This window comes from Pituophis catenifer, unplaced genomic scaffold, assembly GCF_029215685.1.
Source record: "Pituophis catenifer annectens isolate HBS135680 unplaced genomic scaffold, rPitCat1.0.hap2 SCAF_8, whole genome shotgun sequence".
Lineage (NCBI taxonomy): Eukaryota > Metazoa > Chordata > Lepidosauria > Squamata > Colubridae > Pituophis > Pituophis catenifer.
The window spans coordinates 10250129-10322217 of record NW_027256888.1 but is presented as its reverse complement, the minus strand read 5'-3'; the positions used below and the strand labels follow the sequence as shown (position 1 = coordinate 10322217).

At 40.5% G+C, this 72089-nt stretch overlaps 1 protein-coding gene across 1 annotated transcript; it reads right to left on the bottom strand.

Annotated features, from left to right (window-relative positions):
* Positions 1–20610: 20610 nt before the first annotated feature.
* Positions 20611–52165, bottom strand: CHIC2 (cysteine rich hydrophobic domain 2). Its single transcript, XM_070948321.1, has 6 exons — positions 51861–52165; positions 34261–34315; positions 33969–34124; positions 27252–27308; positions 27023–27082; positions 20611–22419 (listed from the first exon to the last, which is right to left on the bottom strand). The coding sequence occupies exons 1-6, from the start codon at positions 51977–51979 to the stop codon at positions 22369–22371; spliced, it is 498 nt and encodes a 165-aa protein (XP_070804422.1). The 5' UTR covers positions 51980–52165; the 3' UTR covers positions 20611–22368.
* Positions 52166–72089: the final 19924 nt, after the last annotated feature.

Below are 72089 nucleotides of genomic sequence, written 5' to 3'. Positions count from 1 at the left end.
GGGGTTGTTGGGTCTTTGGATCTGCTTACGATGTTTTGAAGGGCTTTTGTTGGCTTGTGTGCTAGGCTGACTCCGTGTGGTTGTAGAAGTCTGTTGGTGGTTTCTGAGATGTTCTTGATGTATGGTAGTGTATCTCTTTTCGTGGTTTGTGTTGGTTGTGCTGTATTGGGTTGAGTGGTGAAGGACGTTTTGATAGTTGTGTGGGTACCCATTGGATCACAAACAATCCAATACTCGATAGAGCTAGATAAATGGAAGCAACTATGGGAACGAAACTATAAATTAATAATGGCAACTGCTATAAAGAGTTTGCATAAAATGTTTTATAGATGGCACGTGTCACCCAGGGGTGGGTTCTAAAATGTTTTACTACTGGTTCTGTGGGCGTGGCTTATTTTGTGGGCATGGCTTGATGGTCATGTGACAAACAATTCTTTAGGATTTAGCAGAGGTACTGGTCTACCAGGCTTTTAACTGCTTGCAGAGCTGTACCGGTCTACTCATTTGTTTTTGGAGGCCCCGGTCTACCCATTTGTTTTTTGGAGGCACCGGTCTACCCATTTGTTTTTGCAGGCACCGGTCTACTCATTTGTTTTTGGAGGCACCGGTCTACCACCACACTGCCTTTTAACACTGATCAGCTGTAGGGTGACCCTTTGAAGCCCAGCGGCAAGAGTTTAAACAGTTTTTTTCCTTCTAGCCGATCAGCTGGGACTCAGGAGGCAGCAATAGATTGGGGTTGGGGCCAAATAAAAGGTAAGAATAACGCAGGGAGGCGGGGGGGCACAGAACTGGTTCGGTGACGTCATATCGTCACCGCTACCAGCTCGGCGGAACCGGGCGGAACTGGGAGGAACCGACCACTGATGTCACCTGAAAGATTGGCAAAAATGTTTAAAGACAAATCAATCAAATGTTGGAAATGCTGCGAAACACCAAGATCATGTTATCATATGTGGTGGACATGTATAGAAGCAAAAAAATATTGGGCAAGAATTTGAATGTGGTTGGAGAAGATGACTCAGCAGCACATTGATTTAATACCTGAATTGTTCTTGTTGGGTATCTTACCAGGGAAATATAGTAAAGAAAATGCATGTTTGATTATTCATGTAGTAACTGCGGCTGGAATTGTATTTGCACAAAATTGGAAAATTGAAGAAATCCCTAAAGATGAAAAGGTGATTAAGAAAATATTAGATTGTGCAGAAATGAGTAGATTAACACTAGCAATTAAAGGGAAGGAAGAATCTGATTATTATAATATATGGGGGTTATTTTATCATTGGTTAGGAAATGAATATGGATAAAAACTATAAAATTAAATAATCTAGGAAAAGAAATGTTATATTAGGAGATATGTTAAGTTGTAATATCAAAATAAGAATAGATGTACATAAAGAATTCGGTGGTAAACTACAACTATTATGACACAAAAAAATTGAACTCAAGACCAAGACTGATTAATGAAAGATGAAATGTTTGTTGTAAAGGGAAAAAATAAAAAACTTTTACAGAAGATCACAAGCAATGGACAATTTTCCACCTCCTGTTTTATTTTGGAAAGTTTCCCAATGTTTAGAAAACTCTTGGGTGGAAAGTATTAGACAGATGAAGGAACTTCCATTTTATGAACTGATTTAACTTATTTGCTTATTTGTTCCCTGTGACTATCATTAAGTGTTGTACCTTATGATTTTTGACGAATGTATCTTTTCTTTTATGTACACCGAGAGCGTATGCACCAAGACAAATTCCTTGTGTGTCCAATCACACTTGGCCAATAAAGAATTCTATTCTATTCTATTCTATTCTATTCTATTCTATTCTATTCTATTCTATGACTATTATTAAGTGTTGTACCTTATGATTCTTGATGAACGTATCTTTTCTTTTATGTACATTGAGAATGCATGCACCAAGACAAATTCCTTGTGTGTCCAATCACATTTGTCCAATAAGGAATTCTATTCTATTCTAAAGAACTGAATAAGAATAGTAGTTTAACAGTAACTTTAACAACATACTACAAGGAGGTGAAATCGAAGAATGGCTAACAAAACCTACCTGATAATGGAAGATACAACAAAAGGGGCAGCACGAGGCAACTACAGGCTAATAAATAAGCCTAATAAAAAAATAAAATAAAATAAAATAATAAAATAAAATAAAATAAAATAAAATAAAATAAAATAAAATAAAATAAAATAAAATAATAAAATGAAATGAAATAAAATAAAATAATAAAATAAAATAATAAAATAAAATAAAATAAAATAATAAAAAAATAAAATAAAATAATAAAATAAAATAAAATAAAATAAAATAAAATAAAATAAAATAATAAAATAAAATAAAATAATAAAATAAAATAAAATAAAATAAAATAAAAAAATAAAATAAAATAATAAAATAAAATAAAATAAAATAAAATAAAATAATAAAATAAAATAAAATGAAATGAAATAAAATAATAAAATAAAATAAAATAAAATAAAATGAAATAAAATAAAATAAAATAATAAAAAAATAAAATAAAATAAAATAATAAAATAAAATAATAAAATAAAATAAAATAAAATAATAAAAAAATAAAATAAAATAAAATAAAATAAAATAAAATAATAAAATAAAATAAAATAAAATAAAATAAAATAAAATAAAATAAAATAATAAAATAATAAAATAAAATAAAATAATAAAATAATAAAATAAAATAAAATAATATAATAAAATAATAAAATAAATACCTGCTTATCAACAACTTTCAAATTACTAACTGGTGTGATAGATGATGCAGTCCAACAGCATCTAGCTGAAAACAAGTTATGAATGTAGCATGGACTGATCACAGGAAGACATTCGACTCCCTGCCACATAGTTGGATAACCGAAGTGCCTAGGAATAATAGGAGTCAGTAGAAACATCAGCAGCTTTGTGCAAAGACCAAGGCCACCATGGCAGACACAATTGCTGGACCAATGATGATAGAATGGGAGAGCTTAACATCATGAAAGGATGTTGGCTACCAAACAGGCCATGGCTACCAAACATCAAAAGCATCTACGTGACTATTCCACCCTTTTTTACATGAACAATTTGAAGTTATATGGAAAAACATCATCTGAAGCAGAATCGCTGCTTAACGCTGTCTGTATATACGACCAAGATATTGCAATGGAGTTTGAACTGGACAAATATGCCATTCTTGCCATGAAATGGGGGGGGGAGGGGAATATTTTATTTATTTTATTTTTATTTATTTTTATATGCCGCCCTTCTCCGGAGACTCAGGGCGGCTTACAATGCGTTAAGCAATAGCCTTCATACTTTTGTATATTTTATACAAAGTCAGCTTATTGCCCCCACAAACTGGGTCCTCATTTTACCCACCTTAGAAAGGATGGAAGGCTGAGTTGACCTTGAGCCTGGTGAGAATTGAACTCGCAGTAATTGCAGGCAGCTGGATGTTAAATGCTGCCTTAGTAGGAGGCATTAGCCTCCTACGCCACTCAGGCTCCTAGTGAATAGTGAAAACTGACAGAATCCAGGGGTGAAATCCTACCAGTTCGGGAAAACCGCTAGGGATTATTGCCATCAGTTTGCCGAACCGGTAGTAATCACCCCTCGTTGGCCCCACCCACGCCCAGCCGCTCGCCTCTTCCATCTGCTCGATATTCCGCAGAATTCAATGTTAAATGCAGCAGAGAGAATGCTAACTTTTCTCCCTCCATTCACAACGGAGCTGCTGCAGCCTGTCCCTTTTAAGGTAGTCCCCAGGAGGGAGGGGGACGGGGGGGGGACGGGGAGCATCTGGAATGGAGCCATTTTCATGAAAGGCAGGAAAATGGGGAAGGGGATTTTCCTGTCTGTCATCCATTCCTCAATCTCAGCGCAGGCTGAGGGAAGAATGGTAGGTAGGAATATTCCCCTCCCCATTTTCCTGCCATTTGCGACAAGGAGTGGCGGGGAGGGGCCGATGAGGAGCCCCTCGATCTGATGCCGAGTTGGCCATGCCCACCCAGTCACATGACCTGGTGAGCCTGGTGGCGTAGCTGATTAAGCACTGTTACAGCGCACCAGCTGCCTGCAATTACTGCAAGTTCAAATCTCACCAGGCTCAAGGTTGACTCAGCCTTCCATCCTTTCTAAGGTAGGTAAAATGAGGACCCAGTTTGTGGGGGCAATAAGCTGACTTTATATAAATATACAAGTATTTATATACAAGTATATAAATATAAAGGTATGAAGGCTATTGCTTAACGCATTGTAAGCCGCCCTGACTCTCCGGAGAAGGGCGGCATATAAATCAAAATAAAATAAAATTTAAAAAAATGACCTCCCCACAACAAGCAAGCCACGCCCACAGAACCGGTAGGGGAATTTTTTTAATTTCACCACTGACAGAATCAAGATGCCCTGTGCAAATAATATTAAGAGTCTGGATGAAGATGATCACTATAAATACCTGGGCATCCTTCAAGCTGACAACATCAAGTACCATGAAGTCACGAAAAAGATTAGAAGTGAATACATTGAGAAAATCCCAAAGGGAGGGAAGGAAGAACCTTCTCTCTTTTTGTCTTTTTCTCAGCTGACAAGGATGAATTCTCTTGAAGATGGGTAATGCAATGTTGTCTAAAATTAAATCTTGTTACATACAAGAATGACGCATGCCTTTGCTTACGATTTCCCAGAAGTTTGAGAAAGCTGCCTGAAGCACAATGGTTCAAACGGTCTATTCATTTTTGTTGACTCAACTGACTTTATCAAAATGCAGGACATCAATATACAAAAAATAAAATAAATGCAAATATACATATATATATATATATAACAGCAGTCTCTCCCCACACCCCACCAACTGTCTTTCTGGTTGTGCTGAGTTGCCACAACTTCAGCCAGCATGGATTTAGACCAGTCCTAGCTAAGAGATGGGGAAGGGATGAAAGCCTGATATGTTTGGAGGCACTGAGTTGGACAAGTTGTCCTACATTCAAAAAGCATTCCCAAGTGTGGAGAGCTTTGCTTCAAAGAATGGAGGCAATCAAGCACTTTCATTTTTAAAGTAACATAAGACTATCCAAAAGTGAAACCATAGAACATAGTTAGCAAAAAGAAAACATTTCAAAAGATGGACTTTCAAATGGCCTTGTACTGTGGGATAAAACCACAAGGTGTTGTGGCCCGCCAGCAGCCTGCGCGGATCGTGGCTGATCCCGACGACAAGGAGGCTGGTGTGATGTCATGCCAGCAGCCTGCGCAGCCGGCGCTCACATCGGACAGTGAGGAGGCCGAAGAGGATGTGATGGAGGTAGACTCAGCCAGGGCCTTCAGAACCTCCAGAGGCTCCTTCAAGTGGAGAGAGCGAAGTGGAGGAGCCTCTCCTCAATGCTCGGGCACGCAGGGCTGCCAAAAGGCAGGAGTGGCTACTTAGGAGGAGGAGGTCTCCTCGAGAGTAAGGCTTGAGGATAATTGGCCACTCCCTTAGCCTATTTAAGTCGCACGCCGTTAGTAAGTTTCTTGCTAGAAGCAACTTGCAATTATCATCAGAGCATTTTTGGAAAAGTCTTGGTTTATTCTTGCTACTTAATAAATTTGATAAGGACCGTTGGCGTGTGTCAATATCCTTGGAAATCCGGAGCTGGGGCAGAACCCAAGGCTTTTGAATTGGAAGAGCTAGGAAAAATGTTTAATCTTACAGAGTTGGCTCTGGAATAGTTCTGGAAAAGCATGTGAATGTTTTGTGATTCGCTAAGTGCCACCTATTTAAAATGATTGTGTATCAGTACAGTTATGGCTTCCAAGGGTGGCTTATTCCAGCTTCTCATCCTCTTCTTCTCATTGCTTTCAATGGATAGTATGTATGTCGGACATTCCCACTGAGATACTAAGAGCTGCAATCCAGATTCGACCCTCCATTGCCCAACCGCCACTCCCTTTTGCTTACTTTGTTTTTTTTCTAATGTCTTACAATGGTTGGAGTTTTTAAATGGCAATTGCTCGTTTGAAGGAAACCATTGAAATCTCCTGCAAACCATGTAGTGGGTTGCAGGATCAGGACTTTACTAGAGAGAGTAGAACAATTTATTTATATTATCAAAGTGTACCACAGACTTTGTTTCGTGTACTTTGAAAGCCATTCAGAAAGATTATCTCTGCATATGGAAGGGAAGGTCCTTAATTAAAGCAATCAACATGCTAATGGAAAGGATGGAATAAAGGCTGAGAATAAAAGCTAATGGTAAAATTATGTTGGCAGTGGTTTTTAATGGAACATTTACCTCCTTGCCTTTTGTTCAAATCAGATGAGTCATTTAAAATGACTACTTTCAGAAATTTATATATAGGTAGTTAGCGTGATCTGTTGGCATTAAAGACTCACCTCCGAATTCTAGAAAGTCCAGATGTTACATTTCTTAACTAGAGCGTGGAAACTTCAGCGTGACACACACGCTAGAAAAGTAAGATTTGTAACTGAACAAGAGAACAAGAGCGGAGTTTGAAAAAAATCTTGCACAGATTGTAGAGTAATTTAGATACTACCAGATTATTAAGAAAAAAAGATGTGTGACATTATAAGTGTCCCCTATGTATTGTATAAGGAGGCGGTGGCTCAGTGGCTAAGACACCGAGCTTGTCGATCGAAAGGTCGGCAGTTTGAATCCCTAGTGCCGCGTAACGGGGTGAGCTCCCGGTACTTGTCCCAGCTTCTGCCAACCTAGCAGTTCGAAAGCACGTAAAAAATGCAAGTAGAAAAATAGGGACCACCTTTGGTGGGAAGGGAACAGCGTTCCGTGCGCCTTTGGCGTTTAGTCATGCCGGCCACATGACCACGGAGACGTCTTCGGACAGTGCTGGCTCTTCGGCTTTGAAACGGAGATGAGCACCGCCCCCTAGAGTCGGGAACGAGTAGCCCATATGTGTGAGGGGAACCTTTACCTTATGTATTGTATCATGCACTGAATTCTCCATACAATATTGGATGCTTTTCTGTCATACTGTAACTGTATTGTCTGAATTGCAAGAAATGTCACTAAATTAGGTGGCTCAGGGTTTTTTTTCCCCCCCTGAAAAACAAATCCAGTTCCTCAACCTTCTTTCAGGAAATATTTTTATAGACAAGGAAAAAAAAGCACTTTTGGAAAAAGGCCACAGGTGTGCTAGTTAGAAATACATCCATAAAAATCCTTTTTAAAAAAACATAGCCGCAGAATTTTTCAGTGCTTAAAATCTTCTTTTCCCTGACAAATTAAGGTCCCTCTTCAACACCCGTTTCTTGGTTGGAGCCCCAAATAATAATTACTTCAAAGTACAGCCATGTTAATTTGAATGTGTTTAGGAGGAACCTAGTTGTAGAACTCAATCCCTTTTCTTAAATGCTTGAATGGATTTTAATTTGCCAGACATATATTAAAAAAAAAGCTTGCCTGTTAGAATCATCTTCACTTCTTCTGGTAACTCATCTGGTTTCTGGCAGTCCCAAAGGTGCCTTTTCAAGAGGCAATTGGACTTTCTTGTTTCCCTTTGAAGACGTTTCACTTCTCATCCAAGAAGCTTCTTCAGCTCTGACTGGATGGTGGGAAATGGAAGGATTTATATTCCTTGCAGACCAACTGTCTGCAACTGGTTATTTGCATTCTTTTTAGAGAGCCGTTGAGGCCACTTGGACATTTATTTGTGTCCTCAGGGTCTCCTGAGGGGTGCAAACGGGTATGGAGCTTTCTTGGAACTGCTGAAAGGACTGTGTTATAGACTGGAGTTAGATGATGTCATATCTCTCCCCGCTGTTGAGAGAGGGCTGCTCGATTTTGACATAGATGGCGTTTTTGACCCAGCGGTCCTTTCAAACCAGTGGTCCTCTGTCCAAAATGCGGACTTTGCTGTCTTCAAAAGACTGGCCTTTGTCTTTTAAATGCAGTAAATCTTGTCCTGATGGGTTTGTTCTCCTATGTTGGGCCATGCGATTATGAAGTGGTTGTTTTGTTTCCCCAATGTTCAGATCTGCACACGACTCACTGCATTGTACTGCATATACCTTGAAAAAGCATCTTTGGGACAACCATGACTTGGATGTCCGAGAATCTCCATAGACATCTGGTTTCTGGTAGTTTCAACCCACTGGTACTTCCAAACTCCATTCCCTGATCTACACAACCACCCTTTAGATAGATGAAGATTACAATCGTAATCAGTCCTCCTTTCTGAAAGCCAAACACAACCAACTCCTTTCATCATTGTTTATAGGACCCGATTTCTAGTCCTTCACTATTGAGGTAGTCCTATCCTATTTAAGGGACCAGTTTCCACCCCATCACTAATAACTTTTCTGCATTAGCTAGTCCAGGGCACGTTTTTCCTAGGCTGAATGGGAGCATCCCCCCCCCATTAATCTGGATTTTATCCTCATTAATACATCCCCAAATTACCATTTTAGCAGCTGCGTCATGGCTTTAGCTCATGTGGTAAGATATCGCCTGGAATATTTCATTATTTGAATGTACCGTATTTTTCGGATTATAAAACACACCGGACTATAAGATGCACCTACCTTTTTTGGTGAGGAAAACGAGAAAAAGAAATCTGCCTCTGCCTCCCAGCAATTTTGCCTCGTTGCAGCAAACAGCAAATAGCCTGCTTTACTTTCATTTTCGTTTTCAGCATAGTTTGATTAGCACAAGGGGGGGGGGGAATCTGCTCCAGCAATTTACCTCCTTGCAGCAAGCAGCAGAGGCTCGGAAGGCTGATCCAATCAACTTGTGCTAATTAGGCTGTGCTGAAGCTGAAATGGGCTGTTTCTTCTTGCTGTTTGCTGCAAGGAGGTAACTGCTGGGAGGCAGAGGCCAAAGGGTGGGGGCCAGTGGGTGGGCGGGGCTACATTTGGTGTATAAGATGCACCTAAATTTTCACCTTTTGGGGGGGGACAGATGTGTCTTATACGTCAAAAAATACGGTATGTTATTTTTACCCAAATAAACAAAAGATCCATTATCCCCAAAGTTTTAATATGTCAACTGAAATACTCTAAAATAGTTTTAATATGGTGTTAAATCCAACTTCATACTCATCAAACTTCTACAAGGCGCATGTTGTGTAACTCCTTCCTTCTTCACACGATGTTAAGAATATTACAAATAGTGAATTTGCATGATCCCCTTTCCCCATCTGTTCTCTTTTTAGAAAAGATGTATGTTTCTTATGTATGTTCTGGCACAAATTACGTTTCCTGTGTCCCAGGTAGATTCCTGAAAGTGCTTATTTATTAAATTTATTTATTTATTTATTAAATTTTTATACTGCTCTTTTCCCGAAGGACTCAGGGCGGTGCACAGCCAAAAAATAAAACCAACAAATATATAAAAGTTAAAAAAAAAGTTTTAAAAAACATATTAAATAATTTGGCCGCCACGTGTTAAAAACAGAAACAACCCGTTAAAATCTAGTATTTAGGCCAGCCCAGCTTGATGAAATAATAGCGTCTTGAGGGCCCGGCGAAAGGTGCGTAGGTCAGGGATCATACATATCTCCGGGGGCAATTCATTCCAGAGGGCAGGTGCCCCCACAGAGAAGGCTCTCCCCCTGGGGGTCACCAGTCAGCATTGTTTGACCGACGGCACCCAGAGGAGTCCCTCGCTGTGGGAGCGTATCGGCCGGTGGGAGGCTCTCGGTGGCAGAAGGCGATCTCGTAAGTACCCCGGTCCTAAGCCATGGAGCGCTTTAAAGATGGTAACCAGCACCTTGAATCGCACCCGGAAGACCACCGGAAGACAGTGCAGTGCAGAGCCAGGTCAAAATTCTGACCTAAGCCTCCCAAGATCATGACGCAAACTCCTCGTCCCGATAAAACCTCCTTTATTTAGGTTAAAGGGAAATTCCTCTCCCGGCAAAAAGTCTTTCATGAGATTTCACAACTACAGACCTTTATCAAGTTTGGAGAGTTGCCAGACCGATATCTTCGAAATGCCACGTTGTAGCAGCAGTTACTTGGCAAGAAGTCAGGAACAGATCTTCATCCTAATGAATCGAACTAATTGTCTCCTGGAAACTGCCCTCCCCTTCGCTCCTCTTTATTCCCTATGGGAAGGGCCATTCACTGTTGACCAGTGGTGAAATGTAAAATTGGTTACTATCGGTTGTGTGGGTGTGGCTTGGTTGGGGGAGGGGTTAATGTGACTGAGTGGGCATGGCCATTTTTTTTTTTAACTTTTAAAAGCATTTTTTTCTACAGCCTTAAGAGGTTGCAGAAAAAAAATGCTTTTAAAAGCCTCTGACAATCAGGCAACTCAGCTGGGATCGCCAGAGGCTTTTAAAGGCATTTTTTTTTCCCTACAACCTCTTCGGCCAAAGAGGTTGTAGAAGAAAACAATGCTTTTAAAAGCCTCTGACGATCCCAGCTGAGCCACACGGTTATCAGAGGCTTCTTTTTTTGTTTTTAACTTTTAAAAGCATTTTTTCAGCAGAGGAGGTTCTGGAAAAAATGCTTTTAAAAGTTTTTTTTTTTTTTTTTTTTAAAAAACAGCCTCTGATGATTGTGCGGCTCAGCTGGGCATGGGGGGGGGGGGCAGGGATTTTTTGCTACCGGTTCTCCGAACCACCCGCCACCATCGCTACAGGATGAAGCGATCCGGTCCTAACCGGGAGCATTTCATCCCTGCTGTCGACCTGTGCCTTTACTCTCGAGTCAGCCCTTGTTCCTTAGCTGTTCCCTTCTCCTGGCAGCTCTGCACATGTGCACATCGGGAACTGGCTCCAGCTATTCTTCTGCCTCACTGATATCCGACTCCGAAGGCAGCTGATAACTGTCAGACGGCCCTGGCTCCCTCTCTGCCTCCAACGCAGAGCCCTCATCAGAACCTTCCCCAGACTCCAGGACTGGCCCATGTTCCTCCCCAACCTCACTGCCTGAGTCTGCCACCAGCTCCGCTGGCTGCTGGCGGGCCACAATAGAAAGTTACAACTGAGCTGTATTGACGCATAACAGGTACTCATTAACAATACAGGTAGTACTCGATTTAGGATGACAATTGAGCCCTACATTTCTGTTGCTAAGTGAAACAGTTGTTAAGTGAGTTTTACCCTATCACAACCATCCTTGCCACCGTTGTTAAGTGAATGACTGCAGTTGTGAAGTCAGTAACACGGTTGTTAAGGGAACACGGCTTCCCTATTGATTTTGCCTATCAGAAAGTCGCAAAATGTGATCGTATGACAACGGGACACTTCAATTGTCATAAATACACACCAGCTGCCAAGCGTCCAGAATTTGATCACGTGATTCTGCAACAGTCGTGTGGAAAAGAAAAAAAAAAAGGTCTTGTCACTTTTTTTCAGTGCTGTTGTAACTTCAGTCACTAAACGATGGATTGTAAGCCAAGGTCTACCTCAGGGGTCCTCAAACTTGGCAGCTTTAAGACTTGTGGACTTCAACTCCCAGAATTCTCCAGCCAGCTATGCTATGGCTGGAGAATTCTGGGAGTTGAAGTCCACAAGCCTTAAAACTGCCAAGTTTGAAGATCTCTGGTCTACTTGTACAAACTTCTCTTCTAGATCGCAGACAATCTTCACAATCACAATGTTACCTAGCTAGGGTAATGAAATATGTGGAAGAAAAACAAGCAAGCTCAGAGAGCACCAAGGGCCCCTCATTTCAACTCTGAGCTACAAATACTCTCCTTTATTAGAATCACAATCATTTACCCATCTACCAAATGAAGGCAATAATTTACAAGCAAGCGTTCTCCAAAACTAACTGATCTTTTCCATTTTTAAAGGAGGGTTGAATTCAACCCGTGCTCCATATTCCCCTACCATCTTCTTGCTTCAAACGCTCTACTATCATCCCAGTGCCGAAGAAGCCCACACCAGAACAACTAGACACAAGACAGTTTTTTCCCGAATGCCATCACTCTGCTAAACAAATAATTCCCTCAACACTGTCAAACTATTTACAAAGTCTGCACTATTAATCTTCTCATCGTTCCCACCACCCATCTCCTTCCACTTATGACTGTAATTTTGTTGCTGGTATCCTTACGATTTATATCGATATTGTTTCCTGATTGCTTATTTGTACCCTATGACTATCATTAAGTGTTGTACCTTATGATTCTTGACGAACGTATCTTTTCTTTTATGTACTCCGAGAGCTTATGCACCAAGACAAATTCCTTGTCTGTCCAATCACACTTGGCCAATAAAAAAAAATCCTATTCTATTCTATTCTATTCTATTCTATTCTATTCTATTCTATTCTATTCTATTCTATTCTATTCTACTCTACTCTACTCTACTCTACTCTACTCTACTCTACTCTACTCTACTCTATTCACTACAGGTAGTCCTCAACAACTGCAATTGACCCCAAAATTCCTGTTACTAAGTGCACCTTGCCCCATTTCACGACTTTTCTTGACTTGGTGATTAAGTGAAATCACTGCAGTTGTTAAGTGAGTAACCTGGTTGTTAAGTGAATCCGGCACCCCCATTGACTTTGCTTGTCAGTCGGTCACAAAAGGGGATCTCGCATGAGCCCGGTATGCTGCAATTATGACTCAGTTGCCAAGCATCTGAATTTTGATCGCGTGACAATGCTGCTGCAAACGGCCCGTAAATCCCATTTTTTCAGGGCCACGGTTGAAACGGTTGCCAGACGAACTGCGTTGTAAGTCTAGTGTGCTAGTCCACACTTCTCAAGGATGGGCCTTCAGGGTTGAGCTGAAAAGCTCAACAGTCTTCCTTGGGAGGAAGAGGAAGGTGGAAGGCGGTAAGCTCTCCTCTCCTCTTTCCCAAGTTCCTACTCAGGCCGTTAGCTTTGTGAGCGTTTGTCTTCAAAACCAGTGAGGTAATCCCCGGGAAAGCTGGGGCTTTGAGAAGTGGGTGGTCTCTGCAGATTGGAGGCGCTCTCTCGTCACCCTGTGCATCTCTCACCCAAGTCCAAGCCAGATCCTGCAGCTGGAGCAAAGGCAGGCCAGACTGTCCCCGGCACATTGCTTCATTTCTCACTTGAGTGGCCTTCTTTGGTCCCTTTTCAACTGGCCACTTTCTATCGGCTTCATTACACCACCGCTCCGTTTTGTCATGTAAATGGGGAAACTGGGGGGTGGGGGGGAAGTTTTTCTTTTGGCCTTGTCTACGGAAGAATGCCGAGAGGTATTCAAAACGTATTAACACAAATCAATGGCACCAATAAAAGCAAGATCTCCTTAGCAACATAATCTTGATTGCAAAGAGAGAACTGAGAGCATTTAGCAGAACAGTAGTCCGCACGGAATACGCATTTGTCTGGAAGAATGTGGCACAAAGCCTAAAAAGAGAGAGAGAGAGAGATGCTGGGGAAGAAGAAGGGGGAAACCCCCCCCCCCAAAATTAACTCACACTGAACAGTTACTTTTTTTTTTTTTTTAAAGTAGCGCACAATTGGCTACATTAAATCTATCGTGGGCCTTTCTGCTTAGCAACATTGTATCATACTGCTTTGCAAACCGAAAATTACAACACCCTGCACGGTTCAGGGTAGCTCCAGGGTATGGTTTTTTAATTATACATATAAAGAGACTGTTAGCTGGGTTTTCTTGCCGGTTCTCTTTTTTCTTTTCTTTTTTAAAGACAACATCTAAAGACCTTCTAAAAACCGTAACGTGCACACTAAGAGTTTAATGCTAGATTTTGGAAATGCTGAAGATAACTTAATTTCCGATGCTCTTGGACTTCTGCTAAGAGGAGATCCCTGTGTTTAAAAACATTCAAAGGTCTAAAGTTTTAGATAGTAACTGGCAGTAAAGCTTTTGTTGAGGCTTGTGTTTGATTACGTACTTATTCACGTTTTCTAGCTTGGAAGTCAGAATTTGGCAAACTCTCACCTATGAATTAATTTTACCTGTCTTCTAAAAAAAATTTTCAACACAATTTTCCTGGATGTTTATATCATGGCTTTTCAGTTATCTTTTTTTAAAAAATGCTTTAAAAAAGTTAAAACTTTTAAAATGATTTTAATGTCTCTCCGCTTCCCATCAATCGTATCATAAAAGCCTGCAGAGCCATTCCATTCATATTAAGAGATCCTTCATTGTCAAAACTCCCTTCCATTTTTCCAAACAGGATGGGGCAGCATGTGGCGAAACCTAAGCTTAAAAAACAGAACAGGAAACTAAATGGTTCTTAGGAAAAGGAAGATACTTTCTTTTTTTAAAAAAAAATTACTTTCAAGGCCACCCAATCAGAATATCCTTCTTTGAATTTTTAACATACATACATTTTTCAAAATTGAAGATACTCACAGCCTTGCAGTATTAATGTACATTAAATTTAGTTCCATTCATGTGCATTAAATTTCGTTGCACACCATTATGTATGTCTAAGTATGAGATAAGGGAATCCTCTGTGTATCTACTGACAATAACAGCCACTGAAATTCAGCAAGGCTCAGACCTCCATTCAAGTCGGTGAGATATCTTTCTACCAGGAAAGGACCACAGCACGGTGGTAGAGCCTCTAATTTAATTTTTGGCATCTCATTAAGGTTGGGAAGCCATGCAGAGCTCCAGCCAGACTATACTGAATTATCTGGACTAAAGGCTTAGCTGAGAAGAAGGAAGCTTCCTATGTTCTAAAGAATAAAACTGTCGATTAAAAGCATTCTGGTGAAATCATGCAAAGTTCATTCAGTTAGGAAAGGAAAACAAGTCTTTGTAAGATAGCTTCACAATTTTATTCCTTTGTAACACATACAGTTTTTCTCTAGAGAGATTTCGGACTGGAATACATTATTTAAGGCTGGGTCAGGTCAGGAAAAGATATTTGATAAAGAGACAAAAGTTATGAAATGTTGGCGAGTGGATAAGCTTAAAACAATCATATCAGATTGGTTTTAAAGTGTATTTTGTGCGTTTTAAAAACCCACCCTATGAATCGTTCTTTCCATGTCTTTGAATATACACACATTATCAAATACATGTTTTAAAGTACTTTAAAAGCATTTTTTTTTTCCAGGAGAAAGGAGATTAACCAATGCTCTTATTTTATTAAGACATCCGGTTTTATCAGACCTCTATATAATAAGCTGTAAATAAAATTGTATTTCAGCTAACATTGATTCACCTCCTATCTTTTACACGAAGCTTTTTATTGGCCAGGGATAGATGTATTTCATATTAATGCTCTAAAATATATTAGAATATTACTATTAATTCCAGATTGAAATGATTTTCCACAAATAGTCAAATGTGCCCTGTTTATTTAGAAAAATCAACAGTGACATACAATGAGGACAATCCAGAAGGCCACAAGTGTAGAGCTCCCATTAGCTGGGTTAAGCAGCATGGCTGAGATCCAGAAAAGAAAACTACCACTACACAAACACATGCCCTCTTTTAAAAAGTCCTCTCTGAATAGCAGACCACCAAACTGGATTAAGAAATGGTTCTTGAAATTCTACTTCCAAGTGTTTGCCATTTTGCACGAGATGGGAGGCTACTCTTGAATTGACAAGTTGGATTCTTTGAGAGTACTTATAATGAAATGAGACAACCTTTCATACCTTTCATTCAGAAGGGCTTTCTGAATTGCATTAAAATCCAACTTTAATCGGCCTAAAGATTTAGTAGTCGATTCTGGATTGGTTTATTCAGAAATAAGTCCTGCAGTGGATTGCTCTTCTGCTGAATGTACTTTAAAATAGAAGTATATTATCATAGTATATTTGACTGTTAACACTCCTATCTTCAGGAATTATGCACCAACACTTCACTGCAACGAAGGTCTTAAATAGAAAGCCCTTTCCTAATTTATCCTTGTTACCAAGGTTTTCTTGCTTCTGTTCCTTTATTTCTATTCCAAGAACTACCCAAGTTCTTGCTTGCCACCTTTTGCCTACATCTAATTGGCAACTCACCCGGTTTCTTTGTCACAGGAATGCCTTCCGAGATTGCTAAGTGGCAGTTTTACCAGTGATATGCTGAATTAAAGGGTCTGCTTTCATGTGGAAGTATGAAGAGGAAAAAGAGCTGAAGGCAAGGATAACTGGGCCCTACAGTGCCGTGGAAAATTTAATCATGTAACAGCTGCATTTCCCAACCTGATGTCTTTCACAGAGGTTACAATACCCAGGGCTGTTGGGAAGGCTACCTTGCCCTTTGATTCTTTTCCGAGAGGTAATGGGAAACAGCTTCTAGCATAATTTCTCATTCAGCTGCTACAGGAACTGACATATCTAAGGATCAAGCTATTTGGTCCAGTTTACCTGTTGATAGGTAGGGGTGAGAGAAAATACAACATGGTAGTTCCAACTCGTATAGCATTTGCAACACAACCAAGTCCCAAAGGTGCTTTTTTTTTCAGGAGGCAACTGGACTTTCTTGTTTTTCTTTGAAAACGTTTCACTTCTCATCCAAGAAGCTTCTTCAGCTCTGACTGGATGGTGAGGAATGACAACTATGACCTGGATGACTGAGAATCGCCAAATACAACCGAGACAGGCATTTGGCCGTGGGAATGCTGACCTCAGCATTCAAGCTCAGGTAGTCCACAGCATTTTTCCAGCCCAATAAACCCACTTAAAGTGATCCCATGACATTTCACCATTTTCCTTTATTTGGCCTGAATTGGTGCGTGCCTTCAGAACCTAGCAGTGCCAAACCAAAACTTCCTGGTCTAGATAACTCCGTATAAAATAGTTTCATTACAACCTTAGGATAAGGTGGTCTACAATGACCAGGAATAAAGTTATAATGTGGCAAGACCTGAGACTGTATGCTAAGAATCAGTTTTCAGCTTTACTGCAACTTTTTTTTTTTTTTTTTGGCCATATGACAAAAGTAATATAATTCATCAAAGGATGCTGGTGAAACTTCTGATATACAATTTTCTCAAAATGGTTAAGAACTATGGTCCCCCCAAACCTTGATGTCAAGCCAAAAGCCATATTGTGAAAAAAGATCTCTTACAAATACACTTTAACAAGCTAGGAATGTATCTTAATATCATTTTAACTATGTAACAATTGAGGAATTAATCAAGCAGTATACAATTCAGTTCCAGAGACATCTTCAAAGGACATTCTGTCAGTGTATTTGACAAAAGTATTAAGGCTGTATCTTTGTTTAAAGGTACATTTGAAATATGAGGTTAAATTCAAAATAAGCCAATGCAGATACCCAGAAACGAAGAATTATTTCAATTTTTTTAAAAAAATGTTATTCACTACCTCCTTTATATAGACAAGGCAATTTTATTCAAAACTTAACATTTTTTTTAGCAGAACATGCTCTTAGATTTCCTATCTAAGAGGAGCAATCTGGACAGCATTTAAAATTACTTTGGAAAGACGGACAGGTTACATTTAAAAAGAAACAACTAAAAGCAGATCATGTGTGTAATGTAAAAGTTTGTTCATCTATTTGTTCGTGTAGCATTTGATCAACTTTTTGTGTGTATGTCTGTATATCATAGGTTTCATGGTGCAGAATGGCATTCAGTCTCTGGACCAAATCAGCAGTTAGTGGACAAGAAACTTAAGGAAATACACATATACACATGCACGCACGCACGCACACAAATGCTTGATTAGGCAGAGTTGTGTTTTCTTAATCCTCGAAAGAGGTTTTGATTTTCTTTATTAGCTGTCCAAATGGTTAGGGTTACATTACAGTCTTATGCTTATTAAACATGTTCAAGACTGCTTACTCTTCAGTAAGATCACTCTTGGTACGTACAGTATAGCCTTAAACGTTTTGGGGATGATTTCTTAAAGAACATATATTTCTAAATGCAGACCTGCATAATTATAAAAGAGTTTCATTTTAAGGATTAAATTTTAAGGATTAAAGTATCAGTTCATGATACTGGGCCATCAAGGAGCCGGTGAAACACTTTTTCCTTACTTGTCTTATACCGTAAAACAAGGGTACTGACAAGCACTTAGTGGTTAGTGGGTTTCTTGCCACTGTTAGTACCTTGAGGTACATCTGGTTCAGAGGAAAATTACTTACAAGCTGGGAGAGCATGAAGTAATTTGCATATTGAAAGGCATGTGACCAGAAGATTATTTTAAACGAGCAATGTAAATGCAACATAATATTTTGAGGACTAACTGTAATTCTGTTACACTCATAAGTGACTAAATGTGAACTCTCTGAAAACTCTTTCCAAAGTTTTAGACAATAATATTATACTTTTTCTGGCCTCATTAGTCTTCATACTTCCAACATTTTTATTATCAGCTTTAATATGCATATTGCTACTGCCATGTGAGATGTAAATCTGTTATCTAATACATAGGCATGCATGAATAAATTAGCAATTTCTTAAGTTTTGTGCTTGCAACTCAAGTAAATCAACCCAGCCCACCACCCCCAGATTTCCTTAAAAATCCAATACATACCAGTAGAGAAAAGACATGGTGGCAAATGTATATAAAGCAACCCAAATCAAAGGAGTGGACATGCTTTTTAAAAAAATTGTTTTTGCCAAATTAACACAGTTGTATAAACAGTTATCAAGTCTACCAAGTGTATCCATGGGCGATCAGCCAACCTCAGTTGCTAAGTTCAGGGAAATCATTATTATGGAGAAGATCTAATTATTAGAGCATTTTTAAAAAGTAAGATTTTTTTCACAAGCTCACTTCAATCTAAATTGAAATCCTACATCATTCTAGTGACTCTAAGCATCTGCAAAGTGAGCTTCAGCTCATGAGAACTTATGCTGTTTAACAAAACTTGTTAGCTGGACCAGATTTATTGGGTTGTACCACCATCCAACAGAAATTACCTGAGCTAGCTCAGACGTATTATTTAACTAAGAGAGAAATATAATATTGGAGCAGTTCTCGTTTCATTAGTGACTTTATAACCCTAATGATACTTGCCAAACTATCCATGTAAAGTTCTGACTGACAAAAACTTTTGAGGAAGAAAATATTTATAAGCCAAGTTTTTCTAATGGAACAAATCAAACATTCAACCTACTCAGCAGTTATATCCATATACAGGAGCTCTAGCATGCAGGCCAAGCTTCTTGCACATGCAAGAAATTGCCAATTTCTTTCCCCAGGAAAACTAAATAATGCAAAACGGATCGTTGGAAAGAGGTCCTACCTTCACAGAAGTAAAGAGAGAGACCCAAGAAGCGAAGGGTGAATAGCAATTTTCTCTCCACTTTAGGGACAGAGGTGAATTTTACATCTTGTGTACTTAAGACCCCACGCCAACACAACAGATATAAGGACAATAAGCCCATTCAAATCAATAAGCACACTGTGTTGGAAAACTGCCCAAGCCATCATTATTAATATTTATGTTCTAAGACATTATGGAAATTTCACAGAAGAGGAGAAAATGCTTTATATGGTTTCTTGTATTAAGGAAAAAAGCAGATCATGAATGATAGGAAATAGTTTTGGAATACCTGAATAAAACTATATACTGTATTTTTCAGAGTAGAAGACACACTTTTTTCCCTCCTAAAAGAGGCTGAAAATTTGGCTGCGTCTTATACTCTGAATATAGCTTTTTCAAAGCTATTTTTCGCTAGCGAGCTAAGCTTTTTTTCAGTGAAGTGATCCTGCTTTGCTTGCTCCCTCCGACTCTCAGCTGTGAAGTTTTTTTTCAGCCCTAACGAGGCGCTAGCGAGTGAAGCGATTTCCGTGGTTTGCCTGCTTTTCTCATTGCTTCTCTCTCCAAAAATCAGTTGTGCTTTAGAAGCTGTTTTTTATCCCCAAGCAGGGGATAAAAACCAGCAAAATAATGTGCTGAAGCTGACCAGACTAAGGACGCTCGCCAGATGAATACCTGGTAGGCAGATTTCTTCCCCCCACCCTATTTTCCTCCCCAAAAACTAAGCTTATACTCCGAAAAATACAGTACATATTTTAAAGTTCTTTCATAGGCTGCATTCATGTATCATAATCAACCATGGGATAAACTTAGTGTGATTTTTTTAAAAAATCAAGTTAGAATCAGTTTTGCAGATGGGCAAGGTAATTTTGGCTTTGGGCAAATTTAATTTGTTTTCCTTCTTTTTGGTTACCCCCAGTTAAAGTGATCCTTGGTAGGGTACAGAATCAAACCAAAAGTCAACCAGAAAAGAATCCAACCCATACATATCTGTTCATTTTCCACATTAGCTCAATCAAGGTTGCAGTCAGCAAGCCAACAACAAACCATGGTTTCAAACCCTAGTTTAATGCCCTAAAATAAACCATGATTCATTCACGCAACACGCTCAGCCCCAAACAAGCAAACTGTATCGTGGCTTAAAGTAATAAGGAACCTTATTACTTCATTTTAAAGAGAATCCGGGGGTACATATGTCAAGCAAAATGCATGGCATCTAATCAAAGTCAGTTGTATGGATTTCAGTAACAGAAGGGCCTACGCAAATGCTCCGTTTGTCTCCCATTGAGATTCTGAGATTCAGAAATGCCAGACTCTGGATGAACCACAACAAGATTAGCCAATGAAAGTATATTGGAGCCACTATATGGTGTGATATGCAAGCAGAGCTTTAAATTGTCACAAAATATATTCAAAATATATTAGCAATCTGTTGCGAGTAGCGAACATTGGCAAATACACAATAAACGTATCTGTATATGACAATAAAGCAAAACACATATTTAAATGAAAAGGACTGATATTGTTGTAGTAGTGGGATAAACATTTCATTAATACAAATATTATGCAAACTGTATTTGTTGGCTATTCACATTATTGCTCTGCTACATGAAGAACAGGCCCTTAAAATATGTTATATTTCACCTACATTAAAATCCAGAAACAAATGTTTCAGAAGTAACTGCATACAACAGGCATTGAACTTAATACATGAAGATATGCGCAGCCAAGAAACTAAAAACTGGCCTGACCAAAGCATATTATTACATACTCATATTTTTTTTAAAATGTTTCCTTGTGCAAACAATAAAATAAAACAGAAAGCTAACCATGTAAACATAAAATTTAAAAGTTAGAATGCAGTATTTACTCCAGACATTCAGTAAACTATTAATTCAAATAACCATTTTTTTAAATTCATCCACCTGAAATACAGATGTAAAAATCAAGACATTAACGACACATCTAGCATCTGGTACAAATGCTGTTAATGTTTTACACACAAAGGCCCCAACCCAAGGGAAAGCTTCAAAATAAAGGAGAATATTAGTTGCACTTAAGTCCTAATGAAATAAATAGAACTTGAGAGCATTAGAAACCAATAAAGTAGGCCCAAGTGAATTTTATGGGATTTAAATACAGCTTTCTATGGGTTGGAGCCAAACACTGTAACATTCAATAACTCAAAACTACTGAAATATTTAACAAATATATTTCTGCCCATCTTGCAGCCTCGTGTACTATTCAATCGGGTAAACGATAAGAAAGCTGTTACATGGCATGAACCACAATGCTCGCTGGCTTGCACGCCGACAGACATATCACTCACTCATTCACTCTCCCCTCTCTCACAAGCACCCACACAAACACATATGGAGTTGGTATAAACAAAATATCACTTTATTTTTTTTATTTTTTTCACCATGATTAAGAGATTAGGAGTAGAACCCTGGGTTCTCTTCAGTCACTTCGAATCTCTTAACCACAGGAAGATTATCTACCGTTGTCCATGCAGCAGCCCTCTTAGGAAATACTAGTCAATTTTACAGTCCTGAGCAGGATTAGCCATTAGACACCTGCAAATCTGCGACTTAAGTCTTCTCGTGGAGAAATAGCAATCCATGTTCAAGTTTCTGGAGGAGGAACATCTTCTGAGCAGACAGGATTTTTTTTTTTTTTTCAAGATACAAGAAAAGGAATGGATGCTAGGGCTATGAAGGAATACTGCTTGTTGGCTCAGAAGAGACTGGTTTTATATCCCAGAGAGGAGGAGAGGGGGAAAAAAATCTGATACAAACAGATATTGTCATCAGCCAAATATGGTGAGATTTAGATGTAGAGATGCAAGTGCATAGGTTAAAAATGATTGCCAATTTTCATGTCTATCTTGGGGTTAGAATACTTATAGCTATTTTCATTTGTATATAATAGCTATCCATATATACATATAGAAACACACACATGTATGTATGTGTGTGCATATTCAAACACATACCCACACATATTACCCATACCTCAAGACCAGGGTTCATTAACAGAAAGGGGGAAGGTAATAATTTAAATCACACAGAATGCTATGTGCCAAATTTGACAAAATGAACTTTGAACATGTTGTTCAAAAAAAAAAAATCGGAAAGAAAAAGAACGAAGAACACCACAAGATCCTGTAGAACCAACTCTGTATCATTACGAGGAGAGCACCAAGGAAGGCACCATTGGAAATGAAACATACTCAGGAAGTCTCTAGGTAAAGCAAATGCTAATCTGGTTGGAAAATTGGTGTCTTTGGTAAAAATTCTATAAGAATGACCTGTTAAAACAGAAAGAGAAAGAAAAAATGAATTATGGACAGCATTGTTATTTTCAAAGTTTCTTAGCAGACGTTTTCAGCATGACAAGGCAATAACCCATAGCCAGGATCCAAATGATTTTAGGCAAAGCCAAGAGAGCTTTTAATTTTGCTTTTATGCTGCTCCCTTATTGTACATAAGCAATATGTTTTTTAATTTCCTCCCGGTTTAAAAACATTTTTGCAACTGACATATATATGGTTGGGAACAAAGGAAGTTACTTTTTCCTAAGTTAAATCTATTTGTTTAAGTACCTCATTTTTCGATCTATAAGACGCACTTTCCTTTCCTTCCCCCCACAAAAGAGGGTGGAAATGTCTGTGTGTCTTATAAAGCAAATGTTGCCGAAGCCCCGCCCACCCACCGGCCCCCACCCTTCGGCCTCTGCCTCCCAGCAATTTACCTCTTTGCAGCAAACAGCAAACAGCCTGGTCAGCTTCCACACAGCCTGATTTACCATGAGCAGCTGATTGGCGGTTGGATCGGCCTCCTGGAATACTGCCAGGAGGTATTCCTGTTCCAGGCTGTGGGGATTACCGCTGCCTCTGCGCATCCCATTTTCAGCATCCACGTGCCCCCCTTTCGGCCTCCACACATCCTGTTTTCGGCCTCCGTGTGTCCCATTTTTGGCCCATTCTAGGCGGTGAGGATCACCACCGCCGTCTATCGCCGCTTGGTGGTAATTCCGCCATCTGGAATGGGCCGAAAACAGGACACGCGGAGGCCAAAAACAGGACGTGCGGAGGTCAAAAATGGGGTGTGTGTAGGCGGCGATTGCCGCAGCCTGGAACAGCTGATCAGCAGTATTCCGGGAGGCCGATCCAACCGCCAATCAGCTGCTTGTGCTAAATCAGGCTGTGCTGAAGCTGACCAGGCTGTTTGCTGCAAGGAGGCAAATTGCTGGGAGGCAGAGGCAGATTTTTTTTTCGTTTTCCCCCCCAAAACCTAGGAGCGTCTTATAGTGCGAAAAATACAGTAAGTAGTTTGCGTTTTTCTTCCTAGGGCTGAGAGTGACTAGTCCAAAGTCAGCCAGCTGGCTTCGTGACTAAGGCAGGACTGGAACTCATGGTTTCTAGCCTGCTTTCTAGTCTGATGCCTTAACCACTACCCCGAACTGGGTCTCCATCTGTTTTAACTATCTCAGCATGTTTTCAGCTGCACAACATCTCTCCAAGACAATTGAAATATATCTTACACATCGATTCTAGTGTGATCATTTTAGCTAGAAACAGGAAGAAGGAACCTGAGAACTCATGCACATGAAACACATCAGTTCTGCGACCCAGCTATTTTGTGCTTGCTGCTCACTTGGCAACTGTGATCCCCTCCCACTGGTTGCTTATGGTGGGTCAAATATTTCTCTTTTCTCAGTGTCCAGTGAAGAGAGGGGGATGATGGGAAGCTGAAATAATGGTAATCCTGCAATTGTGAACTCCCTGAAAACATACATCTAAAGACTGAGAAACCCATATTCCAAAGCTTTGTTTGGAGACTCAGAAGAAAGAGTTGCCCTGTTCCTTACAACCATGCTACTGAGCAACATATATACTATACGCGCATGCATTTCTCAGAAAACTGTTTAGTTGATCGGTTTTACTCAGATAAAAATACACGCGGATATTTGTCCAAAATATCAATGTAAGCCTTGATCCAAAGAAAGCTGCGACTAAACTTGTGGCCAAAATGAGGGTGGGGTTGTATTTTTCAAACCGGGATGCCCCATACCATGGAAGGTATCCTTTCTATACCTGGAAGGAACGCCAAAGGCAGAGAACAAAATGCACTAGGTGTCCCTGCAGCCTTTGTCACCCCTGAAGGTGTTTGGCAGGTTCATTAACAAGGCATGCTCATATTAAGAGAGTCAAATTCCCAGCTGTTCTATGTAATAAAGGCTGCAGCAAGATAGGGCCTACTTAGAAAATGCAGGCTGTGTGTACATGCCCATTTTATCATGCCTAAAGTCTCTTTGTCGAAGAGCAACTAACCATTTCAGTACAATTAATTCTGAAGGTTAACTAAGAGGAAGAAAAATGGCTCCAGTATAAATCTATTACCATTCGACCCAAAGTAACTTCAATTACAACATCTTTCATCAATATTTTCATATTCCTCTTGGCTTCTCTTTCCCACTAGTCTCTAAAATCTACTAAGTTTCCAGTAGTAAATTATTCATGGAAGAGGGAAAGGCAACCGATCTAAAAGAAATTCTTTTTAAGAATTAGGTTGGAAGGACGGCAGCAAATATTACAACTTAGTTTAGCGAAAATACTGCCTTATTAAAATGTATATCATCACATATAGGGGAATGTGTTCTGCAATATAAAAGAACTAAAATGAAATATTAATTTTAATTGTTAACACAGTATTTATGTCTATCAGGCTAGTTAGTCTTCCTAGACAGGCCAAGTGAGCTGCTCCTTTCAGAGTATTTTATCTCCCAAGAAAATACAAATTCTGAAAATATTAAGGAATATTTGCCATATTGTTCTTGCAACAAGCATGCTCTTGTAAGACTCTTGTCTGACTGAAACGTTTGCTACACCTGAAGAGATTGTCAAAGATTATGCTAAATTAAAAATGTTCAACTTCTGCATATCAAGTTTATGTCTGAGAATAATCTGCATAAGTATTACAATGCGACTGTACGATATTGAGAAATTGCAGAAATTTATAGATCACCTCCAGCGATCTACTGGATTAGAGGTTACCTACCCACTGCAGTTTGGGGCTCCTTTTGCCATTCAAACATACCTTGGAGTACAAATATATGTGGCCATGTTAGGTATGCGTAGTAAAAGTGCAGTCTAAGTTATGCCAATATAAAAATCAATGAGTGGTGTCGTTCACTGTGTTCTCATTTTTAATACTAAACACTGAAGTATTTTAATAGTAAATACTGGAGCTGGGCAGTGTTTCATATTCAAAGCTAAACTGGCACTTTGAATCAGGTACTAGCCCTCTCATACTACCTACCAGCAACTGCTTAAAGCAGCTGCATCTTTTTTCAGGAATGGTGTAGCTGCCTCCACCACTGCAGCATGATCCTGTGAAAATAGGTATGTGGTTTATGGGAGCTGCCATCAGGGGCTGCGTGCACACTCAGGTGCCCCTCTTCAAATCTGAAATTCTGCACAGGTGCTTTCTAAACTGACCTGAATTTTGTTGTGTGCATTACAATACTATTACAATAGGCTCAAAGGCTGGGATATTAACTTATTACCCTCTGAACATGTTACTGGAAAGCGGTAATTGTAATCAGAGTAGCTCTATATGAGCATGCAAAAAGTCTATTATTTTTTATTATGGTCTTATAAAGGCCAGAAGCTTGAAGTAATTATTAAAATAAAGTGCTGAATTCTTTACATAGCCAATCTTAAAAACCAGTGCCAAAAATTCTTTTCTTGCCTTCAATTATTGCAAAGTTATCATGTGTCTGCTATCATAAATTAACATGTTCGCTATAATAGATGATCATAAATTAACATGTTAAGTATAATAGATGTTAAAAAGAAACAGTTTGTTGAATAGAGCTACTCTGTAAAAAGGGCATTTTAGGCAGTCTTTTATGTTTTAGGCTAGATATAGGCCTTAGTATTTCCTCTTTTTCAGTGCTAACAGAAAAGATGATTTTAAGATAATTTGTAACTATTTAAGCACTGTTTTAAATCAATCTTCTAACATACTGTCTATAATGCGTGCATTGTGTTAAATAATAGACAAGATATATAATTAAAAGGCATGGATGTGTTAGAAATAGCTAAAGCAAGTTACTTTTGCAGGTTCGTCTTAATTTTTTAACCCCTGCTTATATCTTAAATTTTCATAATGCTGGTATATTTTGCAATAGTGTATTTGTTAGAGAGGGTTGATTTTATGACAGCCAATTCCCCTGTGTGCCCCAGAAAAATACAAAGAACAATAAAGCGGAACGATTTCGATTGCAAAGACTGCAAAAGGAAGAACTTCTGCATCTTCAGAAGGCTTTATAAAAAATATGCAAAGTTCTGTTTCAGAAGCAGGAAGAAGACCTAAACTTCCTTTCTTACAATCAAGGCTTTTAAAACATTAAAGAGTGAAGGCAGCATTTTCAGGGCTGCTGAGATATGGGAGCAGTTAAAATCTACAAAGTCTTTATAGAGTTCTTAAACTCCAACTGCTCAGTTGAAAGGTCTTTTCCATACGCCAAGACTTGATTAGCATTATATAAAACAGCCCACGTCTAATTCACTGCGTAACCAAAGTTGCAGTTATTCTTTTTATACAGCATTTGAAAATTTCACACCCCATCAGCACATGTGCAAGCCATTTTATCTTGGCAATTAATTTATTATTTTTTTTTCCCCTCCAAGGACACAGTGAAGCCTTGTTTTCAAGTCATTCATAACTTTATAAATCAGCCCTGCGCATGAAACCATGCATCTGTGAACCGTAGAAAATCCATGCCACTCAGGCGATTAAGCCTCCTGACACCTTTGCTGATTAATAATCGTGGAAAGAATAAGATCAGAAGCAAAATAAATGATCATTTAATAGAGAAACGCACAAAACAGCCCTTTAACTTACATATTCCATCATGTTATTCGATTCACATTTCCTTTTGCTTAGCCTCCAATGCAAGCACAGCTAGACAACGGAGAGAAAGGGGAAGAAGAAAAATGAGCGATGTTTTATTGCCGGCATTGAGACACCCCCATTTGTCCACTTTTCATATTTGGCCTTCAACAAAAGCATCTGTTTCCATACTGAGCCACTCTAGCCCCAGCAGTACGAAGCTGCTCCCTGCAGTACTCACCTTGTGGTATAATCTATTGTTTTCCCATTCTAATAACTTCTCAATCGATCTTCGTGTCTAGAAGGCAAGTAAAAAGAATTTTTACTCTCGAGTTGCTTTAGGGGGGGGGAAAAGAAAGTTTCTTTTGCAACCGCCTTTATGTGAAAATGTTTCAGCAGAAAAGAGACACAGGAGGGGGAACTCAGTAAAGGGTAGTTTGTTGTACTCTACATTTACTTGCTGAGGTCATAGTAATAAGAGGTTATGTATGCTTAAAAAGAGTAAAATGGAAGCAAAACAACTTTTAAGAAATATCCAAATAGTTGGAAAACTTACGAAGCTATGCATTAACAAAGGGCTTTTAGGAACAGTCATTAATTCACAATCCACTGAATCTAATCTAATGGGATGCGTTTTTCAAGCAACCTACACAAGAACAAAAGGGATTTTCACATAAAACAGATACGAGTTGTAAATCGATGCTCTCTCATTTAACACATCGTGTAAAATTATGCAAAAGCATTTGATCCTTAAATCTCTTGCACCGAAATTCTCAGTTCTAAATGCAGGAATTAAATCTTCCTGCAAAACCCGCAACTTTAAACACTCGGTAAGCGTTCTGATTGAGTCGTAATAGAAATATATCCTACTGTTTATAGTCATTTGACGGCCGTGCCATCAACCACACAACAATAAGACGGGGTTTATAGTCTTTATGCATAAGGAAGGATAAATCATGACACCAGGTGTTGAGATGAGACTAGTGTTGCAGGTGCAAAGGCATGGATCACTGAGCCTTGTGGCAAATTCAACTTTGTACAGCTGCAGTTTCCTTATAAGGCAAAGAGAAGGGGGGGGGACTTGAGGGAGAGGGGGGGTGGAAAAGCATCTTGCACTTCAACTGAAACTAAACAAGAGGTGTTATAAATTGCATCCCTGAGTCCAGCAAGTTTTTTAAAAAAAAATTATTTAAACTTACTCTCCAAATTTACTGAGTGTTGTCAAAAAAAAAAAAGCAGAAAACAATATGTGAATTGTTCTATAGGCAAACATATTTGTGAGTGAACGTGTATACACACAAGTATGTATGGGCTAATATTAAAGGGGGGGGGGAGATTCTATGCATTTCCAACCAACACAAATGCACAAATCTTAGTTGCGCCTAGATGAAAGAATCAACTATTACAGTTGAATTGTAAGGTTCTGTGCCATCTTTTTTTCCTAAAAAGAAGGGATTCCAGTCATCTTTTAATAGCGACGACTAAATTACCGCATTGTAGTTTTTGAAGTTCTGTTACTTTTGGCTAATACTTTTTATTTTATTTTATGAAAGACGGGGCCTGCCCTTTAACAATGATCAGCAGACCTCTCTTGTTTCTTTGTAAAGATAGCCTTTTAGAGCCTGCTCTCCTTTTAAATGAAAATAGGGCAGCAGTTATGGTCACACTTTTGTTAATTTAGTTGCCAGTCAGCTCCAAATCAAAAGAAAATAAGGCTGCAGAGTGTAATTAACATTCAGTTCAGTCGTTTTGTCCCTTGTCTAGCCCCCTAAGCTTTGTTAAAATTGCCATCTGAATGCTGAAGGCTGTAGGGAAATCGATTTGATTCTAATCGCACCATGAAAAGAACATGATCTAACTGCTTTCAGCCCTCAGTAAATCTGTACTAGGTCTTTAGCACAATGCAACTTCCAATTTAAAAAGCACTGAATGTCTCGTCAATGACTTTGTGAAGGAAAAAAAAGAACAAGGAGCAGACATAAAAATTCCAATAGTTGTTTAAGCATTAAAGCTCATTTGCATCACAGCAAACCTGAAAAGGGCTGACCTCTCAAACCGCCTCTCAGGTCTATGAAGTTGTAGCCTTGACAAGCTCACATTGACAGAGCTCATTGACTCTGAAAGGCTACTCTATCAATGGTGAAAAATGGCAATAGGTTCTCCTCCGAGAGGGCATCTGCCTGTGCCCACCCGCTGTTAAACCAATGGCAAAACCCGATTCAAAAAATGTGAAGCTACCTTGTAATCTTTCTTGCCAGAGCCTTTTAAATAATAGATTACGGCTGCTGTACAATTTAAATTTCATTGCTTGCATGGAGGGGAAGGAGAAAGGGTGGCAAAGAAACCAGCTTCCCAAATACTAGTACAATTAAACACTTTACATTATAAATAGGAAACTGAATACGGGAAGATTCAATGCAACCCTCCGAAGGAGCCTTCTGCAGATTTTTTAAAAAAAAAAAAACATTTAATGACTGTTACTTTTAATTTGGAGGAAATCTTAAGCACAAATTGAACAGCATCCTGATTTAAGGCAACATAAAAACCCATTTTTTAAAAAGAAAATTAAAAACAATATTAAACAAACAACATGCATGTGGGAAACAAGCTTTGTTTTTATACTTTTATGTCAATTTATCCCGTCCTAAGGTTCAATGTAGATACCACTGATGTTCCCTTCTATAAGAAATATTCCAGTTTTGTAAATCATTTCATCGTTACTTAAATGCTGCCAAGTATTTAAACCTGCTCAACTCCTGGCCACTAAACAAAACGGGAATGAACGTTTAAATGAAACATTAGCAAGTACCTCAGAAGGCGGAGGAAGAAAAGGGGACTTTAAAGAGCATCACTCAATTCTTAGATCAAGCTTCCTTTCCTCTCTATTTGCCAGGTGAAAAAAGAGACTGGCATGTGCAGCTTAATTAATCATGATACTTGACAGCTTAGTGATTTACAGTGAGGAGCAGGTGAGGACATTCACAGCTCAAGAGGGGCTCTTGATCTGAGAGCAAGACTGGAGATTTTCAATCACAGCCATACAGAAAACTTTCTAAGAACATTTGATAACACAAAACAAAACTAAAAGGGCAAAAGACATTAGGAAGATTTTGAACACTAACCATCACGTGTGTTTTTCTTTAAAACCAGATTAATACTTATTATCTGGGAACAAGGTATGATTATTTATGGAAACCACTTCAACCTAATAGTCCTTAAATAAGTAAAAGGGCCACAGTGGGTCACAAAACTGAAGCCATTTTATCCTATGTGGGTTTACTGAGGAGTAATGGAAGTGACCCCCCTTTGTGTACCACTGATGGACCACTTTCAAATTTTTTCTATTACTTAGAGAAGCTTAATGAAATAGTTCTAAAATTAAACAATAAAAATTTTAAGTACTGGTTTTAATGTAATTCTATCATGAAGATGATCCTTAAATAAAAGATAAATTTTAAGTTGTCAATTTGGGACATCTTTGATGGTCTACAACACATTATTCAAAAAAAGATCTGGATCTGAAAGACCAAGGGAAATTATGGCCATATGAGGATAAACACAATCCATAAAATTGCACAACAGTTTTACTAACAATAGGAATAACTATACATGTACTGCAATTTTATTTTAAGCATACGAATTATTTCTCCATCAGAAAATCCTGAACACAGAAAGCCCTCATTTTGCTACTCTGAAAAGAGTTTTAACTAAATCGGGGAGAGAGGATTTCTTGTAAATTTAAAAGTAGTAACGTGCTAGGAAGACTTTTTGACTATTTTTGTAATTCATTGTTTAAATTAAAGGCAGCACCCTTTTGGAAATGTTTAAAGCAACAACTCCTGCTGTGCCTTTTCAATTGGAGTCAAATTATCCCTCAGAATGGACATCATGGTACTCTTTCCATGGGCTGTACTAAAAGAAGGGGGAAAAAAGATGTTCTCCTTTCTAATATTTTAGAAAATAATTTAAAAAAAAATATTTAAAACCCCATGGACCATCAGGTATTAATTTAGCTTAATTACAAAATGGAACTTAGTCTGAAAATGTTGTATTTCTCACTGGTTGAACAAGTTCTTTTCCCTCTTTTTAATTATGCAAATTTTAATCGGTTTTTAAATGATTGGGGTGTTTTAATTTGTCTGGGCCAAATTGTTTAATTCGATTTTACTTTGTTTTTTAGATTTTGTATCTATGTATTTTACTGTTTGGCTGTTCACCGCCCTGAGTCCTTCGGGAGTAGGGCGGTATATAAATCAAATAAATAATAACAATAATAAAAATAATCACTTGAAAATAAACCCTAATGTATCTTTTGGAGCAAAAATTAATATAAGACCCGGTCTTATTTTGGGGAAAACATGGGTATAACTTTAGGACGTTGTGCTGCAAATTTTAGGTAACATATTTTGCACACTGTACATGAATTAATTTTACAATAACAAGTGATAAGAAGAACTATATTTTATGCCATTTAAAAGGTGGTCTCACAGCCATTACAACAGGATGGTAAATATTACAAAAGGGTGATCTGATAATCATCATTCTTATTGCTAAGCACAGAGAGCAGTAGCCAGCCAAAGGAAGGGGATCACCAAAATGGGTATGGTAGTCAAAAATTGCCTTGCCAATGATTGCACAGTACAACAACTTTAGTGCTACATGAGGAAAATGTGTGTCTAGTTGTATGCAATGGGAAGTACATATGTGTGTGTGTATCTGTTCATAAAATAATCTTGACATACGGATGAAGGAGATGTCACACATCTGAGTATTTGTGTGCATCTCTATGTGCACAAGGAAGTGAGACTGGAAGTGCATGAATTATTCTTAGATGTACCACTGAAGGTCTGAGTTAATATATCGCACAAAAGCTTGCCTTTGCCCGTTTGCGAGAATTTGTTCCTGAAAACTGTCTTTGCTATGTCTGTGCCTATGTGGAATTATTAGTAAAGTTACACTCTTGGTAAAATAATATCCCGAGAGTTTCTTCTGCTGCATTTACCAGCGGGATGGCTGACAACTTATGCTGTATTGTTAATTCTGATCATTGTTCCCGTTTACCTTAAGAACAGTGCTTCCTATATGGCTGGAAAAATTTAGTTATTATTTTATTATTATTATTTATTAAATTTTTTATACCACCCCCTCTCCCGAAGGACTCGGGGCGGTGAACAGCCAAAATTAAAAACACACAATACAAATATTAAAATACATTAAAACAAAATTAAATTATCTTAGGCTTCTCCAATTTAAAACCCCGTTACCCATAAAATTCACCCAATTAAAAAATTTTTTAACCCAGCCCGGCTTGCTGAAATAAAAAAGTCTTCAGGGCCCGGCGGAAGGTCCGGAGGTCCGGGATTAGTCGTATCCCTGGGGGTAGCTCATTCCAGAGGGCGGGTGCCCCCACAGAGAAGGCTCTTCCTCGGGGGGTCGCCAGCCGACATTGCCTGACAGACGGCACCCTGAGGAGACCCTCTCTGTGGGAGCGTGTTGGCCGGTGGGAGGTTATCGGAGGCAGAAGGTGGTCTCGTAAATAACTGGGTCCTAAGCCATGGAGCGCTTTGAAGATGAGAACGAACACCTTGAAGCGCACTCGGAAGACCACTGGAAGCCAATGCAGCTCGCGCAGGAGACGTGTCACGTGGGAGCGCCATGTCGCCCCCGTAAGTACCCGCGCGGCCGCATTCTGCACCAGTTGGAGCCTCCGAGTGCTCCTCAAGGGGAGCCCCATGTAGAGAGCATTGCAGTAGTCGAGGCGGGAAGTAACGAGGGCATGAGTGTAAATAGGAAATGGTGTCAGGAAAATTTTACTGGATCCTCAGTATATTTGCTAAGAATAAATTTGTTCTTAATATTAGACTGCAACCCAGGGATATGGTGTACATAATATTCTTACACTTCACCAAAGAAGATAAGGCAAGGTTCAGACCACACTAGATATTTCACAAAAACATACTGTAACTCTGAAGTACAATACTCTTTAGAAGGGGGATTTAAAAGTATAGGTTGCTTTTGTTACCGCTTCAGGTAGTTCTCGACTTACAACAGTTCATTTAGTGACCATTCAAAGTTACAATGGAATTGAAAAAAGTGACTTAGGACCGTTTTTCACACTTATGACCGTTGTAGCATCCCCATGGTCATGTCATCAAAATTCAGATGCTTGGCGACTGACTCATAACTATGATGGTTACAGTGTCCTGGGGTCATGTGACCTCCTTTTGCGACCACCTTCTGACAAGCAAAGTCAATGGGGAAGCCGGATTCACTTAACAACCGGGTTACTCACTTAACAACTTCAGTGATTCACTTGACAACTGTGGCAAGAAAAGTCGTAAAATGAGGCAAAACTCACTTAACAAAGGTTACAGTTAACAACTGAAATGTTGGGCTCCGTTGTGGTCATAAGTTGAGGACTACCTGTATTGTAGATCCCAGCTTCAGAAATATTAACCATATACAGTATTAAGTAAATCTATTTTTATTTAGGAATTTTCCCTGCAAAAAAGGGGGGGGGAAAGGATGCAGAAGATACTAGTAACAAAATTTCAACTCATTAGGGTAAGGGTTCTCAAACTGCACCCTCCTAAAATGATATTATGTGAACCCTTCCCCAAGAAAACTAAACATTTCACGGCAGGGTTAGTCAAGACGTAAATATACTATTTACTTTTAATGATTAGATTTTAAATTATATCAATTGTAATGGTACTTCAATGCTCCCTGCACTGTAGACAGGCAGGGCTTGGAGCAAAGCCAGAAACACATTTTTGCAATGCTCACACTCTGCCTATGCAAGGTTGATTGGGATTTAAATAACCAACAACCACACACACACACACGCCAAGTGCGTACGTGCATACACACACACACATAGAGTTGCTGATGGCCTCCCAGGCATTAAGGCAATCATATGTTCTAGAGCATTTATGATAATAAGTGGGGTCTAACTTACTCTTTTACTGAGGCAAATCACAGGCCACATACTACAGCCTAAGGTACAACAGCAGCAAAGGCAGCCGCAGAGTAACCACCGGACATTAACTGGAAGATTCTTCTTAAGACAGCTATTCACTCGGCTGATGCTGGCTTTGAACTCTTCAGGTGCAACCTTCAAGAATGAACCCAGAAAGCAAGATGGTAAATATATTTCTAAGACTTGATATGCATTAAGAAACCCATTTTCCTGCAACATTTAGTAATGTGTTAGGAGTTTTATTAACTTCACTTGCTTTCAAGATACTTACTTTTCCTGTCAATGAGGAAGGGAACTCTGCTTCAAATTTGTTGCTCAGCCCAAACCTACAAAAAAAAAAAAAGACATTTTTTTCACTCAACGAATTAGGACAAAGAGATTCTTAATGTTTTGTTAGCATAAAGGCATTTATGGCAATGCCCAAGACATGTTCAGAAAACATTTGCTAAAGAACTACATTCTATAAACTGTTGCCCAAACAGGAGGCCAAGGGAAGACATTTGCCTTCTCTCACATTAGACATATCTTAGCGCAGCAAGTGCAATTATTAAACACAACTCATGCATAAAATTGTGAAGCAATTCTAAATGGAATGTCTTCTCAAGAATCCATTTGAAAAGCATACTTCCAGCTGTTTTAAAGATTTCAGTATCTTGTGTGGCTTCACAAAACAAAGATACACACACACACAACCTAAGGGGTTTTGCTAAATTTCAGCTAATGCACCAACTAACCTGTTACAGACAACTGTAAAAATGGTCCAAAATGTATTAGATATATCTTGACTGAATTACTTATAATATAGTCTGTTGCTGCTTGTCTTTAGATTGGGAACAAGCACTAACAAGCACTATACCCATATCAGATGCAGGAATTCTCATTCAATTTCTTTCAGAGTGCAATATGGTATTTTTTTTAAACATGAGATTGGTATTTTTTTTCTCTTAAAATATGGAATAGTTTGGTTACTTAACTGAATGATTTAGTTATTAAAGGACCACTTATTCTCATGTGGATTACTCTGTCCTTTAAGATCAGTGGTTAGATTCCTGATGGCAGTATCTGAGAGCTATTCCAGTAGATTAGATCAGTGCTTCATTTTATGCTGGCTCCCATCAGTTGCTGAAGAATTATCCTTCAGCAACCAGTTTTTTATTTACAGATCATTAGACCATTAGTTTTCAAAATTAGTTGTCAAAATAGACAGCATCATACATGTCAATATATACCATGTGCATAGAGAGAAGGGGAGGTTGAATGAAACGTAATGCTTCCATCATCATATTTAGTGTAAATAAAAGTATTTCAATAAATTGAAATGAGAATTTAGGTCATCTGTATTTCTTTCTACCCATAATTATCACCATTTGCCACAGAATTTTGCCAATGTTGGACAGATTTCTTAAGAGGCATCATGAAAGAACTTCATATTTTTGTCCCTTCAACCAGGTCTCCATTTCACCTCTTCATTTCAGTCAAACAAATGCCCTTGAAGGCGTTTTTCCAATTCTGGAAAAGGGTAGAAAATCCATGTGGCTAAGGATAGACTTGTGTGGTAAGAGGATGAGATTCAACCTGGTTCATGAGGTCTGAGGCCTAGCATTACCACGTTGCAGCAAAGTTTTCTTCTTGTGCCTCAAAATTATCCTTAGTCATTGTTTCAAAGTTTTGAGTGTTGAGGTATGATGCTCTGAGCTGCCAGGTTCCAGAACGTCCCAGGTTTTGAATCTTTTTCTACAGGGGAAATTTTGCAGTGATATTCCAAGGGCAGGCACTTAGTTTCTGGATGGTAATGATTTCCCATCTTCATTCTCATAAATGTGACAACTGATGGCAAATTCCAGCTCTTGAGGGTTTCGTTTCTGCCATCAGTATGTGAGGAGCCCATCTTGCCCAAGCCTTCTGATGCTGAAGATCAATAATGTTACCCATACATTCTTGTGAAATGCCAAACTTGACAACAATGACCCTTTGCTGAATTGCACTTAGCCTGTGCCTCAATCTTTCTTATGTGCAACTCGTCGCCACTTCGTTCTTGATCACATCAATCAAGCTCTTCCCAGTTCTCATGTTTACATCGAGACTCACGTCAACACAATCATTACCATAAACCATCTGTATCTGGCAGTGAATTCTAATTCAGCGGTCAAGAATTACATCACAGTGTGTTGCTTAAAGCAGAATAATGCGTACTCATAGCAGGATTCCATTTCATGAACAATCGTCGCATAACCATTTCTCACAGCAACTTCCCACTAACTGAAGTCAAGGAATATATAAGATATAAGATGTCAGAACCTCTGTAGAGCTTCAGGACTTCCATCTGTTGGAAAGTAATGTTTTCATCCAAACCTCATCCTTGCAGGGATGCTGTTATATGTCCCTTTACTCATAAATAACTTTCCATATTTCACCAAATTATGTGGCAACTTGAAATCTCATCCAGCCAGCTACATTTCTAATTACTAAGTTTGCCTGGGTTTGCTGCACCTGTCTCAACAGGTGGATGCACCTAGCCAACCTTGTACAAGCTTGGCAACTAAGCAGTTTTCGGTCTGGTTAGTCTGTGGACAGGAGAGCAAAACAGAGTAACAGGCCTGTAGGAAGGAGAGGAATGGGACAACTTGGCGCAGCTAACTCGCTGTGACCAACTCATCATGGCCATCTTGCCGCGGCCAACTCACCGCAGGACAAGTCATTGTGGAACAATTCAACAATTCAATTTAAGTATTTAAAATTATTTTAAAATTATTTTAATTTTTATCATTCAGAGTTCATTTTGTCCTCCTTTTGCATCCTTTAATGATTCTATTCCACCATTTCTTTGATATTAGTGTAACTCTTGTCCCGCGGTGAGTTGGCCATGGCAATTCCTTTTGTTGTTGTTGTTAGTTGCAAAATTGTGTCCGACCATCACAACCCCATAGACAACATTCCTCCAGGCCTTCCTGTCCTCTACCATCCTCTGGACTCCATTTAAGCTCACGCCTTCTGCTTCAATGACTCCATCCAGCCACCTCGTTTTTTTGTTTTTTTTTTAATTTGATTTATATGCCGCCCTTCTCCGGAGACTCAGGACGGCTTACAATGCGTTAAGCAATAGCCTTCATACTTTTGTATATTTTATACAAAGTCAGCTTATTGCCCCCACAAACTGGGTCCTCATTTCACCTACCTTAGAAAGGATGGAAGGCTGAGTCAACCTTGAGCCTTGGAGAGATTCGAACCAGCAGTAATTGCAGGCAGCTGTGTTAATAACAGGGTGCTTAGACCACTGTACCATCAAGGCTCTGTTTTCTGTCACCCCCTTCTTCTTTTGCCCTCAATCTTTCCTAGCATTAGGCTCTTCTCCAGTGAGTCCTTCCTTCTCATTAGGTGGTCAAAATATTTGAGTTTCATCTTCAGGATCTGGCCTTCTAAAGAGCAGTCAGGGTTGATCTCTTCTAGGACTGACCAGTTGGATCGACTTGCAGTCCAAGGGACTCACAGGAGTCTTCTTCAGCACTCCCACACCATTCAAACAGTGTTCATCCCAAATTGTATAGCTAAAAGTCTGTAGGAATAGCTTTCCAGAGAAAAAATTGCAGACTACGGGAACCAGAAGCACCATTCAGGTGACCCTGAGGACACAGATAAATCTCCAAGTGCTCAACAACCCTCTAAAAGGATGCAAATGACCAGCTGTCTGCAAGGAATATAAATCCTTCCATTCCCCACTATCCTTTCAGAGCTGAAGAAGCTTCTTGGATGTGAAGGGAAACATCTTTAAAAAAACCTCAAGGAAGTCCAGTTGCCTCCTGAAAAAGCACCTTTGGGACATCCAGAGTAAAGCTCAAATTGAAAATACTTTTTTCCTCACCACCTCAACAGATCTATAGTCTTACTAATTGAAAGAGTTGAGCCTTGAGCAATAGTCTCAAGCAAAGCAGCAACCAGCAGGATGGAGGAGGCAGCTATATGATGACCATGTTTTTCTCATAGTATCTATTCTATAGAATAGCCTTCTACCAAAAATCTGGATGGTCCCATCATTGCTCACCTCTAGGAAAGCAATAGAAACAGTTACTCAAGCAGGTCCTTTTGTTAAGATCGGGCCATTAAGGATGCCTAACGGCCAGGAATCAACAATGGTTTAAATTAATGGCTTTACTGGCTTTAATATAGCTGCATTTGCTCGATGATGTTTTGATGCTACGCTAAAATGTTATACATCTACCAATATACACTGCTACACTTCACAAGCACTTCTATAAATATGTAGAGTGCCTTTGATTTTATTTACTTTTGTAGTGCTGCATTCTACGACGATGCACCACAAAGAAGAAAGCAGAAATAAATGATTTAAGCCATTCTATAAAAGGAACATTGGATAAGAAATCTTGCTTCGCTAAGCATGTGATCAACACCTGCTAACTTAAGTACAATTTCCCAACATGTGCCAAGCATACTTGTGTTGACAAAACAGGCTTCTCCACTGAGAAGGAAACCAGGAGTACTTGCAACCCCATTTTCTATCCAATTTTTATTAGCTTGAAGTCCCGCTCAGAATACAGCTCTATCTCCTTTATAACTTTCAGAAGTCTGGGATTATTGTATTTCTAAGATTAGCTCACCCAAAAATATTCCCATACATACCTATAAATACAGGTAGTCCTCCATTTCCAACAGTTCGTTTAGTGACCATTCAAAGTTACGACAGCCCTGAAAAAGTTGACTGATGACCATTTGTCACACTTATGACTGTTGCAGTGTCCCCATGGTCATGTGATGCAAATTCAGACACGGCAACTGACTCACATTTATGACAGTTCACATGTCTCGGGGTCATGTGATCCCCCTTTGAGACCTTCTGACAAGCAAAGTCAATGAGGAAGCCAGATTCACTTAACAACGGTGTTATTAATTTAACAACTGCAGTGATTCACTTAACAAATGTGGCAAGAAAAGTTGTAAAATGGGGCAAAATTCACTTAGCCAATTTTTCACTTAGCAACATAAATTCTGGGCTCCATTGTGGTCGTAAATGGAGGACAACCTGTAATCTAAAGTTCTCCTGGGTAATAGTACACTCAGATGGTTGAGTCCTAATATACAGGGAGTCCTTAACTTACAATCATTCATTTAGTGACTGTTCAAAGTTACTACGGCACTGGCAAATGTGTGGGAACATTTCTTTTCATTGCCCACCCACAGCTGTCCTTCACCTTTTCAATTTTTATGGGGTAGACACAGACAAGGAAGAGTCTTTAAAATGTTAAGATGAAAAGTGTTACAATTGGAACTGTACAGTTTATATTCCTTTCAAAACTCCATAAAGTAAACCCAATTTTAAATAATATCCATCCACTCAGGTTGTTAACCAGACCTATGAAGGAAGTGTCTAAAGAAGAGAAGAAGGAAACCCAGGAACTTCAGGAGAGGTTCTGAGTAATCATGTCATCCTTAACCAAAAGTGCCTCAGCAAGGTCAAGCGACTTCATTCCAAGTATCTTAAGCTTTTGGGGCATGTGTTATTCTCTCATCTTGACCTCCCTTTTTCTAGTAGGCAAAAAAGGCTGACCTTTTGCTCCCAGGAACACAATTAACTGTGGAGAAGAGATTATACCATAATAAAAGATTCATAATGAACCATGATGGCCTGATAATTAGCCACTAATAAGTCCCGTGCTGAGAATAAGAACATAGGAACGATGATAAGTACTTTACAAAACCCAAAAATATGAGCTTCAGGAACTGGGGCTGCATTTACCATGTCATTATTTTTATTATCATTTTTGTTTTCATCTTCAGACTCCCCGTGTAACTACTGCTCTTAAGGACAATAAGCAATTTCATGCTGTAAGAACTGAGGCTCAGGTGCCTTCCAAGTTTTGAATATATGGTGCAACTCATGTGTCACTAATGAAGTATTAAAAGCTTCTACAGTACCTACCTACCGCGTTTCCCTGAAAAAAAGGCCCTGTCTTATATTTTTTTTTGAACCCTGAAATAAGCGCTTGGCCTTATTGCCATGCGCTCAAAAGCCTGATTGGGCTTATTATCAGGGGATGTCTTATTTTGGGGGAAACAGGGTAATATACATCAATCAATTTAAAAACCTCTATTTTTCATTTTAAAAAAGATGTATGTGTTTAAAAGGCTAACTGCTCTTAAAATAAACTTGAAATGCAATGTTGTATGTATGTATGTATGTATGTATTTTATTTCTTAACCACCCATTTCCCTCCAAGATCTATTCAACATCTGTTGAATATTCTATCTTTTTAAAATTCAGTCCACATATTTGACATGAGTAATTTATGGTATATTCCCTAATCTTCACACAGATGCAACCTAGATGATTAGATTGAACACTGTATTTTCTACTCCCTATTATTGAGTTTACTAGCTGAACACCCGTGCTCCGCTATGAAACTATGTGACCAGGCTTGATAAATCGACACTTACAGCTTGAAAATTAATGAGTAGTTATGATCGGCCTCTCCTCTCCCCTTCTCTCCCTCAGCCTTGTCCCACAGAAGCCTATCCTATCCTATCCTATCCCCCTTCTCTCCCTCAGCCTTGCCCTACAGAAATGTCTTCTATCCTATCCCCTTCTCTCCCTCAGGCTTGCCCCACAGAAGACTCCCCTATCCTATCCTCTGCTTGCTGCTGTGAAAGTAAAACTGAAATTGAAACTCCTCTCCTCTGTTTGTGTTTTGCATTTGGAACATACTTCTTTTCAGGTGGGGAGAGGAAGTAGAACTCCTTAGCAGGGGGCTGTTTGGAAAGTGAAACAGTATTTGCTGTGTGAGCAAGAACAGACAGGAAGGAGCCTGGCAGTGGCTTAGCTCAACTGTTCTGTAGTAAAGCTGCTTGCTGCTGTGAAAGTAAAACTGAAACTGAAACTCCTCTCCTCTGCTTGTGTTTTGCATTAATCTGTTAATCATAATATAGGAAATACAAATGCTCTTATTGTCATTTCAAAAAATCCTTTCTTAGTGAGCACCTAGAAGCCAAGAGGAACATACGTGGCAAATTTCAAGTTTGTAGGCTTTAAAATTCTGGAGATTTTGTGATGATGGTGAGTGTTATTTCCCTTTTATTTATTTATATGAAGATGTGATTCCAGTGTTATCCATCCAGTGATGTGTAAGGCCTGCAAGTACGTTGCTCACAGCATTGGCAAAAAAGATCTTACTACCTTATTTCCTGCATTAAACTTATATGAAAGAGAACCTGAGAGAATATGGAATAGATAACAGTTCTGCATGGAAAAACTCAAAAGCAGGAGATGAGATAACTGCTAGCATTGCAAAGGAGAAGACATTCAAATGCTTTCAAAGCAAGCTGTCATGCTACCCAGGGAAAGGTAGAGGACAATAGCCTTTGGCAATAAGAGGCATGTATGATGACTCAACCCAGAGTTCCATAATCAAATAGGAAAAGACCGTAAAAAAAATTTCAGTCCAGAATGTTAACAAATAATAAGAAAAAAAAAATAAGATCTATTTTTAATCCAAAATGAGAACTTCCAAGCAAGCTAGAAATAATCAAAGGTAACGATGAATTGGATATGATAGAAACAAATGAGACTAAAAGAAAAGGAATCGGAAACTGAAGAGAGATACAAAACACTATGCAGATTGTTTAAGAATTGCACTGATTCCTCTCTTACAAGAAGTTGTGTTGAAGACCTTACAAAGAACTGAAGAGTCATGTTTCAGAATAAGTACACAGAGGTATACACAACCATGAACTTTCAGAAAGAGGCTTTAGCTACTGTAGTCACTCCTTCATAAAAACATCCACATGGATCATTTGTTGTCACTGTTATATAGAGTATGAAAGAAGAACAGCCAAAGAGCACATGAGTTCAGAAAGCCAAACTGAATGACAGAGCTGTGTAGCATCCTTCAGAAAGATATTATAATTATGCTTTACTGTTAGTTTTCCAGTCTCTTGCAAACACCTGTCTATCTCCCATTTCTCTTGCTTTTATTTTTAGATTACCGTAATTCAGTCTGAATGAATTCGAGGAAGGGGGGGGGGGTTGAGGAAAAAAAGAAAGGAGAAAAGTCAAATAAACTGCATTCTTTGAAACATTTGACCAAGATCTACTTCAGAAATAATTTGTGCTTGAGAGGAAGAAGAATGAATGAGGCATGTGAATGAGAGAAATGGAGTTCTCAGGATCTTATTACTGCCGCTCCATCCATTGTCCCCTCGCAAATTGTTCTAACCCCCATCTACTTTTTCCCACTGCAGCCAACAATAGAATAAGCTGCAGAGTTTGATTGAAAGGAATTATCCCCAAGTAAATGAAACTGTTTACATGAATTCCCAATCACTAATTTCATAATTGCTTTACTTTCACAAAGCATTTAGAGCTGTATACTAACAAAAGATTTTGATTTATTTGCTTTCATCCCACCTTTATTTTTTTTATAAATAACTCAAGTCAAGTACACTTAATATCCCTTCTTATTTTCCTCCCAACAACTCTGTGAGGTAGGTTGAGCTGAGAGAGACTGAGCCAAAATCACTCATCTGGCTTTCATACCTAAGGGACTAAAACTCACAATCTCCCAATTTCTTGGCTGGTGCCTTAACCACTAGTTCAAATTGGCTAGGGAGGCTACATTATTTGCACAGCAATATTTTACTCATTCAGTAAATGTACATTGTAATTTACCACAAGAAATCTTATTTCGATCATGCTATAAAATATACGCTCGTGTACGTTGTTCCTGGTTTTATCCAATTCCTGTTCATGTTCTTTAATGTTTTCGTATTTGGACTTTTATTATATTGTAAGCCACCCAGATTTGCTCTGGACAATGGGATGGATGGATGGATGGATGGATGGATGGATGGATGGATGGATAGATAGATAGATAGATAGATAGATAGATAGATAGATAGATAGATCTTTTCATAAAACAAAACACTGTCCCTAAGCCAATCAAATATATAAGCTATTACAAATTCTAAGGATAGATGATGGGACACAGTGAAGTGATAGTCAAATTAAGATTGATTCTTGTCTCCACATTCATACCACATTGGGTGCTATGAACAACAATATTTATTTTATTACAAAGTTCACTCAATTTGAGAGCAGATTAGTAAATCACTGAATCCAATAGTCCTATACATCAAAGCTAACAAGCACTAAATGATCATGTTTAGTTTCTTTTTTCCCACTTATCAGGGGCACATCATGCTGCATTTCTATATAGTACATTAAGCTTTTAAGTAACTTATTATCAAAGGGTAAGATTGACAACTCTATTACCGTCCACTGAGTTAACAATCACTCCAAATTGTGCCATTTTGTTTTCGGTTTGTGCTGAATAACAGTACAGCCTTACTTCCTACATTACAAGCACTATTAACTCCATGTTACAAGCCCACAATGTTATTATTCTGCTTATGTTTCATGCCTTATGGTAAAAAAAAATCTAAAAAGCAATTGCATCTAAAGGAAAGCTACATATGCTTTAATGAACTTAGTATGACTTACTTTTCAGTGAACATCTATATGATTGTACAGCATCTTAATCAAATTTATCCAATTCACATCTTCATAAAAGGTTTACCATGATTTATTCAACTGCAACTTGGCCTAACATTTCAACAGTGGAACAACTTTCCAATCTATGAATCTAGTCTATAAAGGGACCCTCCCCCATTCTAGCTACAAACAAACTCACACATACAGTCCTAAGTGTTGTGGCTTGCCAGCTGCCAGCAAAACTGGCAGCAGACTCGGATGATGAGGAGGTTAGGGAGGAACTTGGGCCAGTTCTGGAGTCTGGGGAAGGTCTGATGGATGCTATATTTCTTTTATTTTTTGTTCAAGCATTTTTAATGCATTTCCCCTTTTCTTTGTTTAATTAAAAAAGCAATAAGCATGAAATTTTAAAAAATTATTTTGAAGTAAATTATCAGAAGTAATTCTAATAGTTACCGGGTATAATTTTAACCTATATGTAGTGCTATACATATAACACATGCAGTTATATTTCTTATTTACTTTTATGTTTCTTTGAACTGTTCAGTGTTATCTGTTAACAAACTCCTATTCTGCAAAAGGATCTCCATTGAAAGGGGGAAAAGCCATTTTCTTGCCATACATGTTAAAGTAACATTAGACAGCTAGAAAAATGTAATATGGCCAAGATTACTATTGTATGTGCTTGCTGCACTTATTTCACACACGTTTGAGCTTCGCAAAACTGTCTTGCAGACTAAACAGCATGGCTCAAAGGCATGAAATATGAAACATTCCACAGCTTCTGATGTATGTGTGTAAACTTTTGCCAGATGAAAACAAAACCTCTATTTTCATGAGGTGGACTGCAGTCCCCAAAAGTCCCCAATTTGCAATTTTTTTATATGTTGCAAGATACATGTATGCATATTTTACTTCCAGTAAGCCTTTACCGTTACCTTTCTAGAATCTGTTAAAATGGTACAATTTATACTGCAAGAAGAGGGTACAAGGACTAAGCCATAACAGGAGACACTGTGAATTTGAGTAAGACCTTGCTTATAGAAAATTACAGCAGCACTGTGGTGCAGAATGCTAAGCAATCGAAGAGGTTAAGCAGACTTGGTGATAAAACCTTGCAGCTGCTAATCTACGAGGCTGCAGTAAGGGAAACTGTGCCACCGTATACCAGTCTTACAGAGCAGCCAGCTCCTCTCCAGCAACAGTCTCCTGGCAGCCGCCACGTCATAAAGCTTTACCGGAGGGAGGATAGGAAAAAAGGAGGACTGCCTGCACTGTGAGACCAGAGCCAGGCCGCTTAAGCTGATTGCTACAAGAACTTGGTAACTAAAAACATTGCCGCCTTCTCTTCCTTCTCGGTGCCTTTTAAAGTTTTCACCGGTCATCTTGGCTGTAAGGTTGAGGGAAAAGATGTCATCATTACAGGTCATTCTGGAGAAACTTTTTCAATCGAAAGTTGTTAAAGAAATAAATAAGCCCAAAGGATATCCCAACAATTTATAAGGAACCGTTTAGTTTATAAATGACTTTTAAAAGATATCCTAAGGACAAATCCCCCTGAAGACAAATGTTACATTTTATATCAACAGTGAAGTACACAACTAGCATATGCTTACAGTTTATACCTATTCTCAGCCAACACTGAAACTCAATTCTAGGGATGACCTGGTTCCGATGATCTTATAATTCAAAATTTCCTTACCCACTAAGAACAAGCATCATGATTAATTATACAGCATTAGTAATAGAAAATCTTATATGAAAAATGGTATGTGTTATCTATTCTTAAGAAAACTGAAGTAGGGCTTCAATTAAAAAAGTATTTTTTTCAGGTCTTCAATATATTTTCCTCCATGGCAACTTCAAAGAATCAAGACATATATTTGTTGGAGAAAAAATAAGAAATATTTATATACCCAATTAGTGTTGGACAGAACAGTACAAATGCATAACATGGATACAGTACAAAACCTTTATATTGTTTATATTCACTCCTCTTTATATTTCCTTTTTGCAGGTAGAATTTGTGGCAAGCTTTATCATTCCTTTTGACCAAATGTCCAGAAGATAACCATGCTATGGAACAGTATAAGAGAATTTCTGTGGTATCTATTTGCATCCCATGGAGACGTAAGAATAGTAAGTGTCACATAAACAAACAGCTGTGCTCCAAGACAATAAAGCAGCAATAGGGTAGTAAAAGGAAGGGGCTATTATGTCAAATATAGTAAATACAACTTTAAAAAAAGATCCTGGTTTGCAATACACTTTGCAAATAATTATCAGGGTAGATAAAAAGAGCAAGTATTCTAGTAATAGATATTTAGGATATTTAAGCATTTCCACCCCTAGAAAGTTGGACAACTACTCAACTACAAAACACATATAATCAAGGATTTTATTCAGCTCAACAAACAGTACATCCAAAATGATAAAAACTGTCCACTTCAAATGTGAAAGAGCAGGGCTTCAAACCCATAATGATTATAAACCACCTAGTGAGATGGACGACATATAAGTTGAATAAATACATAAACAAATTCTAACTTATAAATATCTGCTTGAACAGCCTGAACCAGACAATTATTGCTAAAGAATGTCATCAAGAACTAGTAGTCTATTCTTCCCATTTTTCACAAGCTACCAAGTATATCCAGGATCTGAATAATTTCTGGCATCAACAAAAGATGCTGTGGCTAACAGACCAAACTTTTTGTGGAAACTGAATCAGAGAACAGTATTTCAGACTTTTTAAATTGGGGTAGCATTCCCTTTGAAAACACACTTGCAATAAGTTAATTTTTTTGAAATTAAGTTTCAGGTATTAACCTTAGGAAGGTATGTCGAATGTATTTATTCTTCATAAGGCTGACACGGTTAAGTGACATGAACCTCAGTTATCTCAAAGTCAGACTACTATCATGAACACTTTTTTGGCTTGCAAAACACTGCAACAAAAATTCCTATGACTGGGTCTCTGGCAACGTGAGTTCTTTTCTAACTACAAATAAATGCATTTTGGAGTTTATGTCAGAAACCCAAAATGACACCTGGAAGACTTACTTTAAATGTGTTTCTATTTGTAATTCTAGTCAGTGGTCATAGTAAAAAAACATTCTATTCACTTGGAAAACCTGTCTTCCTCTCTGCTCTCATTGCTTGTCTTTGAATCAATAGAAAAAAGCTGCTGGGATGCAGGAGAGGCTTCCTGGCCAGTTGCATCCAAGTAATATATCGTATTTTTAGCATTATAAGACGCACTTTTCTCCCCCCAAAAAATGGGTGGAAATGTGTGTGTGTCTTATAGATCGAATATTGTGGGGGGGAATGTTGGTGTGGTGGCGGCATTTGCTGCCGCTGCCTGGCACCACTGCCGCGTCGGGGAATGCTGGAGCCTTTGCTGCCGAGTAGCTGATTGGCGGTTGGATTGGCCTCCCAGAATAGTGCCGATCAGCTGTTCTAGGGGACGGCAGCGATCCCCGCCCCCTAGAACATCTGATCGGCAATATTCCGGGAGGCCGATCCAACCGCCAATCAGCTGCTCGGCAGCAAAGGTTCCAGTGTTCCCCGCCGGTGGCGGCAGCTCAGCTCAGTTGACCAGTGGTGGGCGCAACAGAGTGGAGCCCTGATGAGCCACGTGCTAGGGCTGCAATAATGTGCTGAAGCTAACTAGGCTGTTTGCTGCAAGGACACTAGCCAGATAAATACCGGATGGATGCTGGGAGGCAGAGGCAGATTTTTTTTTCTCTTGTTTTCCTCCTCTAAAGCTAATGTGCATCTTATGGTCTGGTGCATCTTATAGTGCGAAAAATACGGTAATTTTAACCTTAAACTTCCTTCACATAATTTTGTGACTCTATTAAGATGTTTTTTTTTTTATTTCAGCGAGCATTCGAGCAAACTATTTTATTATTCCTGGGTATTCTTACTTCTTCATTAAAAAAATGATTTCCCCATTTTCACTATTAACCTCCTTGTACATTTTGAAAAACTGAAATTATATAATTCACATTCTCTTTGCCCACTGTCTTGTCAGCCCAGTAACTTTCAGTTTGAAGTTAGTAGCAGATAACTTAGTTTTGGAATATTTTACTCAAATTTTTATTACCATTGTTTTCAGTGTTATCATTCCCTAAGAACTGAACTCTCACATGAAATATCATATTGCGTATAAACCATGTATTTTTCTAGACTTTTAATAAATGAATTAGATAAAGATATATGTTACTAGTCATTGAATATATACCCAGCAAAACAGAAAATCATTTTAAGGTAATCCCTCAAACTCACTTTCACAAATATTTTACACAACAGGTAAATGGGCTGCTTACAATGTTTACTATGCTCCTAGATATTAAGAGCATATTTAGTTGCAAGATATTGTACTTTATTTGCAATAACTGTCAAGTACTGCAAATATGATTTAAATCAATAATTTAAATTAGTCATTTTCCAGAATAATTTCAAACAATTCACACTAAATCTATAATTTTGCACTATTTCTTACACTGATTAGTTTCCTGAAAGTGTTTCAGCTAAGGATCATGAGAAACAATACTAATAAAGCCACAAGAAATAAGTCCAAGTTCATAAGAAAAAACATTCCATATAATGAGGGCAATCATGTTGAAATAACCAAGCATGTCCTATTTAGAAGCTATATATTAAAGGGAATTCTTCATGCCTTACAAAAAAGGTCAAACTTGTTATTACATGAGTAGGTCAAGGCTGTGATTAACAGAAGCATTAAGTTTTTACTATAGTAAAGCTATAGTATTGCTGTTGCTATATATTCCAAGCATTCTTTTACCTGACAAGTCCTAATTATGTTGTTTTAATTCTTTATATGCTGCCTTAGTCATCCCTTACTGACCCAGACACTATGATTTCTTGTTTGCTTGTTTGTTTTCTTTTCTTTATATCCTGCTATTATTATTTTTACAAATAAGTCCACACAATGAACATACACAACATACCAAAACCCCAAAAAGGAATTCAATTTACAAGCATAGTAGTAGTGTATAATCTAATATTCCCTTGGCCTGAACTAAACAATCAGACAAATCATATGGTCACTCTTAAAGCTTTGCAGAGGATAATTTGAATGGAAGTGTATATGGGTATATGTAATATATACTCTGAATCTTAAACAAAATGACTCAAATCATTTTAAGTAAAGTTTCCTTCAAGATAAATTCAACATGGACAGATTCAGCAATACAGAAGACATTTACCTCTGCATTGCCTTCTTTTTTTTTTTTTTTTTAAAAAAAACTTTTTAATCTACAACTCTGAAATTCATAATGGTCTCTATCCAAGTACTAGCCCAGTTTGACCCTACTGAGCTTTTTCGGTATCAGCCCAGGTAAATTAGATCCTGTAATCTACTACATGAATCTTCACTAGCTATATGAAATAATGTTTTGTATACAATAGCAAAATTGTATACTTATCTGCAATTTCTTAAACCAAACACTCTTTTTCCAGGATTTTAAGATAGCATATAGCAAAGGAACTTTTGCCTTCAGGTCGTGAGATTTAATATACTACTGAAGAGTACAGTTAGTGTGTGACTTATGAGGATAATGGAGCCTGGAATTTTCATCATATGTCATGACGGTTATCGGTCAAGACACCTATGTGATTGACATGATCTTATGCTTTTTGCGGCAATTTTTAAGCCAATGAAGCTGTTGTTAAGCAAACGCATTGTCTATAATGGCCTCTTTTTTTTGCCAAAACTAGAAGTAAATGTCAGTTTCCAGCAAAAAAACATCATAAATCATAATCACATGACCGCAGGGCACCCGTTGCCAAATTCTCCAAATGTGGTTGCATTACTGTAGGGAGAGGGAGAACATTGGAACTTCGAATCTAGGTTGCAAGTACCATTTGCGGGGAGGGGTGTCTGTTTTAACTTCGAATGGTTGTTAAGTGACTGGTTTTAAGTCGAGGATTATCTGTACTCCAAAACATTCCTACAAGAAATATGAAAAATGTAAGTCCTACGCCAACTAACAATTCTCTAGTATTTGTGCATCACAATGCACTTGAATAAATTGCCAATTGAATATGGAGCAAATACAATACTCAGTATTTTGATCTAATCTGATTTACCTGCTCTAAAACCAAAGGAGAGGAAAAGTGGAGGACAGGAACAGATAAAGATTCAGCAAATTCTAATTACAGTATTTTATGTTTGATTTTAGTAATTCAAAAGAAGAGATGGAGAAAAATGAGCAAACATGAAGTTTGGGAAGAAAATAATGGAGAAAAATTACACTTTTATATAGGATGAAGCAAGAAGTATGAGGGGATGCTGACATGAGCATTCTATTCCCAGCCTTTTCAGTCTTTAAAAGGCCCTGTTTAAGAGATAATTTTTGTTAGTGCTTCATAATACAAGTAGTCCTCGACTTACAACAGTTTGCTTAGTGACCGTTCAAAGTTACAACGGCATTGAAAAAAGTGACATGATCATTTTTCATACTTACGACCATTGCAGCATCCCCATGGTCATGTGATTTACGCTCAGATGCTTAACAACTGACTCATATTTATGACAGTTGCACTATCCCAAAATCATGTGATCCCCTTTTGCGACCTTCTGACCAACAAAGTCAATGGGGAAGCCAGATTCACTTAATAACCATGTTACTAACTTAACAACTGAAGTGATTCACTTAACAAACATGGCAAGATAAGACAAGAACACCTTTATTGTCATTTCTTTTCCTGTGGTCCCTCTGGCACCCATTGAAAATGAAATTCTGTTGCCTGCTCTCAAAAGTGCACACACACATAACACACCTGTAGACACACTACATACAGACACATACAACTACCTACACCCTAACGTACAAAGAAAAGCTGTAAAATGGGTCAACACACATGTAAACATGCTTCATACATACACATATATATACCTACACCCTAACGTACAAAGAAAAGCTGTAAAATGGATCAACACACATGTAAACATGCTTCATACATACACATATATCTCCCTACACCCTAACGTAGGAAGAAGTTGTAAAATGGGTCAGCACACATATAGGCATGCTTCATAGATACACATATATCTGCCCACACCCTACATAGAAAAGTAGACACACAAGTAGACACGCTTCATACATACACATGTATCTACCTACATCCTAACGTACATAGAAAAGTTGTAAAATGGGTCAACACATACGTCCACACTACATACATACACATATACCTACCTACGCCCTAATGTACAAAGAAAAATCATAACATGGGGCAACAGACATGTAGACACACTTCAAACACACACACATATCTCCCTATACCCTAACGTAGGAAGAAGTTGTAAAATGGGTCAGCACACATATAGGCATGCTTCATAGCTACACATATATCTGCCTACACTCTATAACCGTACAAAGAAAAATTGTAAAATGGGTCAACACACAAGTAGACACGCTTCATACATACACATGTATCTACCTACATCCTAACGTACATAGAAAAGTTGTAAAATGGGTCAACACACATGTAAACATGCTTCATACATACACATATATCTCCCTACACCTTAACATAGAAAGAAGTTGTAAAATGGGTCAACACACATGTAGGCATGCTTCATAGATACACATATATCTGCCCACACTCTACATAGAAAAGTAGACACACAAGTAGACACGCTTCATACATACACATGTATCTACCTACATCCTAACGTACATAGAAAAGTTGTAAAATGGGGCAACAGACATGTAGACATGCTTCAAACACACACATATATCTCCCTACACCCTAATGTACAAAGAAAAATCATAACATGGGGCAACAGACATGTAGACATGCTTCAAACACACACATATATCTCCCTACACCCTAAGGTAGGGAAAAAAAAGGCGTCACGCGGGGCAAAAACCTCCCTTCCGTCTCCCTTAGCAACAGAAACTTTGGGGCTCCGCTGGGGTCGCAAGTCGAGGACTACCCGCATCCAAGGAACAACAGCCCAAAGAATCAATCCGCTTTCGTGGGGGAATCGTTAAAAGCGGCGGAAGGAAAAAAAAGGGGGAAGGGAAAGAAAAACAACAACAACAACAACACCGCTTAGCAAAAACATGAGGGAAATTCCGGAATGCAGAGGGTTTTTTTTTCTCTCTCTCTCCTTCTCCGGGGCTTTTGTAACGGAATGAAGAGCCTTCTTAGCGGGCGGTCCTTCACTACGGATGGGCTTGTATGGAAAGGAGAGGCCGGTTTCCTCAAACCGGATTAAAAGAAGCCCGGCTGGGGACGAGGGATGAGGAGGAGGAGGAGCAGCCCCGGGAAGGCTTGCCCGCCCGGCCTTCTAGCGCCCGCCGCCCTCTTCGCCCTTCTCCGCGGCCCTTGCTTACACGGTCACATGGCCCGAGCCGCGCACCACCACCGGGTCCGGCGAGTGCTTCAGCAGCTGCTCCTCCAAGGCCCGCTCCTCGTCTTCCTCTTCCTCGTAAATCTCGTCGAAGTCCGCCATGACCGAGGCCGGGCCACGGTGACTCTTCCCGAGGCCCCTTCGGAGGAGAGACAGAGAGAGAGAGGAGACGCGAGAGCCGGGAAGCCAAGCGAGGGAGACGGTCAGCCCAAGCGGCCACCACAACCGCCGCCGCCGCCGCCCGGGCCCCAAAAAAAGGAAAAGAAAAAAAAAAGACTCGCTGAAATCTTTTCCCTCAGAACCGCCGGGAGGAAGCGCCCGTCGAGCTCCCCCGGAAGGGGAGGGACAGGAACAGTCACAATCACAACATCCGGTCGTCGGAAGCCTCGGCAGCTACTGGCTGGAGGAGTCGAGAAGCCCCGCCTCTCTTCCCCGGCCTGCGCGAGAGAGCCCCTGCACGCATGCGCTGGCTGCCGCGTCCGTTGGGCTGAATGTCTTATAGCCGAGGTCTCCAAACTGGGCAGCTTTAAGGCTTGTGGACTTCAACTCCCAGAATCCTCCAGCCAGCATGAGAGAAAAATCTGTAATTTGCGAGGGAAAGTGGCAGCTGAATGTGGGCATGGAAACCACTTTGGGCAGAAAATTCTCACCATGGCCTGAGATACTGAAATCATTAACCATGTCCATGATGTATAGACTCTAGAAACTAGAGTGCAGAGAAGAGCAACCAAGATGTTTAGGGGCAGTGGTGGAATTCAGTTTTTTTTTACTACCGGTTCTGTGGGCGTGGCATAGCTTGGTGGGCGTAGCTTGGGGGGGGAAGGATATTGTAAAATCTCCAGTCCCACCCCATTCCAGGGGGAGGATACTGTAAAATCTCCAGTCCCACCCCATTCCAGGGGGAGGATACTGTAAAATCTCCATTCCCACCCCGTTCCAGGGGAAGGATACTGCAAAATCCCCATTCCCTCCCCACTCCAGAGGAAGGATACTGTAAAATCCCCACTCCCTCCCTACTTCAGAGGACGGATGCTGTAAAATCTCCATTCTCATCCCATTCCAGGGGAAGGATACTGTAAAATCTCCATTCCCACCCCATTCCAGGGGAAGGATACTGCAAAATCCCCATTCCCTCCCCACTCCAGAGGAAGGATACTGTAAAATCCCCATTCCCTCCCCACTCCAGAGGAAGGATACTGTAAAATCTCCATTCCCACCCACCCCACTCCAGGGAAAGGATACTGTAAAATATCCATTCCCACCCACTCCACTCCAGGGAAAGGTTACTGCAAAACCCTCCATTCCCTCCCCACTCCAGTGGAAGGATACTGTAAAATCCCCATTCCCTCACCACTCCAGAGGAAGAATACTGTAAAATCTCCATTCCCACTCACCCCACTCCAGGGAAAGGGTACTGTAAAATCCCCATTTCCTCCCAATCAGCTGGGATTTGGGAGGCAGAGAATAGATGGGGGTGGGGCCATCAGAATTTTTACTACCGGTTCTCCAAACTACTCAAAATTTTCGCTACCGGTTCTCCAGAACCGGTTAGAGCCGGCTGAAACCCACCTCTCATTAGGGGATCATGGCTAGTCTAGTGAAGAGAAGGACCAGGGAAGACAGGATAGCATTGTTCCAATACTTGAGGAGCTGTCACAAAGTGGAGGGGGGGGTCAAACAATTTTCCAAAGCACCCGAAGGTCAGACAAGGAATAATGGATGGAAACTGAACAAGGAGAGATTCAACCTGGAAATGAGGAGAAATTTTCTGACAGTGAGAACAATCAGCCCATGGAACAGAAGTTGTGGGAGAATCATCACTGGAGGCTTTCAAGAAGACTGCCATCTGTCAGAAACAGTGTAGGGCAGGGGTGAAATACAGCAGGTTCAAACAGGTTCTGGAGATCCGGTAGCGGGAATTTTGAGTAGTTCAGAGAACTGGCAAATACCACCTCTGGCTGGCTCCAAAGTGGGGTGGGAATGGAGATTTTGCAATATCCTTCCCCCTGGGGAAGGAAGGATATTGCAGAATCTCCATTCCCACCCCACTCTGGGGCCAGCCAGAGGTGGCATTTGCCGGTTCTCCGAACTGCTCAAAATTTATGCTACCGGTTCTCCAGAACCTGTCAGAACCTGCTGGATTTCACCCCTGCCTGAAGCCCTGTAACTTCATATTCTCCAGTCCTCCTTAAAATAACAAGAAGACTCATTTTCAAATATTGTAGGACAATCTCCCATCACCATTCTGTAATCACACAAACTCACAATTCCTCTTGATAGCCCATCCTATATTGATGATATCAAATGTTACAAAGGAAACAAGAAGAATGAACTTTGTCCTAACATGTATGTTATTAGCCGGTCAGAGACAAATTAAGAAATCTTAAAACTAAGAAATCTTGCCTCAGTATATATATTTCACTTCTGCAGAAGCAACTGCACAACTCAGCCAAGTTTACAATACACAATATTCTTTATTGGCCAAGTGTAATTGGACACACAAGGAATTTGTCTCTCGTGCATAAACTCTAAGTGTACATATAAACAACAAACAACAAAGTAATCTTAATCGTAAGATACCAATAGGAGAAGATAATAGGAAAGGATAATAGCAATGCAGCCCTACTACATGGATAAACATCCTTAGTGCTGTGGGAATTAGGTGTTCAGCGGAGTCATGACACGAGGGAAAAAACTGTCCCTGTGTCTAGTTGTTTTGGCTTGCAATGCTCTGTAGTGGCGCCCTGAAGGGAGGAGTTGAAACAGTTTATGTCTGGGATGCGAGGGGTCTGTAGATATTTTTTCAGCCCTCTTTCTGGCTCGTGCAGTGTACAGATCCTCAATGGAAGGCAGGCTGGTTGCAGTTGGTTTTTCTTGAAGTCTGTACTGGTCCTGTTTGGGACAGGTACCAAACCAGACAGTTAAAGAGGTATAAGTCAGAATAGAGCTGGAAAGGACCTTGGAGGTCTTCTAGTCCATCCCCCTGCTCGAGCAGGAGATCCTATACCCGTGATGGTGAACCTATGGCACACGTGCCACAGGTGGCACGTGTAGCCATATCAGTGGGCACACCAGCTCAGCTCTGGTGTGCATGCGCGCGCCAGCCAGCTGATTTTCGGACCTTCTGGGCCCACCAGAAGTAGGGAAACAGGCTGTTTCCTGCCTCCGGAGGGCCTGGAGGGGGTGGGGAAGGCCTGTTTTTCTTCCTCACCTGGCTCTAGATCCTCTCTATGCATCTGGGGAGGGCGAAAACAGCCTTCCCCACTCCCTCGGAGGCCCTCCGGAGGCCTGAAACCGCCCATTTCCCAACTCCCGGTGGGACAGGAAGTGATGTTTTTTGCCCAGCCTCCAGAGACTCCTAGATGGTCGGTGGGCGGAGCCTCCCGCCGGTTTTATTACCGGTTCTATAGAACTGGTGCGAACCAGAGGCAACCCACTACTGATCATGTCCCCCCTAGTCCTTCTTTTCTCTAGACTAAAGATAAAGGTAAAGGTTCGCCTCGCACATACATGCTAGTCGTTCCTGACTCTAGGGGGTGGTGTTTCAAAGCCAGCGCTGTCAGAAGACGTCTCCGTGGTCATTTGGCCGGCAAGACTAAATACCAAAGGCGCACAGAACACTGTTACCTTCCCACCAAAGGTTCTAACAGGTTCTGGAAAACCGGCAAATACCACCTCTGGTTGGCCCCCGAGTCAGGTAGGAATGGAGATTTTGCAATATCCTTAGGAGTGGGGAGGGAATGGGGATTTTGCAGTATCCTTCCCCTGCCACACCCACCAAGCCACACCCACCAAACCACGGCCACAGAACCGGTAGTAAAAAAAATTGGATTTCACCCCTGCCCCATTTACTAAAATATTAACTTCAATGGGAAGAAAATAATGGAGAAAAATTGCATTTTTATATAGGATGAGGCAAGAAGAATGTATGTATGAGGGGATGCTGACATGAGCATTCTATTCCCAGCCTTTTTTAGTCTTTAAAAGGCCCTGTTTAAGGGATAATTTTTGTTAGTGCTTCATAATACAGGTAGTCCTCGACTTACAACACTTCATTTAGTGACGGTTCAAAGTTACAACGGCGCTGAAAAAAGTGACTTATGACCATTTATCACACTTACGACCGTTGCAGCATCCCCATGGTCATGTGATTTACGCTCAGATGCTTAACAACTGACTCATATTTATGACGGTTGCATCCCTTTTGCGACCTTCTGACCAGCAACGGGGAAGCCAGATTCACTCCACAACCACGTTGCCAACTTAACGACCGCAGTGGTCACTTAACAACGGTGGCAATAAAAGTTATCAAACGTTGTTGAAGCCCTTGGAGGTTTTATCTGCGTCCTCGGGGTCTCCTGAGTAGTGAGTAGTAGTAGACCCTGAGGAGACAGATAAACCTCCAAGGGCTTCAAGGACCCTCTAAAACAGTGATGGCTAACCTTTTTGCCGTCGTGTGCCAAAAGTGGTGGGGAGCGTGGGGGGGTGTCACGTGCCCATGTGCCCACACCCATAATTCAATGCGTCCCCCCCCATTCATGCCCACGTGACCCCCCCCCTGTGCTCCCCCCACCTTTGGCACACAATGGCACAGTGGGCCCGGTAGGCCTGTTTTTTGCCCTCCCCAGGCTCCAGAGGCTTTTTTGGAGTCTGGGGAGGGAGAAAACAGTCTTTCCCACCCCCCTGGAGGCCCTCCGGAGGCCGGAAACGGCCTGTTTCCCGACCTCTGGTGGGCACAGAAGGCCTGAAAATCAGCTGGCTGGCACATGCATGTGCTCTGGAGCTGAGCTAGGGGCAACGCTCATGTGCCCATAGACATTGCTCCACCTGCCACCTGTGGCACACATGCCACAGGTTTGCCATCACGGCTCTAAAAGGATTCAAATTATCATCTGTCTGCAAGGAGTATAAATCCTTTTATTCCCCACCGTCCCCTCAGAACTGAGGAAGCTTCTTCTTCTTCTTCTTTTTTTTTTTTTTTTTGCTTTAATTTATATGCCGCCCTTCTCCGGAGACTCAGGGCGGCTTACAAGGCGTTAAGCAATCGCCTTCATACTTTTGTATATTTATACAAAGTCAGCTTATTGCCCCCACAAACTGGGTCCTCATTTCACCTACCTTTGAAAGGATGGAAGGCTGAGTCAACCTTGAGCCTGGTGAGATTTGAACTTGCAGTAATTGCAAGCAGCAGATGTTAATCACAGTGCTTTAGTCCACTGTACTACAAGCTCTTCTTTGATAAGAAGTGAAACGTCTTCAAAAGAAAAAAAGCAAGAAAGTCCAGTTGCCTCCTGAAAAAAAGCACTTTTTATTTTATTTTATTATATTTTATTTCGAATTTATATACCGCACCTTCTCCCGAGGGACTCAGGGCAGTGTACAGCTAGATAAAAACATACAATACAAACATTAAAAAAACAGTTAAAAGGATATATATTAATTTGGCCCCAATTTAAGATAACAAACCAATTAAAAATATGTTAAAAAATATGTTAAGCCAGCCGGGCTTGCTGAAAAAAGAAAGTTTTAAGGGCACGGCGGAAGGCACTGAGGTCTTGGATTCTCCTTATCTCTGGGAGATAACCCAGGTTGTCTTTTGGGACAACCATGATCTGGATAACTGAGAATCTCTACAGACTTTTAGCTATACAATTTGGGATGGGCACCCTTTGAATGGTGTGGAAGTAGGAATTAATTTCCAGAGGGGGGGAGGGAATTGCAGACTACAGGAACCAGGAGTAGCTACTCAGGTGACCTGGAGGACACAGATAAACCTCCAAGTGCTTCATGGACCTTCTAAAGAACGGATGCAAATGACCAGCTGTCTGCAAGGAATATAAATCCTTCCATTCCCCACCATCCCGTCAGAGCTGAAGAAGCTTCTTGGATAAGAAGCGAAACGTCTTCAAAAGAAAAAAAAAACAGAAATTCCAGTTGCCTCCTGAAAAAGCACCTTTGGGACAACCATGACCTGGGTGACTGAGAATCTCTACAGACTAAAGAATCGGTTTGATCCAAAGTAAATCTCTCTCTCTCTCTGTTCTGCCCCAGCTCCGGATTCCCGAGGATATTGACACACACCAACGGTCCTTATCAAATTTATTAAGTAGCAAGAATAAACCAAAGTCCGGCAAAGGTTGGCAACCAGCCCAGAAAACAAGATACGATAAGACTTTTCCAAAAATGCTCTGATGATAATTACAAGTTGTTTCCAGCAAGAAACTTACTAACTGCGTGCGACTTAAATAGGCTAAGGGAGTGGCCAATTATCCTCAAGACTTACTCTCAAGGAGACCTCCTCCTCCTGAGTAGCCACTCCTGCCTTTTGGCAGCCCTGCGTGCTCGAGCATTGAGAAGAGGCTCCTCCACTTCGCTCTCTCCACTTGAAGGAGCCTCTGGAGGTTCTGAAGGCCCTGGTTGAGTCTCTGCCTCTGGCACCACATCCTCTTCGGCCTCCTCGCTGTCCGACGCGAGCGCCGGCTGCGCAGGCTGCTGGCGTGACACCACACCAGCCTCCTCGTCGTCGGGATCAGCCACGATCCGCGCAGGCCACTGGCGGGCCACAACACACTCTTCTCTCCCCCCCTCTCTCTTTTAAGTGAGAGAAAAAAGAGTTGTGATTAACATTGTCATTCTCATTCCCTCCCCAAAACCTTAAAGCCTCTGACTATTTCTTCAGCGTCAGCCGTGTAGTAAACGGTGGCTTCTCTCTGAAGCCCAAAATCTGTGATGATTCAAATGTTGGGAGTGCTGTGAGGAGGGAGAGACAACACTTTGAAAAGCAAGGAAGAAAGCGAGAAAATTAATATTGCAGCTGTTCTTCTGATTAATGAGAGATAATTGCTCTTGAAAAGTCACCCCTGTGGCATTTTGTTGTCTCCTGGATCTTTGTTCTTTTCCCTACTATTATTGAGGACTTTCTGGAAGACTAAGCGGTTCTTTTCAATTTTGGGGTATTCAGAAAGTGTTGCCTGGTTACAGGGGGGGGGAAATGGAGTAATCGGGGGATAGATTGGGAAGAGGTGCCACAGCAGCCATCTCACAATTCCACGCTTAGGGAAAAAAAAGGATGGCTACAAGTCAACGAAGAGCTTTCAATAAAACATTCCGGGGGCTTCTTCACGCTTCGAGAATGGCCTCATGGAAGGGAGGTGGTGCACAGGCGTGTGTACACGCACACACACAAAAAAAAAATACACACACACTACACATCAGGGGAATGTACAGTGCAGTGAAGAAGAGACAACCACTGGCTTGCAAACTTTCTGGAAAAAAAATAAAAATAAAACCACCACTATATTTCCCCGCTGCCACCTTCCGGGAATACAGGTGGTCCTGGCCTTACAACCATAGTTGAGCCGAGAATTTCTGTTGTTCAGCGAGACGTTGGTTAAGTGAGCGTTGACCCCCATTTTTTACGACTTTTCTCGCCCACGTTTGCGAAGTGAATCCCTGCAGTTCGTAAGTCACTAAGAGGGTTGTTAAGTGAATCTGGCTTCCCCACTGACCTTGCTCCGAGAGAAGGTTGCAAGAGGGGATCACGTGAGACACCCCCCGCCCCCCCCCCCCAGTGACCGTCATAAACAGGAGTCGGTTGCCAAGCATTTGAGGTTTATGCAGCGGTTGTAAGTGTGAAAAGTGGTCCTGTTCTTTTTTTCAGTGCCGATGTAACTTCAAACGGTCACTAAATGAACTGTCGTAGGTCAAGAACTATCTATATGAGTAGCAGGGTCTTCTAGGGTGCATCAACCTTGGCTCTTGGAATCATCTAACTTGGATAGGTTGCAGACCACAGCAAGCCTGACCGATTAACCCCAAAATCTTTGGCACCTGAGTCAATGAGGGATGAGAGTCATAGGGTTTGAAGGATCTTGGATGGGATCTTTGAGGATCTTCTTCAGTCCTATCTTACAATTGTCTCTCTCTCTTTTTTTTTAATTTGATTTATATGCCGTCCTTCTCCGGAGACTCAGGGCGGCTTACAATGTGCTCAGCAATAGCCTTCATCCTTTTGTATATTTATACAAAGTCAGCTTATTGCCCCCACAACTGGGTCCTCAATTTACCTACCTTAGAAAGGATGGAAGGCTGAGTCAACCTTGAGCCTTGGCGAGATTCGAACCTGCAGTAATTGCAGGCAGCTGGTCTTAATAACCAGCTTAATAACAGGGTGCCTTAGACCACTGTACTACCAAGGCTCTTACTGCAAGTAAGAGAGACTTCTTACAAGTCTCTTACTGCAGCACTTCCAATAGGTAGCTATCCTGGGAGGTTCCAGAGAGATGATGCCAACGGTTAACCAGTTCTCAACTCCTTACTTACAACTAAGTTCCGAATTAGAGTTGGTGACTCTAATGGACTCTGGTGGTCCAGTTTCTTGTTTGAAAAATATTCATTTGTATCTATCAGGTCAAATTTTGCCGTATGGAAAAATGATTTCAGTGAGAGACAAAGCTTTCTCCGCTTTGAATACTCTAATTTAAGAGATACTTAAATTAGAGTGATTAGACAATGATGGCTAACCTTTTTGCCATCGTGTGCCAAAAGCGGACAGAGCAGGGGGGTGGTTACGCACGTGTGTGCCTACACCCATAATTCAATGTCCCCCGTACCCTGCACATGTGCGTGTGACCCCCCCATGTGCCGTCCGCTTTTGGCACACGATGGCCAAACAGTTACCGGTGGGCCCAGTAGGCCTGTTTTCCGCCCTCCCCAGGCTCCAGAGGCTTTCTTGGAGCCTGGGGAGGGTGAAAAAGGTCCCTCCCCACCCCGGAGGCCCTCTGGAGGCTGGAAGTGGCCCATTTCCCCACTTCCGGTGGGACCGGAAGGCCCGTTTTTCACTCTCCCCAGCAGGGATGGGTTCTAACCGGCTTTACTACCAGTTCTCTTTGTACGTGCGCTTCGAAGAACGGCAGCAATTGTCCCAAATCACAAAGAGGAGGGGGACCTCCTTCAAAGGCCATTTCCTCACTAGAAATGGGTAGCATCTTATACAGTGGGGCATCCTAAAAGACAAAATATCACACCATTTCTATACCGTGCAAAGATACTTATCCCTGCAAATCACCAGGAAGTCAAACTTGAGGGAAATTTATGTTTAGATAAATGAAGACAGATTTTGTTGTTGTTGTTGTTGTTAGTTGTGAAGTCGTGTCTGATCCATTGTGACCCCATGGACAACGTTCCTCCAGGCCTTCCTGTCCTCTACCATCCTCTGGAGCCCATTTAAGCTCACGTCGACTGCTTCAGTGATTCCATCCAGCCACTTCGTTCTCTGCCGTCCCGTTCTTCTTTTGCCCTCAATCTTTCCCAGCATTAGGCTCTTCTCCAGTGAGTCCTTCCTCCTCATTAGGTGGCCAAAGTATTTGAGATTCATCTTCAGGATCTGGCCTTCTAAAGAGCAGTCAGGGTTGGTCTCCTCTAGGACTGACCGGTTGGATCGCCTTGCAGTCCAAAGGACTCGCAGGAGTCTTCTCCAGTACCATAGTTCAAAGGCCTCCATTCTTTGGCGCTCAGCCTTTATAGCATCACAATGAAATCTAGGCCCATCACCAAGACTCAGAGAACCTCCAGCTGTCCTGGAGTTGGCTGAAAACAATACTTATGGATTACTTAATGGATAATGAAATTTTACCGGACAGAATTCTTCCAATATAAAAATACCAGGATTCCTTGGCAATCTCTTCCCTGTTCCTGTTGCCAAGTTCTCTGACTTCCCTCTAAGATAACAGTGACAAAGCCCAGCCATCTTTATCCATCAACAGGTTATCTTTGGATGATATCACCATGAGAACAAAATGTTCCTTCAACATAGGTACAGTTAAGGCTGATTTAAGTCACAAGAGGCGAATAAAGTGAAAGCGGTGGGAAAATGTAGAACCAGGTTGTCAGCAAGGCATGTTTGTGCCAAGGTTAGGTTAGACCCCTGAATCTCAAATCTTGACTGGAATAGAATAGAATAGAATAGAATAGAATAGAATAGAATAGAATAGAATAGAATAGAATAGAATAGAATAGAATAGAACGGAATATTGGAATGAAGAATAGAATAGAATAGAATAGAATAGAATAGAATAGAATAGAATAGAATAGAATAGAATAGAATAGAATAGAATAGAATAGAATAGAATATTGGAATGAAGAATAGAATAGAATAGAATAGAATAGAATAGAATAGAATAGAATAGAATAGAATAGAATAGAATAGAATAGAACGGAATATTGGAATGAAGAATAGAATAGAATAGAATAGAATAGAATAGAATAGAATAGAATAGAATAGAATAGAATATTGGAATGAAGAATAGAATAGAATAGAATAGAATAGAATAGAATAGAATAGAATAGAATAGAATATTGGAATGAAGAATAGAATAGAATAGAATAGAATAGAATAGAATAGAATAGAATAGAATAGAATAGAATAGAATATTGGAATGAAGAATAGAATAGAATAGAATAGAATAGAATAGAATAGAATAGAATAGAATAGAATAGAATAGAATATTGGAATGAAGAATAGAATAGAATAGAATAGAATAGAATAGAATAGAATAGAATAGAATAGAATAGAATAGAATATTGGAATGAAGAATAGAATAGAATAGAATAGAATAGAATAGAATAGAATAGAATAGAATAGAATAGAATAGAATAGAATAGAATAGAATAGAAATCTGGAAGGTACCTTGGAGGTCTTCTAGTCCAGCCCACTGCTCAAACAGGAGAACCCATACCATTTCAGACAAGTGACTGTCTAGCCTCTTCTTAAAAACTTCCAGTGATGGGAGCGCTGATGATTTCTGGTGGCAAGCTGTTCCACTGGTGAATTGTCCTCACTGTTAGGAAGTTTCTCCTTAATTCCAGGTTGCTTCTCTCTTTGATCAGTTTCCAACCGTTGTTTCTTGTCCTGCCCTCCAATGCTTTGGAGAATAATTTGACCCCCTCTTCTTTCGTGGCAGCCCCTCAAATACTGAAATACTGCTATCATGTCACCCCCTAATTCTTATTTTCTTTAGACCAGCCAAACCCAAATCCTGCTCATCCGGTCCTCATCCGGTTTAGTCTCCGGGCCTTTGATCATCTTAGTTGCTCTTCTCTGAACTTTTTCCAAACTCTCAACTTCTTCTTCTTCTTCTTCTTCTTCTTCTTCTTCTTCTTCTTCTTCTTCTTCTTCTTCTTCTTCTTCTTCTTCTTCTTCTTCTTCCTCTTCCTCTTCCTCTTCCTCTTCCTCTTCCTCTTCTTCTTCTTCTTCCTCTTCCTCTTCCTCTTCTTCCTCTTCCTCTTCCTCTTCCTCTTCCTCTTCCTCTTCTTCTTCTTCTTCCTCTTCCTCTTCCTCTTCCTCTTCCTCTTCTTCCTCTTCCTCTTCCTCTTCCTCTTCTTCTTCTTCTTCTTCCTCTTCCTCTTCCTCTTCCTCTTCCTCTTCTTCTTCTTCCTCTTCCTCTTCCTCTTCCTCTTCTTCTTCTTCTTCTTCTTCTTCTTCCTCTTCCTCTTCCTCTTCCTCTTCTTCTTCTTCTTCTTCCTCTTCCTCTTCCTCTTCCTCTTCCTCTTCTTCTTCTTCTTCTTCTTCCTCTTCCTCTTCCTCTTCCTCTTCCTCTTCCTCTTCTTCCTCTTCCTCTTCCTCTTCCTCTTCCTCTTCCTCTTCCTCTTCTTCTTCTTCTTCTTCTTCTTCTTCTTCTTCTTCTTCTTCTTCTTCTTTTTTTTTTTTTTTTGTAGCCTGGTGACCAAAATTGGTTGCAGTATTCCAGGTATGTGGACTTCAACTCGCAGAATTTCCTGGGGAATTCTGGGAGTAGAAGTCCATACATCTTAAAGTTGCCGAGGTTGAGAAACTCTGGGTTATACTGAGATGAGAACAACCCTCAAAACCGAATCCTAGTGAGTTCTAAAAAAATAAATCACTTTCATACATGCCTGTTGGCTTATGCTTGCTTTCTTTTAGGGAGGGGACCATGATTTGTGTGAATGAGGCAATGCAGGAAATTGCTGATGTTCCTTTTAAAAACTCTGGCTCTTTTTTTTTTTTTCCCTCCCCTTTTCTTCTCCTTTCTCCTTTTAGTGATTTAAAAAAAGAGGAGAGGTTTTGTTACGTTCTCATTTGTTACACCGTCTTGAACTGAAAGCAGACAAAGCTAGATTCTGTCACCCCCCGAGCAGGATGAAGGGGAATCAAAGGATTTTCCCTTAAAAGGACTAATTTTCTCCTTGAATTATGAAAGTAATGGCGAGGTAACAACCCGAGCTCTGTACCCAACTGCCTTAATACCTTCTAAATCCTTCCACGTGGCTCAACTAGTCGTAGCAATTAGAGCTCATTATAGGCTCGTTTCAGGGATTTACTTAATGGACAATGAAATTTTTATTCGACAGAATTCTTGGAAAAATAAAAATGCCAGGAAGGCCAGTGTGATGTGGGCACACGCCTTGCATCATTCCGCCTGGGTTGGAAATACCTTGGGCCGGTTCCTATTTTCTCTTTGGCTCCCTGCATTTGATTTGTCAAAGCAATTACCCCCTTCAAATGCTGATGATCCCAATTTCTTACGGCCTTTGAGAAGTCTTTAAGGGAAAGGACACCCTCTCTGCTGATCTGCCTGAATTCAGTTTATTACAGATACATTTCTCCTGTAAGTTAAATGTCCGTTTTGAAGTATTTCTAGCAAGGACTACCAGATTCTGGAACAGCTTTGTTCCCTATGCCATCCGTCTGGTAAACTCACAAGATTTGTTTCTCTCGCCATGTACATGTATACATCTGAAATAGACTGTGTTGTTTCTCTGTGGCACATAAAATATGTGGGTATATACCAGAGGTGGGTTCTAAATTTTTTTACTACTGGTTCTGTGGGCGTGGCTTATTTTGTGGGTGTGGCTTGGAGGTCACGTGACTAGGTGGGCGTGGCGAGCTGGTCAGAGTCATTTCTGGAAGGTCCTCGCACTTACGACCAGTCCTCGCACTTACAACCCGACTCATTTGTTTGCTTTTAACACTGATCAGCTGTAGGACGTTTAAACAGTTTTTTTCCCTCTAGTCATCAGCTGGGACTCAGGAGGCAGCAATAGATTGGGGGTGGGACCAAATAAAAGGTAAGAATAATGTGGGGGTGGGGTGGGGGTCGGGTGGGGAGAACCAGTTCAGTGACATCATATCGTCACCGCTACTGGCTCAGCTGAACCAGACCGAACCAGGAGGAAACCACCACTGGTATATACATAATTTTGTATTTAATTATTTATCTTGTCATGTTTATGTAGTATAAAATTGGAGGTGGTGACCCTTTAAGAGCTGTATGCAAAGAAATCTCATTTTTAATGTATGCCAATTAGTGTACATTCAAAGTGACAATAAAGTTTATTCTATTCTATTCTATTCTATTCTATTCTATTCTATTCTATTCTATTCTATTCTATTCTACTCTACTCTACTCTACTCTACTCTACTCTACTCTACTCTACTCTAATTCTAATTCTAATTCTAATTCTAATTCTAATTCTTCATTATTCTATTCCTATTCTATTCTATTCTAGACGATTTAAAGCAGACCAGCCGCTGTAAGGCTGTGGACCAGGATGAGTTAGCAGGGTTATTGCCTCTTTAAGACTGAGGATGAGTCAGCAGGGTTATTGCCATTTTAAGAAGATGTCTATATATAAGGGAGGCCATGAGCGGGCGTATCTCTCTCTCCTCGTGCATCACTCTCCTTGTTATGTTCTATCTGCATTGTAGTTCTCCGTGTAGAGTTGAAGATTGATTGATTGCCTGGTATGTGCCTACCACGTGTATGTATGTATATAGAAGTCTTGTATATAAACCACTGTTTGTAAGACAAACCTCTGTGTTCTGTATTTTGCTCCTGGGGTGTCTCAAAATAGTAGTCACTCTGTAAACACTCTGACGTATTGTATTGTATTGTATTGTATTGTATTGTATTGTATTGTATTGTATTGTGTTCTCTTCTCTTCTAATTCTTCATTCTTCTATTCTATTCTAATTCTAATTCTAATTCTAATTCTAATTCTAATTCTAATTCTAATTCTATTCTCCTCTCTCCCCAGGTATTATGCCTAGCAGAATATATTCTGGAGTAAACCAAGTGAAGAAACACCACATTACAAAAACTGAAAATGCTATTCAAACCAGAAGGCCTGAAAGCATTCTTATGGAATTGGGTAGTTTTTGTTTCCGTTTTTATTGTATAAAGAATTCAGTAGGTGAGTCTAGAGTAGGGACCAGAAATGGAAGACAGCAGCTGCTGGGACCTGTTTCACAAACCACCCTGAACTATTTACTTGACCCAATAGGTCTGAGGAAAGGTATTTAGCTTTGGAAGATCCAAAGGGAGCGGGACCGCAGAAACTGAATGTCTGAATCTGTATTCAAGAGACTCAGGATTCAGAAAGAGCCCTATTCCAGTTGGGGCTTGGCATTTCATCCAGGAGTTGTCAATTTGGCTGAACCTGCAAGGATCAAACCAGTCTTATAAGATGGAGGGGCTCTGTACATCTGAATGCATTGCGCTCATATCTGAATTCCTTAAAGGAATATCAGTGAGGCTGACCTGCTCATCAAAACCTGAGTGCAATATGGCCAACTTTACCCCAGCTTGTTGTTGTTAGTTGCGAAGTCGTGTCCGACCCATCGCAACCCCATGGACAACGTTCCTCCAGGCCTTCCTGTCCTCTAGCCATCCTCTGGAGTCCATTTAATCTCACGCCGACTACTTCAGTGACTCCATCCAGCCACCTCGTCCTTTGTCGTCCCCTTCTTCTTTTGCCCTCCATCGTTCCCAGCATTAGGCTCTTCTCCAGCGAGTCCTTCCTTCCTTCTCATTAGGTGGCCAAAGTATTTGAGTTTCATCTTCAGGATCTGGCCTTCTAAAGAGCAGTCAGGGTTGATCTCCTCTAGGACTGACTGGTTGGGTCATCTTGCAGACCATGGGACTCGCAGGAGTCTTCTCCAGCACCAGAGCTCAAAGGCCTCAATTCTTTGGCGCTCAGCCTTCCTTATGGTCCAACTTTCCCAGCCATACATTGCAACTGGGAAAACCATCGCCTTGACTATACGCACTTTTGTTGGCAGGAAGGAGCCTAAATAGAGACAGAAGACCTCCTTCCGCTGCTGCTTTGTCTCACATGGGCTTTGCCAGCCATAACTAGGCTCTCCCCGGCTGATCCGTGCTGCTGGGCTGGCCTGATGGTTGTCATAAGACCTGGGATTAGCGCATTTCTGAAATAGCTGCCTGTTTACCCTCCCGGGACCCCTCCGTCCAGGAAACTTTTTCTAATTGAATCCTAATCGCCTTCGAATAGCGGTCTGGCATCCAGCTTTGATTGCCACCCATAAATCGTTCAGTGAACCCAGCTCTCCTTTTCTTTTGTGCAAGCAAGTGAAGCGATCGCCCAGGTGCGGGATGGTCGAGAGTTTCCAGAATAGTTTTGAAACCGGCTGCGTGTGTTGTAACAGGGCCTAAGAGGCTGGGAGTAAGATTCCAGGAACCCAAGATCTGGGATCACTTATTCCTGTGTTGCTGAACAACTCTCTGATAAATTGTTTGGAGAATGCAGTCAGCAATGGGTTGATTTTCATCTGGCCCTACTTTAGATAGAGATCATCCCAAAGGATAAGGATAATTATTTGCATTTATCTTCTGTCTTTCTTTTTGGGGCTCATATTAGGCTGGAGCTCCTGAGCTTTTAAGATGGGGTGTTCAATCTAACAGCCTCCCCAGAAACCTTTTCTGCCCTTCCCAACAGTTTTCATACTTCCCCATTGAGTTGAACTCCTCCTCGGACGTCAGGGAGCAAAAACTAATATGCAACATTTACTTCCCAGTGGTGGGTTTCAATTTTTTTTTTACTACTGGTTCTGTGGGTGTGGCTTGGTGGGCGTGGCAGGGGAAGGATACTGTAAAATCGCCATTCCTACCCCACTCCAAGGGAAGGATACTGTAAAATCTCCATTCCCACCCCACTCCAGGGGAAGGATACTGTAAAATCTCCATTCCTACCCCACTCCAGGGGAAGGATACTGTAAAATCTCCATTCCCACCCCACTCCAGGGGAAGGATACTGTAAAATCTCCATTCCCACCCCACTCCAGGAGAAGGACACTGTAAAATCTCCATTCCCACCCCACTCCAGGGGAAGGATACTGTAAAATCTCCATTCCCACCCCACTCCAGGGGAAGGATACTGTAAAATCTCCATTCCCACCCCACTCCAGGGGAAGGATACTGTATAAAATCTCCACTCCCACTCCACTCCAGGGGAAGGATACTGTAAAATCTCCATTCCCACCCCACTCCAGGGGAAGGATACTGTAAAATCTGCATTCCCACCCCACTCCAGGGGAAGGACACTGTAAAATCTCCATTCCCACCCCACTCCAGGGGAAGGATACTGTATAAAATCTCCATTCCCACCCCACTCCAGGGGAAGGATACTGTAAAATCTGCATTCCCACCCCACTCCAGGGGAAGGATACTGTAAAATCTCCATTCCCACCCCACTCCAGGGGAAGGATACTGTAAAATCTCCATTCCTACCCCACTCCAGGGGAAGGATACTGTAAAATCTCCATTCCCACCCCACTCCAGGGGAAGGATACTGTAAAATCTCCACTCCCACTCCACTCCAGGGGAAGGATACTGTAAAATCTCCATTCCCACCCCACTCCAGGGGAAGGGAATCTCCATTCCCACCCCACTCCAGGGGAAGGATACTGTATAAAATCTCCATTCCCACCCCACTCCAGGGGAAGGATACTGTAAAATCTGCATTCCCACCCCACTCCAGGGGAAGGATACTGTAAAATCTCAATTTCCTCCCGATCAGCTGGGACTTGGGGGTGGGACCAGTCAGAATTTAATTTCCGCTACCGGTTCTCCAGAACTGGTCAGAACCTGCTGAAACCCACCTCTGCCTCATTCCTTCTATAAATGACATTTGGCTCTGCTTCATTCACACATGGGCTTCTCCTTCAGATATGAATGACAAATTGACCACACACACACACAGACACATAAACAAAACTTCTGTTCCTATTACCTACTTATCCATGGATAAATGAAGCACCTTTTGCTCCCTTAACCCAATTTTCTGAGTTTGCAGAATGAACTACTGTAATTTCATTGGCTGGGTATGCACCACCCAGTAAGCTAAAATCTATTTAGCCTATTAGTGATTTTATTTATTTATTTATTTATTTATTTATTTATTTATTTATTTATTTATTTATTTATTTTATTAGTCAAATTTCTATGCCGCCCACTCTCCGAGGACTCTGGGCGGCTTACACCAAAGACCGTATACTAAATAGCATATTGCCCCCAACAATCTGGGTCCTCATTTTACCCACCTCGGAAGGATGGAAGGCTGAGTCAACCTTGAGCCGGTGAGATTTGATCCGCTGATCTGCTGAACTAGCAGTCAGCTGAAGTGATGTAGTTTCTCCTGTGGATCCAGCTACCATTCTCACTCTTAAGATATAATGGTATGACCCAGTGACTTAAATAGACTTATTCTCAGAATTCTCAAATACATAAGATAGCAGCGGTTTGAATTTTATTCGATCCCTGTGTCCCAAAGGTGCTTTTTTCCAAGAGTCAATTGGATTTTCTGTTGTTGTTTTTTTTTTCTTTGAAGACGTTTCGCTTCTCATCCAAGGAGCTTCTTCACTTTCGGATTTCACTGGAAGACAGAGCTGGAAGAAGCTCCTTGGATGAGAAGCAAAATGTCTTCAGAGAAAAAACAAGGGAGTCCAGTTGCCTCTTGAAAAAAGCACTTTTGAGACAACCACGACCTGGATGACTGAGAATCTCCGTAGATATTCTATCCCTTTATTTTTTAGCTTCAGGTTATTTCCCATTTGTATCTAACCATAGGACTCCTCTGTCCTGACAACTTTTTCTTGTGATGTGTTTCAGAAGGTTGCATTCTTCTCATCCTCTGAGCCATAAGGGAGACACTGATGATGTTAGTTAGTTAGTTTGGGTAATGAAACATCTGCAAGAAAACGAGAGCTCAGGGAGCACCAAGGAGCCCTCATACAGGAGACAGTCTTAAGCCATCCTTAGCTCCATTGGTATTGAAGTACGTAGATCTCCCCCCACACTTTCTCTCAAACAGTCCAAGGATACCCTCAAGGCAGGGGTGAAATGCTCCCGGTTCGGACCGGATCGCCCGATCCGGTAGCGATGGAGGCGGGTGGTTCGGAGAACCGGTAGCAAAAATCCCTGCCCCCCCTCTCCCCCATGCCCAGCTGAGCCACGCGATCATCATAGGCTTTTTTTTTTTTTTTTACTTTTAAAAGCATTTTTTCTACAACCTCTTCGGCCAAAAAAAATGCTTTTAAAAGTATACATTAAAAAAAGCCTCTGATGATTGCTCAGCTGGGCTCAGCTGGGATCATCAAAGGCTTTTAAAAGAAACCCCCCTTTTTTTTTTCTTTTAAATGCCTCTGACGATCCAAGCTGAGTTGCCTGATCGTCAGAGGCATTTAAAAGAAAAAAAAGTCTCTGCCGATCAGGCAGCTGGGATCGTCAGAGCCTTTTGAAAGCATTTTTTTACAACCTCTTCGCCAAAGAGGTGGTAGAAAAAATGGTTTTAAAAGTTAAAAAAAAAAAAAATGGCCACGCCCACCAAGTCACATTAAACTCCTCCCCCCACCAAGCCACACCCACAGAACCGGTAGTAACACATTTTAGATTTCACTACTGCCTCAAGGTGACTCTATAAGGGTAGGCTTTGTCATTTAAGTGAATTTAGGGTATTGCAGTGGGTGCACTAATTGAGAATTCCAACAAGATGCATATATTGCAATGGGTAGTCCTCAGATTCAGGAATCGGGAGCTTATTTATTTATTTATTTATTTATTTATTTATTGGTTCGATTTATATGCCGCCCTTCTCCGGAGACTCAGGGTGGCTTACAATGCGTTAAGCAATAGCCTTCATACTTTTGTATATTTATACAAAGTCAGCTTATTGCCCCCACAAACTGGGTCCTCATTTTACCTACCTTAGAAAGGATGGAAGGCTGAGTCAACCTTGAGCCTGGCAAGATTCGAACTTACTTTAATTGCAGACAGCTGATGTGAAATTACAGTGCCTTTGTCTGCAGAGCTATCCAGGCTCCTTATCTATTTATCTATTTATCTATTTATCTATTTATCTATTTATTTATTTATTTGTTCGATTGATATGCCGCCCTTCTCCGGAGACTCAGGACGGCTTACAATGCGTTAAGCAATAGCCTTCATACTTTTGTATATGCCTGCTTAGTAGGGCTTTCGCCCCCCCCCCAAGCGGTGTTCTTTTTTTTAATACAAAGTCAGCTTATTGCCCCCACAAACCGGGTCCTCATTTTACCTACCTCGAAAGGATGGAAGGCTGAGTCAACCTTGAGCCTGGTGAGATTTGAACTTGCAGTAATTGCAGGCAGCTGGTGCTACTTAACAGCACTTTAGTCTGCTGCGCCACCAAGGCTCTTTATTTACTTGATCCAAAGTAAGTTGTACTTCCACTCAAAGAACAGGTGTGAAGCTTGGGGGGGGGGGGGGTTTGCCTCTAGAGCCGTGATGGCGAATCTATGGCCTGCGTGCCAAAGATGGCATGCAGCGTCCTCTCTGATGGCACGCGAGCCGTCGGCTCAGCTCCGCTGTGCATGCGCGCGTGCCTCCCGCCAGCCAGCTGGTCTTCGGGTCTCTGCCGTGCTTGTGCATGGGATGGGGTGCGGGGGGAGGCGTGTGCATGCACGGGGCAGGCCACATGCATGGGGCCACATGCGCATTGCATTTTGGGTGTTCAGGCACGTGTGTGCACATTCGCGCACGTGCTTTGGTCCGTCGGTCCAGAAAAGATTAGCCATCACTGCTCTAGCATCATCACCGCTATAAAAGCCTAAGTGATTTTCATGATGTGTTGACGGCAATGGCAACTCTGTACAACTCAAAGAAGAGAAACATCCCAGCTAAGAACTGAGCTGCAGTTCTAAGTCTGATAGCCTCCATTAAAATACGGTTCACCCATTGTCATTCTACGTGCATTTATCTAGGAAAAGACCAACAGCCTTTGGGTAGATTCACACAACATGCTACACTAAGCCCAAATGGCTTTAGGCAATCTGTAGTTCAGCATATGCAGGCAAACCCTATCATTGGTTTAACCTGTCATTGTTGTGGCTCCGTTATTTGAGCCTGTGTCATCGGCAGGA

Bases quoted from the DNA above. Each gene is read 5' to 3' on its own strand.
- CHIC2 (XM_070948321.1), bottom strand. From the start codon at position 51,979: ATGGCGGACTTCGACGAGATTTACGAGGAAGAGGAAGACGAGGAGCGG. The intron at 34,316-51,860 runs GTAAGCAAGGGC...TTTTTTTTGTAG, and splicing joins GGCTCGGGCCATGTGACCGT to GTTTGGGCTGAGCAACAAAT. The intron at 34,125-34,260 runs GTAAGTATCTTG...TCATTCTTGAAG, and splicing joins CTTCCTCATTGACAGGAAAA to GTTGCACCTGAAGAGTTCAA.